This window comes from Muntiacus reevesi, chromosome 5 (assembly GCF_963930625.1).
Source record: "Muntiacus reevesi chromosome 5, mMunRee1.1, whole genome shotgun sequence".
Lineage (NCBI taxonomy): Eukaryota > Metazoa > Chordata > Mammalia > Artiodactyla > Cervidae > Muntiacus > Muntiacus reevesi.
Window position 1 is genome coordinate 48561756 of NC_089253.1, and position 67752 is coordinate 48629507.

General features: G+C 50.4%; 5 protein-coding genes across 14 annotated transcripts; 2 read left to right on the top strand and 3 right to left on the bottom strand.

Annotated features, from left to right (window-relative positions):
* Positions 1-416: 416 nt before the first annotated feature.
* Positions 417-25750, top strand: SIRT3 (sirtuin 3). Of its 4 annotated transcripts, none has more exons than XM_065938134.1 (7): positions 417-573; positions 10581-10769; positions 10859-11091; positions 13700-13800; positions 22182-22343; positions 23515-23724; positions 25238-25750. In XM_065938134.1, the coding sequence occupies exons 1-7, from the start codon at positions 491-493 to the stop codon at positions 25259-25261; spliced, it is 1002 nt and encodes a 333-aa protein (XP_065794206.1). In that variant the 5' UTR covers positions 417-490; the 3' UTR covers positions 25262-25750. The 4 variants fall into 4 exon arrangements, with proteins under 4 accessions (XP_065794206.1, XP_065794207.1, XP_065794209.1 ...); XM_065938135.1 differs by lacking the exon at positions 25238-25750 and adding an exon at positions 23075-23229 and having other exon boundaries at positions 23515-23647; XM_065938137.1 differs by having other exon boundaries at positions 462-545.
* Positions 25751-26305: 555 nt separating this feature from the next.
* RIC8A (RIC8 guanine nucleotide exchange factor A) lies at positions 26306-32004 on the bottom strand. Its single transcript, XM_065938132.1, has 10 exons — positions 31875-32004; positions 31533-31580; positions 30858-31448; positions 30082-30173; positions 29460-29610; positions 28551-28646; positions 28321-28465; positions 28098-28242; positions 27579-27698; positions 26306-27157 (listed from the first exon to the last, which is right to left on the bottom strand). Exons 1-10 carry the CDS (start codon positions 31956-31958, stop codon positions 27037-27039), a joined length of 1593 nt encoding a protein of 530 aa, XP_065794204.1. The 5' UTR covers positions 31959-32004; the 3' UTR covers positions 26306-27036.
* A 250-nt stretch (positions 32005-32254) lies between these two features.
* BET1L (Bet1 golgi vesicular membrane trafficking protein like) lies at positions 32255-36746 on the top strand. Of its 6 annotated transcripts, none has more exons than XM_065938140.1 (4): positions 32347-33091; positions 34976-35067; positions 35307-35363; positions 35494-36746. In XM_065938140.1, the coding sequence occupies exons 1-4, from the start codon at positions 33022-33024 to the stop codon at positions 35659-35661; spliced, it is 387 nt and encodes a 128-aa protein (XP_065794212.1). In that variant the 5' UTR covers positions 32347-33021; the 3' UTR covers positions 35662-36746. The 6 variants fall into 6 exon arrangements, with proteins under 6 accessions (XP_065794215.1, XP_065794216.1, XP_065794212.1 ...); XM_065938142.1 differs by having other exon boundaries at positions 32371-33786; XM_065938139.1 differs by lacking the exon at positions 32347-33091 and adding an exon at positions 33818-34810.
* A 2688-nt stretch (positions 36747-39434) lies between these two features.
* Positions 39435-42162, bottom strand: CIMAP1A (ciliary microtubule associated protein 1A). 2 transcript variants are annotated; one of them, XM_065937256.1, is made up of 6 exons: positions 42054-42162; positions 41685-41885; positions 41133-41234; positions 40834-40955; positions 39908-40048; positions 39435-39524 (listed from the first exon to the last, which is right to left on the bottom strand). In XM_065937256.1, exons 1-6 carry the CDS (start codon positions 42160-42162, stop codon positions 39435-39437), a joined length of 765 nt encoding a protein of 254 aa, XP_065793328.1. The 2 variants fall into 2 exon arrangements, with proteins under 2 accessions (XP_065793328.1, XP_065793330.1); XM_065937258.1 differs by lacking the exon at positions 39908-40048.
* Positions 42163-43783: 1621 nt separating this feature from the next.
* SCGB1C1 (secretoglobin family 1C member 1) lies at positions 43784-45147 on the bottom strand. The gene is made up of 3 exons (XM_065936384.1): positions 45093-45147; positions 44278-44477; positions 43784-43822 (listed from the first exon to the last, which is right to left on the bottom strand). Exons 1-3 carry the CDS (start codon positions 45145-45147, stop codon positions 43790-43792), a joined length of 288 nt encoding a protein of 95 aa, XP_065792456.1. The 3' UTR covers positions 43784-43789.
* Between the last annotated feature and the right edge of the window lie 22605 nt (positions 45148-67752).

Sequence of the window (67752 nt, forward strand, 5' to 3'; positions counted from 1 at the left end):
TCGATTCAAGTGGGGTTAACAATACCATCTTCCTAGTAGTGGCTTGCGAGGACTAAGTATAAATATGATGCCTGACCACTGAAAGCGCTCCCAAAAGTGTTAGTTATCATCTCCATCTCAACAGAAAATAGGTGAGAGCGAGGGTAGGGAAATGCAGGTTCCAGGTTTGGTCTTGGGAACCAGAGGCGGGAACTCAACAGAATAGGAAACCGCCCCCACCTGACGTCCACCTCCACCTGGGATGCTGGGACGGGGAAAGAGAATGTGAGGCTGGGGTAAGGGCTCGCGAAGACCTGGCGAAGGTGCGCTTGGAGGGGCGGGACGAGCTGAGCTGGATGGCCAGAAAGGACGCGCAGGAAGGACGCGCAGGGGCGGGGAAAGAGCGTGAGGCTAAGGTTAAGGGCGCGCTGGCGAGGGGCGGGGCGCGCTGGCGGGGGGCGGGGCGCGCACGAGATCCTTGGGCACCTGACACTGCGCGCTGCGGAGAAATATGGCGCTGTTTCCTTGTTCAGCTGTTCCAGCCCTCAGGTTCTGGGGCCTGAGAGGTGCGCGGGTGTGGACCCGCTGGCCTCGGTTCGTTCCGGGAGGGGGCGGCTGCGGTACCGGGCGGGGCCCAGGGAGGAGACCGACCCCCTCAGGCGAGCAGGGGTGTCAGGCTTCCCCCTGCGTGGTCAGCGGGAAGATTGGAGAACCTGAAAATGGCAAGTCACTGCTCAGGCGACTCTGAAGGGCGTTCTGGAGTCCCGGATGGCAACGGTTTCTCGTTTCTTCCCAAGGGTATTTTGGACGTGTGTAAACAACACTTAATGTTCATTCTTGACATCCTGGCCCCCGTTTTAGTTAGATTATGTTCTGTACCTCTCCTTTTTTTTCCCCCCCACTTAACGTGTCTTGGAGTTACTTCCATTCTAAACTTAAATGCCTTCTCAGTCTTTTATGTTAATCTGTAGAATTCCATTCTTTGGACGTTTCATACTTAATTTAACCAGTCTCGTGTTGAAAATGTTTCTAATCTTTAATTATTACAAATAATGCTGTGTTGAATAACCTTGTTAGATAAATCTCTAGTAGTGGAACTCCTGTCTCTACGTTTTATTGCCCCAGGTAAACGTCCTGCAATTAATACTCCCACCAGCGTATGTTCATACTCTTAGTCAGGTTCATACACAGTAATTGCACATTTTGAATCCTTGTCTAGAAATCGGACCTACAAGTGGAAGAATCTTAAGATCATAGTTGTTAATCACAGTTGTTAGGAAACTAACTTAATGCCCAATAATGGACAAATATTTAAGTAAATAATGTACATTCACTTAATGCCTTCTTACACAACAACCAAAAATACTGAAGAGTTTAATAAAGAGATACCAAGGAGGAGTCTTTCTTTCATCCAGGAGACTTTTGTTGGACTTAGCATCTACCAGACTGTTCCAGGTGCCGTGATGGAGCAGGGGTCAAATTGTTGCCTCCATGGAGCTTATTTCAAAATGTTTCAGAATCTGCAGGCAGTTATGTGGGTGGGGTATGGCTAAATAGTGACCGTATCAATCAGTAAATCCTTGCTACCACTTGCTGCCCAAACTGGAGGCATGAAGGTACCTGTGAAGAGCAATTTGCTCGCATAGGCTGTCTACAATTTGGAATTTCTGCCTTTCGAGCTTGTAGCTTAGGGGCTCCTGTTTGAAAGTGTCCTTCGTCTCCATTTCTCAAGCAGCAGCTGTGCTTGCTCCTCAGCTTAGCCCTACTCTCAGTAAATCTCGTTCCATGTAGCATTTACTTTAAGTCATACACCTTCAGTATTTTCTAGATGTTCGGTAAAACTCAGTCTGTGTGTTTTTCAGTGACAGACATTTTACTTGTGTAAATGAGAAGTACACATTAAGTACCCTGAGGTGATACCTTGCACTTGAGTAGGCACTCAACAATGGGTTTTATTTCAATACCAGTGAGCAACTTTTCAGTTTTCCACAGACACCAGCTGGATGTCAAATATAACTGACTTCTGACTGTGTCAACCTGGAGACAGCACTAGATTCCACAGGCTACGGGCTTAGTCCCGCAGGACTGACCTCACTTCAGCCACTGATCCCAGTCCACCTGTGCTTCTGAGCAACTGACCACAGAGCGGAGCTTCCCGTGACCCCCTCCTCTGATGTGATTAATTTACTAGAGCCGCTCACAGAGTTCAGGAAACCAGTTTACTTAGTAGATTGCTAGTTTATTATAAAGGATATTAAAAAGTATGAATGAACAACCAGATGAAGAGATACCCAGGGTGAGGTTTGAGAGAGTTCCAAATGCAGGAACTTCTGTTCCTGTGCAGTTTGGGGCCTGTCATGTGGAAGCTTTCTGAACCTCTTGCTTTTGGGTTTTCATGGAGAGTCCAACCCTCTAATTGTGGTTGGTTTCCCTGGCAACCATACCCCATCTTTAGGGGATTTCCAATAATCACCTCATTAACATAAACTCAGTGTAGTTTTAAGAGGCTTGTTATGAATAACAGGACACCCATTTCACTTCATAGCTCTGAAGGGATTTCGGGACCTGAGGCCAAAAGACCAAATACTGTAGTAAAAGGTGTTCCCATTGCTCTTAGGAAATTCTAAGGGTTCTGGGACTAAGACCGAAATATATATAGTTCAGTTCAGTTGCTCAGTCGTGTCTGACTCTTTGTGACCCATGAATCGCAGCACGCCAGGCCTCCCTGTCCATCACCAACTCCCGGAGTTTACTCAAACTCATGTCCACCGAGTTGGTGATGCCATCCAATCAACTCATCCTCTGTCGTCCCCTTCTCCTTCTGCCCCTAATCCATCCCAGCATCAGGGTCTTTTCCAATGAGTTAAGTCTTTGCATGAGTTGGCCAAAGTATTGGAGTTTCAGCTTCAACATCAGTCCTTCCAGTGAACACCCAGGACTGATCTCTTTGCAGTCAAAGGGACTCTCAAGAGTCCTCTCCAACACCACAGTTCAAAAGTATCAATTCTTCGGTGCTCAACTTTCTTCACAGTCCAACTCTCACATCCATACATGACCACTGGAAAAACCATAGCCTTGACTAGACGGACCTTTGTTGGCAAAGTAATGTCTCTGCTTTTTAAGATGCTATCTAGGTTGGTCATAACTTTCCTTCCAAGAAGTAAGCGTCTTTTAATTTCATGCCTGCAATCACCATCTACAGTGATTTTGGAACCCCAAAAAATCAAGTCTGACACTATTTCCTCTGTTTCCCCATCTATTTCCCATGAAGTGATGGGACCAGATGCCATGATCTTATTTTTCTGAATGTTGAGCTTTAAGCCAACTTTTTCACTCTCCCCTTTCACTTTCATCAGGTTTTTTAGTTCCTCTTCACTTTCTGCCATAAGGGTGGTGTCATCTGCATATCTGAGGTTATTGATATTTCTCCTGGCAACCTTGATTCCAGCTTGTGCTTCTTCCAGCCCAGCATTTCTCATGTACTCTGCATATAAGTTAAATAAGCAGGGTGACAATATACAGCCTAGATGTACTCCTTTTCCAATTTGGAACCAGTCTGTTGTTCCATGTCCAGTTCTAACTGTTGCCTCCTGATATGCATACAGGTTTCTCAAAAGGCAGGTCAGGTGGTCTGGTATGCCCATCTCTTTTAGAATTTTCCACAGTTTATTGTGATCCACACAGTCACAGGCTTTGGCATAGTCAATAAAGCAGAAATAGATGTTTTTCTGGAACTCTCTTGCTTTTTCGATGATCCAGCAGATGTTGGCAATTTGATCTCTGGTTCCTTTGCCTTTTCTAAAACCAGCTTGAACATCTGGAAATTCATGGTTCATGTACTGTTGAAGCCTGGCTTGGAGAATTTTGAGCATTACTTTACTAGCATGTGAGATGAGTGCATTTGTTCGGTAGTTTGAGCGTTCTTTGGCATTGCCTTTCTTTGGGATTGGAATGAAAACTGGCCACTGCTGAGTTTTCCAAATTTGCTGGCATATTGAGTGCAGCACTTTCACAGCATTATCTTTCAGGATTTGAAATAGCTCAACTGGAATTCCATCACCTCCACTAGCTTTGTTTGTAGTGATGCTTTCTAAGACCCACTTGACTTCACATTCTGGGATGTCTAGCTCTAGGTGAGTGATCACACCATCGTGATTATCTGGGTTGTGAAGATCTTTTTTGTACAGTTCTTCTGTGTATTCTTGCCACCTCTTCTTAATATCTTCTGCTTCTGTTAGGTCCATGCCATTTCTGTCATTTATCGAACCCATCCTTGCCTGAAATGTTCCCTTGGTATCTCTAATTTTCTTGAAGAGATCTCTAGTCTTTCCCTTTCTGTTGTTTTCATCTATTTCTTTGCATTGATCGCTGAGGAAGGCTTTCTTATCTCTCCTTGCTATTCTTTGGAACTCTGCATTCAAATGGGAATATCTTTCCTTTTCTCCTTTGCTTTTCGCTTCTCTTTTCACAGCTATTTGTAAGGCCTCCTCAGACAACCATTTTGCCTTTTTGCATTTCTTTTCCATGGGGATGGTCTTGAACCCTGTCTCTCGTACAATGTCATGAACCTCCGCCCATAGTTCATCAGGCACTCTATCAGATCTAGTCCCTTAAATATATTTCTCACTTCCACTGTATAGTCATAAGGGATTTGATTTAGGTCATACCTGAATGGTCTGGTGGTTTTCCCTACTTTCTTCAAAATAAGTCTGAATTTGGCCATAACGAGTTCATGATCTGAGCCACAGTCAGCTCCCGGTCTTGTTTTTGCTGACTGTATAGAACTTCTCCATTTTTGGCTGCAAAGAATATAATCAATCTGATTTTGGTGTTGACCATCTGGTGATGTCCATGTGTAGAGTCTTCTCTCGTGTTGTTGGAAGAGGGTATTCTCTTGGCAGAACTCTGTTAGCCTTTGCCCTGCTTCATTCTGTACTCCAAGGTGAAATTTGCCTGTTACTCCAGGTGTTTCTTGACTTCCTACTTTTGCATTCTAGTACCCTATAATGAGAAGGACATCTTTTTTTGGGTGTTAGTTCTAGAAGATCTTGTAGTTCTTCATAGCACCGTTCAACTTCAGCTTCTTCATCATTACTGGTTGGGGCATAGACTTGGATTACCATGATATTGAATGGTTTGCCTTGGAAATGAACAGAGATCATTCTGTCATTTTTAAGATTTCATCCAAGTACTGCATTTCGGACTCTCTTGTTGACCATAATGACTACTCCATTTCTTCTAAGGGATTCCTGCCCACAGTAGTAGATATAATGGTCATCTGAGTTAAATTCCCCCATTCCAGCCCATTTTAGTTTGCTAATTCCTAGAATGTTGACATTCACTCTTGCCATCTCCTGTTTGACCGCTTCCAATTTGCCTTGATTCATGGCCCTAACATTCCAGGTTCCTATGCAATATTGCTCTTCACAGCATCGGACCTTGCTTCTATCACCAGTCACATCCACAACTGGGTATTGTTTTTGCTTTGGCTCCATCCCTTCATTCTTTCTGGAGTTATTTCTCCAGTGATCTCCAGTAGCATATTGGGCACCTACTGACCTGGGGAGTTCCTCTTTCAGTATCCTATCATTTTGCCTTTTCATACTGTTCATGGGGTTCTCAAGGCAAAAATACTGAAGTGGTTTGCCATTCCCTTCTCCAGTGGACCACATTCTGTCAGACCTCTCCACCATGACCCAACCGTCTTGAGTGGCCCCACACGGCATGGCTTAGTTTCATTGAGTTAGACAAGGCTGTGGTCCATGTGATCAGATTGGCTAGTTTCCTGTGATTATGGTTTCAGTGTGTCTGCCCTCTGATGCCCTCTCGCAACACCTACCATCTTACTTGGGCTTCTCTTACCTTGGATGTGGGGTATCTCTTTATGGCTGCTCCAGCAAAGTGCAGCCACTGCTGCTTACCTTGGGCGAGGGGCATCTTCTCACGGCCGCCCCTCCTGACCTTGAACATGGAGTAGCTCTTCTTGGCCCTCCTGCACCCACGCAGCGCTGCTCCTTGGATGTGGGGTAGCTCCTCTAATATATTGTTAGATATAGTCAAAGCTATGGTTTTTCCAGTAGTCATATATGGATGTGAGAGTTGGACTATAAAGAAAGCTGAGCGCCAAAGAATTGATGCTTTTGAACTGTTTTGGGGAAGATTCTTGAGTGTCCCTTGGAGTGCAAGGAGATCCAAAGAGTCAATCCTGAAGGAAGTCAGTCCTGAATACTCATTGGAAGGACTGATGCTGAAGCTGAAACTCCAATACTTTGGCCACCTGATGTGAAGAACTGAATCACTGAAAAAGACTGATGCTGGGAAATATTGAAGGCAGGAGTAGAAGGGGTAGACAGAGGATGAGATGGTTGGATGGTGTCACTGACTGATGGACGTGAGTTTGAGCAAGCCCTGGGAGTTGGTGATGAACAGGGAAGCCTGGTGTGCTGCAGTCCATGGGGTTGCAAAGAGTCAGACACGACTGAGCGACTGAACTGAACTGAATATATATATAATTCTAAATCACAATATCACAACTTCCCTCTCATTCCTTTTGTATTTCTCATAATTTGCATTTAGAAGGAGCACAGAAATGTTTGGTTGAGGACCTTAGGTGAACAGATGTTCTTGATGCTATGTGAAGTGGACATTTAATAGCTGTGTTTGTAGCCAGAGCCATCTTTTTCCTTCCTAACTGTATGGTTTTCACTGGAAAACCCCCTTTGGAGATTTCATTGATGTGCACTCAGGAGAGCTGCCTTGTCTGGTGCTTTTGTGGAAGACTTGGGTGGAGGAGAACTTTATTCAGAATCTGTAGGCATCTCTGGAAGAGCATGGGGAGGAGTGGAAAAGCATTGTTTCCCTGCTGTATTTCCTGTACTTTCTGCTGAGTGGTTTACAGCTGTGGATTTTTTCAAAAGACTGTTGGAATCATCTCTGGCTCCCTTGCTTTTGGCTTTGGCACCCAAGGCTCAGGATGCTTGAGTGACTTAATGAGACAATGGTGACTAGGGCTCTGACTCCCTTTTTGGTGCCCTCAGCTCTACCTTCCCTTGCCAGTTCCTCTTTCTCATTACATAGTTTTCTGAGGCCTGTTCTTTGGAAAACCAAGATGATGGTTTGTCAGGAGAGGCATCACAAGTGGACTGAGTGGCCAGTGAGCCCCTGAGTTGCACTGTCATTGACGTCAGCGTGGACTGTGAGAGGCAGGTTTGCAGTGTTACCGCCGGAGGGAAGGGGTGACAGGCACCCTGGAGTGAAGGATGGGAGCCAGTACCGTCACCCTTCAGAGGGGTGTGAAGGGGACTTCTGACTGGGTTGGGCAGTGGCTTCATGAAGGAGGTGGCCTTGACTCTGGGAGACTCTAGACATGCTGAGGGGTAAAAAGGTCTTTTCAGGTAAAGGAGCTGGGTTTAGAGTGAGTACAGGAACCAGGAAAGGAGAGGTCTGTGAGAGGGAGTAATGGGCCTGAAACTGTCACTGGGGTGGGGTGTGTTGTGCTAAGATGCTCTGGTGCTATGGGGTCTGAGGGCATCAGGGAGAACCTCAGCAGCATGGTGTAAGCAGGTGAGTGTGCAGATTGTGCAGGAGGAAAAGGAAAACCAGAGACAATGGGCAAACAAAGGGAGCTAGGACCACACTTATGAAAGATAAGCTCTGGATTGTCCTTACCTGTATCTGCAGATGTGCTTTTAGGGTGCTTATTTCTTACCTGTATCAGAAATTAGTGAAATAAATATTGTTTCCTCTTTTTGTGTCTGTATTCACTTTAGATTTATCAATCATTTGAGGTGGGTTTTCATTTCAGTTTGTTTAATTTCTTCCCGTCAGGGTGGAGGGGTCTATACCTAGGGCTGAAGTCCTAGCTGTGGGTCATCGGGGCCTTCTGGAAGATGGGCGTGGTGGCTCCCAGCCTTGGGGTGAGAGGCAGATGCTCTGTGCAGTGGGGCTGGCCGTCTTGAACTCTGGAGAGGTTGCCAACATGCTGCCAGCAGGTGATGAAGTTCTGTAGCTCACGTAGATGCCGGATGAGGCCCTGAGAGCAGATCAGGAAGTCCGGAGGCCTTCAGGCCCACGCCGGGCTCTGCCTGTGTGCCCCGGGGCTGCAGACGGGCTTCAGGTGGAGCTCCTGTTGTGCAGCTTGTGTCGTCTTTGTCTTCTTCCTGGTGCTTCCTGGCTGTGGAGCCTCTTACTGAGTCCTGACGCCTCTCTGAAGCTTGTGGCATCTTTATTGTGTGTCTTACTCTTTTCTTCTTGTGGAAGACCATCCCTTACTCCAAACAGTTAGTATTGTGAATGTCTCAGCTCCTGGCCTCTGCAGATGACCTGAGACTCCTGGAGTTTTGCAGGGTGACCCCCAGCCCCAGTTGGCTCCTGCCTTGCCTGGGTTGTATCATATGTTTGGCTGCTATATAAAATGAGCAGCCTCCTGAATGGCTGCGAACGTAGAAGATGGAGTCTCTGCAGCAGTTTGAATCCCTCGGTGTCAGGATATGAGTGTTTCTTTTTGGAATGGTCTCTTGAACCTACTTAATTAACATCCTGTTAATATTTGGTAAAGATGGGTACAATAAAGGACAGAAATGGTGTGGACCTAACAAACAGAAAATATTAAGAAGAGGTGGCAAGAATGCACAGAAGAACTATACAAAAAAGATCTTCATGACCCAGATAACCACGATGGTGTGATCACTCACCTAGACCCAGACATCCCAGAATGTGAAGTCAAGCGGGCCTTAGGAAGCATCACTACTAACAAAGCTAGTGGTAGGTGATGGAATTCCAGTTGAACTATTTCAAATCCTAAAAGATGATGCTGTGAAAGTGCTGCACTCAATATGCAGGCAAATTTGGCAAACTCAGCAGTGGCCACAGGACTGGAAAAGGTCAGTTTTCATTCCAATCCCAAAGAAAGGCAATGCCAAAGAATGCTCAAACTACTGCACAAATGCACTCATCTCACACGCTAGCAAAGGAATGCTCAAAATTCTCCAAGCCAGGCTTCAACAGTACATGAAATGTGAACTTCCAGATGTTCAAGCTGGATTTAGAAAAGACAGAGGTACCAGAGATCAAATTGGTTTGATCATTATCGAAAAAACAAGAGAATTCCAGAAAAACATTTACTTCTACTTCATTGACTGTGCCATAGCCTTTGACTATGTGGATCACAACAAACTTGTAAAAATTCTGAAAGAGATGGAAATACCAGACCACCTTACCTGCCTCCTGAGAAATCTGTATGCAGGTCAAAAAGCAACAGTTAGAACTGGACATGGAACAACAGACTGGTTCCAAATTGGGAAAGGAGTACAACAAGGCTGTATATTGTCACCCTGCTTATTTAACTTATGTACAGAGTACATCATGTGAATTGCCAGGGCTGGATGAAGCACAAGCTGGAATCAAGATTGCCAGGAGAAATATTAATAACCTCAGATATGCAGATGATACCACCCTTATGTCAGAAAGGGAAGAAGAAATAAAGAGCCCCTTGATGAAAGTGAAAGGGGAGAGTGAAAAAGTTGACTTAAAGCTCAAGATTCAGAAAAATAAGATCATGGCATCTGGTCCCATCACCTCATCGGAAATAGATGGGGACACAATGGAATCAGAGACTTTATCATTTTTGGGTCTCCAAAATCACATCAGATGGTGACCTCAGTCATTAAATTAAAAGACATTTGTTCCTTGGAAGAAAAGCTATGACCAACCTAGATAGCATATTAAAAAGCAGAGATGTTACTTTGCCGGCAAAGATCTGTCTAGTCAAAGCTATGGTTTTTCCCGTAGTCATGTTTGGATGTGAGAGTTGAACTATAAAGAAAGCTGAGTGCCAAAGAATTGATGCTTTTGAACTATGGTGTTGGAGAAGACTCTTGAGAGTCCCTTGGACTGCAAGGAGATCCAGCCAGCTCAATCCTAAAGGAAATCAGTCCTGAATATTCATTGGATGGACTGATGCTGTAGCTGAAACTCCAATACTTTGGCCACCTGATGCGAAGAACTGACTCATTTGAAAAGACCCTGATGCTGGGAAAGATTGAAGGTGGGAGGGGAAGAGGAGGATGAGATGGTTGAATGGCATCACCGATTCAATGGACATGAGTTTGAGCAAACTCCAGGAGTTGGTGATGGACAGGGAAGCCTGGTGTGCTGCAGTCAATGGGGTTGCAAAAAGTCGGATGCAACTAAGCGACTAAACTGAAGTGAATATTTGGCATAAAGTCTGAGATGTTTAATTTGCTTTAAATGTCGCTGAGTATTTGTCAAATGCTTTCTATGTTAGGGTGTATGGCTCTGCAGAGAGCATCCCCAGATGCTCTTGGCTCTAGCTTGACCCTTCACTAGCTTTTGATAACAGGAATTGTGAAATGATACTTTCCTGAATTGGACAGTTCCCATTAACCTGAAATTTTTGCTCCCAAATACATCTTGATTTCAGAGTTTCTGTTTTATCCCATGATAAGAAAGATAGTCGTTTGTGGGGCGGGAAGGAAGTGTAGTCATTTTTAGTGGTGGGATTGGTGGAAGGCAGGCATCGCTTTCTTGCCGGCATCAGCTCGATTATCATGGGTTACCTGGCTGCTCTCCTTTTCTATCAGGATTACAGGTGGAGGATGGCCCATATCTTGTTCCGCTGGTGGTTCAAGTGACACTGGAGGTGGAGGCCACAGTGAGAAGAAGTTTCTCCTGCAGGACATCGCTGAGCTGATTAAGACCAGAGCCTGCCAGAGGGTGGTGGTCATGGTGGGGGCTGGCATCAGCACACCCAGCGGCATCCCAGACTTCAGGTGCCTTGCACTCCCAGAGCACCTCCCACAGCTCCCTCCACTGCCTGCTGTCTCCTGAAGAGCTCAGAGCCTGTTACTTCTCTCTGCAGGTCTCCAGGGGTCGGCTACTACAGCATCCTCCAGCAGTACAAGCTCCCTTACCCTGAGGCCATTTTTGAGCTCTCATTTTTCTTTCATGACCCCAAGCCATTTTTCACTTTCGCCAAGAAGCTGTACCCTGGGAACTATAGGCCTAATGCCACTCACTACTTCCTCCGATTGCTACATGAGAAGGGGCTGCTTCTGCGGCTGTACACACAGAACATTGACGGGCTTGAGAGAGGTGAGCCTTAGTCCTGTTTCACACCTTTCCACTCCTGCATGGAAGGCTCAGGTGCCTGTTAGTGCTGAGGCCTAGTGCTTATTCCCCATCCTTGTGGCTGATTTTGATTCGAGAAGTTTTGCCATCATCTCCAGCAAAAATGTCCTCTTTCTGTTTTAAGTATCACTGTCCGGACCTCATTGGTGGACCCATTTTCTAGGTTGTGAGTTTGGGATAGACCTAAAGTTGACATTGGGAGCTTCTGGTTTTGCTGATCTGATGGTTTTCTTTTTTCAAGTTTTCATTATGGAATTTTTTGAGCATATAGTGAGAGGAATGTGATGAACCCTTATGTCCTCATTATCTCATCATGGCCAGTCCTGTTTAACCTGTGTCCTACCCCCATCTTCTCTCACCCCTGAGTATTTTGAAGCAGATCCCTCTCATCATAAATTTAATCTATAAATCCAGCAATGGATATCTTTAGAAGGTAAAGACTTCTAAAACACAACCGTGATATCATTATCACAGAAAGAAATCACTAACAGTTCCTTAATATCAAATTCAGTGTGGTGATTTCTTGACTGTACCTAGATGGTGGCCATGTGCAGTGACTCGTGGGTCCTGCTGACCTCTGCCCGTTCACTCTGGAGAAGCAGTTGCTGGGCCTTTTCTCTTCTGCAGGTGCTGACAGGCAGCTCTCAGCAAGCCAGCAGCAGCTCAGCCAGGCTACAGATGTCTTGTGAATTGAAAAAAGAAGCTGTCTCAACTCCAGGAAAATGTTTACTTGCTAGAAGGACTCTACAACTTGGAACCACATAGGCAGTAGTGAATACCCCATAGGGATGATCTCTTTCCTGGAAATGCAGCAGAGCAGCCTTGTGGGAAGTGGGAGTGTGTGGCTGTGACGTTTACATGTGTATAGTGAGGACGGTGGGGAACATGGCAGCAAGGACCAGGCCTTCATACCCATGGCCTTCCAAAGCTCATGGTGGTAACAGAACTTACATGATAAGTAACCTTTTGTTTGTTTTTCCACAGGTTTTTGGAAATGTATTTATATTAGCAATATTTTCTTACTCTTGGTGTCTGTAGCATAGAAAATGTTTTTCTTGGTATTTGGTATACTTTGATCTAGACTAATGTCAAATGTTTTTTCTACTGTGTTTTCACAGGCTTTGTTTTTTTTTTTTCTTTTGCTATTCTTTAATTAAAAAAATTTCCATACATTAACATGAATCAGTTCAGTTCAGTTGCTCAGTCATGTCTGACTCTTTGCGACCCCATGAATCGCAGCACATGAAGCCTCCCTGTCCATCACCAACTCCCGGAGTTTACGCAAACTCATGCCCATTGAGTCGGTGATGCCATCCAGCCATCTCATTCTCTGTCAGCTGTAGGTATATATGTGTCTCCTTCCTCTTGAACCTCCCTCCCACCTCCTACCCCTGTAGGTTGTCACAGCGAATTCTCGCTGGCTACCTATTTCACATTAGTAGTGTATATGTTTCCATGCTCCTCTCTCCATTCGTCCCATCCTCTCCTCCTCCTCACCCTGTGTCCATAACCCTGTTGTTTATGTATGCATCTCCACTGCTGCCCTGCAAATAGGTTCATCAGTACCATCTTTCTGGATTCCTTATACATGCATTAATATATGATATTTGTTTTTCTGATTTACTTCACTCTGTATAATAGGCTCTGTGTTCATCCACCTCATTAGCACTGACTCAAATGCATTCCTTTTTTATAGCTAATATTCCACTGTTTATATGTACCACAACTGCTTTATCCATTCATCTGTCAATGGACATCTGGGTTGCTTCCATGTCCTAGCTATTTGTAAATAGTGGTGCAGTGAACATTGAGGTACTTGTGTCTTTTTCAGTTACAGTTTTCTCAGAGTTTATGCCCAGTAGTGGAACTGTTGGGTCATATGGTAGTTTTAGTCATAGTTTTTCTTTTTTTTTTTTTTAGGGAATCTCCATATTGTGTTCCATAGTGGCTGTATCAATCAATGTACATTTCCACCAACTGTGTAAGAGGGTTCCCTTTCCCTCACACCCTCTCCCGCATTTATTGTTTGTAGATTTTTTGATGATAGCCATTCTGACTGGTGTGAGGTGGTATCTTATTGTAGTTTTGGTTTGCATTTTTTTAGTAATGAGCAATGCTGAGTATCTTTTCATGGGTTTCCCTGGTGGCTCAGATGGTGAAGAATCTGCCTGCCATGCAGGAGACTGGGTTTGATCCTGGAGTCGGGACAGTCTGCTGGAGAAGAGAATAGCAACCCACTCCAGTATTCTTGCCTGGTGGCCTGTAGTCCATAGGGTTGCAAAAAGTGCCAAACACAACTGAGCAACACACACACACACAATTATGAGCTATGCTGATAATTTTTTCCATGTGCTATTACACAGGCTTTGTTGTAACTGTGATTTGGCTCCTTGTCAGAACCTCATCACTGAACTTATTCTGACCAGTGGGGTTTTGTCTGTGGGTTATAGAGGCAAGGCTTCCACGGAGGGCTGCGGCTCCTCCTGGGGGCCTGCCATGCCCAGAGGTAACACTGAGGGGCTTGTGTGCCCACCCCAGAGGCAGCAGCACTTAGCTTCGGTTTGAATTTCAGCATCTGGCATCCCTGCCTCAAAGCTTGTTGAAGCTCATGGATCCCTTGCCTCTGCCACCTGCACCATCTGCCGAAGACCCTACCCAGGGGAGGACTTCTGGGTAAGTTGTCACAGAGAGTTTTTTTCCTCCGCACTTCTCACTGGGAGTAATCCGAAGAAGTGGTATTGTATAAGCATTGTGTTGGAAGGACAACAGAACAGTAATACTATGAAAATGATTTTCTTTAATTTTAAAATAAAAAATTAATGTTTGCTTGTCAAAATTAAGGCAGTACAGACAACAAGGATCTACTGTACAGCACAGGGAACTATATTCAGTATCTTTAATAACCTATAAGGGAAAAGAATAAAAAAAGAATATACACACATATATATGTATAGCTGAATCACTTTGCTATACGCATGAAACTAACACAATATTGTAAATCAGCTGTACTTCAGTTTTTTTAAATGTGCAAGTCCTAACTCCCAGTATCTATAAATAGAAACTTATTGGACCATAGGATATTTGCAGATTAAAAAATATTAAGGAAATACAAAATATGTGGGGAAAAGTGAATCTGCCTTCTGCCGTTCCTATAGCCCATTTGATATGTGTGTGTTTATATAAACACACATGCACATTTCTATGTACCTACACCCACACACAGTTAGTTTTTTCCATTAATGGGATAACTAATATTCACATTGCTTTGTCCCTGAGCAAAATTTCATAGATATCTTGTGTCAGTAACTATGGCTCTGCTTACTGTTTTTAGGTAACTGTAGAGCATTGCTATTGTTCATCTGCTATGTCGTGTCTGACTCTGTGAAACGGTGGACTGCAGCATGCCAGGATTCCCTGTCCTTCACTATCTCCCAGAGTTTGCTCAAACTCATGTCCCTTGAGTCGGTGATGCCATCCAACCATCTCATCCTCTGTTGCCCCTTCTCCTGCCATCAATCTTTCCCAGCCTCAGGGTCTTTTCCAATGAATCAGTTCTTCGAGTCAGGTGTTAGAGTATTAGAGTTTCAGCTTAGCATTAGTCCTTCCAATGAGTATTCAGGGTTGAGTTCCTTTAGGATTGAATGGTTTGATCTCCTTGCTGTCCAAGGGACACTCAAGAGTCTTCTCTAGCACCACAGTTTGAAAGCATCAGTTCCTCAGAACTCAGCCTTCTTTATATGGTCCAACTCTCACATCTGTACATGACTACTGGAAAAACCATAGCTTTGACTATATGGACTTCTGTTGGCAAAGTGATGTCTCTGCTTTTTAATATGCTGTTTAGGTTTTTCATAGCTTTTCTTCCAAGGAGCAAGTGTCTTTTAATTTCATGGCTGCAGTCACCATCCACAGTGATGTTTGAGCTCAAGAAAATAAAGTTTGTCACTGTTCCATTTTGTTCCCCATCTATTTGCCTTGAAGTGATGGGACTAGATGCCATGATCTTAGTTTTCTGAATGTTGAGTTTAAGCCAGCTTTTTCACAATACACAGCCTTGATGTACTCCTTTCCCAATTTTGAACCAGTCCATTGTTCCATGTGTGGTTCAAACTGTTGCTTCTTGACCTGCATACAGGTTTCTCAGGGGGCAAGTAAGGTGGTCTGATATCCTCGTCTCTTTAAGAATTTTCCACAGTTTGTTGTGATCCACACAGTCAAAGGCTTTAGTGTGGTCAATTAAATAGAAGTAGATGTTTTTCTGGAATTACCTTGATTTCTCTGTGATCCAACAGATGTTGGCAATTTGATCTCTGGTTCCTTTGCCTTTTCTAAATCCAGCTTATACATCTGGAATTTCTCGGTTCACATATCATTGCAGCCTAACTTGAAGGATTTTGAGCATTACTTTGCTGGCATGTGAAATGAGCGCAATTGTATGATAATTTGAGCATTCTTTGGCAAAGCATTTCTTTGGGATTGGAATGAAAACTTATCTTTTCCAGTCCTGTGGCCACTGCTGAATTTTCCAAATCTTCTGGCATACTGAGTCTGGCTAACGGTTTGTCAATTTTGGTTATCTTCTCAAAGAACCAGCTTTTAGTTTTATTAATCTTTACTATTTTTTCTTTCATTTCTTTTTCATTTATATGATTTATTTCCTTGTACTAATTTTTTTGTTGTTCTTCTTTTTCCAGTTGTTTTCAGTGTAAAGTTAGGTTGTCTATTCGATGTTTTTCTTGTTTCTTAGAGGTAGGATTGTATTGCTATAAACTTTCCTCTTAGAACTGCTTTTGCTGCATCCCATAGGTTTTGAGTTGTCGTGTTTTCCCATCCAAGTACTAACCAGGCTCGACCCTGCTTAGCTTCCGAGATCAGACGAGATCGGGCGCGTTCAGAGGTGGTATGGCCGTAGACGAGTTGTCGTGTTTTCATTGTCATTTGTTTCCAGAAATTTTTTGATTTCCATTTTGATTTCTTCAGTAACCTGTTGGTTATTTAGAGACGTGTTGTTTAATCTCCATGTGTTTGTGTTTCTTACAGTTTTTTTCTTGTAATTGATATCTAGTCTCATAGCATTGTGGTTGGAGAAGATGCTTGATATGATTTCAATTTTCTTAAATTTACTGAGGTTTGATTTGTGACCCAAGATATGGTCTGTCCTGGAGAATGTTCCATGTGCATTTGAGAAGGAGGTATATTCTTCTGCATTTGGATGGAGTGTTTTGAAGATATCAATGAGATCCATCCCATCTAATGTATCCTTTAAGACTTGTGTTTCCTTATTAGTTTTCTGTTGTGATGATCTGTCCACTTGTGTGAGTGGGGTGTTAAAGTCTCCTACTATTATTCTGTTACTGTCAGTTTCTGCTTTTATGTCTGTTAGTGTTTGTCTTACGTATTGAGGTGCTCCTATGTTGGGTGCATAGATATTTACAATTGTTATGTCTCCCTCTTGGATCGATCCCTTGATCATTATGTAGTGTCCTTCCTTATCTCTTGTAATATTATTTTATGGCCTGTTTTGTCTAATATGAGGATTGCTACTCCAGCTTTCTTTTGCTTCTCATTTGCATGGAATATATTTTTCCATCCTCTCACTTTCAGTCTGTAGGTGTCTTTAGGTCTGAAGTGGGTTTCTTGTAGATAGCATATGTATGGGTCATGTTTTTGTACCCATTCAGCCAGTCTGTGTCTTTTGGTTGGAGCATTTAATCCATTTTCATTTATATATATGTTCCTATTGCCATTTTCTTAATTGTTTGGGGTTGATTTTGTAGATCTTTTTTCTTCTCTTATATTTCTTGACTATATAAATCCTTTTAACATTTGTTGTAAAGCTGGTTTGGTGGTACTGAATTCACTTAACTTTTGCTTGTCTGAAAAGCTTTTTATTTCTCCATCAATTTTGAATGAGAGCCTCGCAGGGTACAGTAATCTTAGTTGTTGATTTTTCCCTTTCAGTACTTTAAATATATCCTGCCATTCCCTTCTGACCTGCAGAGTTTCTGCTGAAAGATCAGCTCTTAAATGTATGGGGTTTCCCTTGTGTGTTACTTGTTCCTTCTCCCTTGCTGCTTTTAATATTCTTTCTTTGTGTTTAGTCTTTGTGAGTTTGATTAGTATGTATCTTGGTGTGTTTCTTCTTTTGTTTATCCTGTATGAGACTCTTTGTGCCTCTTGCACTTGATTGATTATTTCCTTTTCCATGTTGAGGAAGTTCTCAACTATAACCTCTTCAAAAATTTTCTCATATCCTTTCTTTTTCTCTTCTTCTTCTGGGACCCCTATAATTTGAATGTTGGTGCATTTGATATTGTCCCAGAGGTCTCTAAGACTATCCTCAGTTCTTTTCATTCTTTTTACTTTATTCTGCTCTTCAGAAGTTATTTCCACCATTTTATCTTCCAGCTCACTGATTCATTCTTCTGCCTCAGATATTCTGCTATTGATTCCTTCCAGAGTATGTTTAATTTCAGTAATTATGTTGTTTGTTCCTGTATGTTTATTCTTTAATTCTTCTAGGTCTTTGTTAATTGATTCTTGCATTTTCTCCATTTTGTTTTCAAGGTTTTTGATCATCTTTGCTATAATTATTCTGAATTCTTTTTCAGGTAGTTTGCCTATTTCCTTTTCATTTATTTGGACTTCTGTGTTTCTAATTTGTTCCTTCATCTGTGTAGTATTTCTCTGACTTTTCATTATTTTCTTTTAACTTATTGTGTTTGAAGTCTCTTTTTCTCAGGCTTCAATGTTGAATTCTTTCTTCCTTTTGGTTTCTGCCCTCCTAAGGTTGGTCCAGTGGTTTTCTTTGTATAGGGTGAGATATGTGCTGAGTTTTTTTCTTTTTGTTTTTCTTTTGTTTGTTTTTCCTCTGATGGGCAAGGCTGAGTGAGGTGGTAATCCTGTCTGCTGATGATTTGGTTTGCATTTTTGTTTTGTTTGTTGTTTAGATGAGGCGTCCTGCATAGGGTGCTTGCTACTGGTGGTTGGGTGTTGCCAGGTCTTATATTCAGGTGGTTTCCTTTGTGTGAGTTCTCACTATTTGAAACTCCCTAGGGTTAGTTCTCTGTTCGTCTAGGGTCTTGGAGTCAGTGTTTCCACTCCAAAGGCTCAGGGCTTGATCTTCAGTGCCATCTCAGAGATGGCCTGGATGGAGGAGGACTGGCAGGCCAAAGCCCAGGGACTTGTAACACACAATCTGGGGAGAGTTCCCACACGGATGCTGGAGGACCTCACACAGTGGCCTGGGCTAAAGGCAGGCAAACACCGTGTCTTCTCTCCTCTAGACAGTGGTTCATCCAAGTGTGATCGCCAGGCCTGCAGCCTTGGGCTCCTGTGAGCATGTGTTTTGGAAGTAATTTCTGGCATCCCTGTGTTGTATTTTAGATTCCACATACAAGTGATATCATATGGTATTCGTTTTTCTCTGACTTTGCTTAGTATTATAATCTCTAGGTTCATCCATGTTGCTGCAAATGGCATTATTTAATTCTTTTTAATGGCTGAGTAATATACCATTGTGTATATATATACCATATCTTTTGAATCTTAGAATGGCTTTTTTTTTTTTTTTTTAAGTAGAGTAAGGTAGAGTGGAAAATCTTAAATGAAGTTGAAACTGAAATAATAACATGGCACAGAATCCTGTATTTTTTAAATTGAGGTGAATTCACATAACATAAAATTAACCATTTTAAAGTGTACACTTTATTGGTATTTAGTATTTTTACTGTATTGTGCAACCACGACCTCTATCTAATTCCAGAGTATTTTCATCACCCCACAGGAAAACCCTGTATCCAGTAATCAGTCAACCTTAATTCCCTCCCTGACCCCAAACCCTTAGCAACCACAGATCTTTATTATTTTATTGAAGTATAGTCAAACCAGTCAATCCTAAAGGAAATCAACCCTAAATAGTCATGGGAAGTACGGATGCTGACGCTGCAACTGCAATCCTTTGGCACCTGATGCATGAAGAGCCAGCTCACTGGAAAAGACCCTGATGCTGGGAAAGACTGGGGGCAGGAGGACAAGGGTGTGCCAGGATGAGATGGTTGGATGGCATCACCCCAACTCAATGAACATGAGTGTGTGCAAACTCCAGGAGACAGCGAGGGACAGGGCAGCCTGGTGTGCTGCGGTCCATGGGGTTGCAAAGAGTTGGACACAACTTAGTGACTGAACAACAAACAACAGTAGTTGATTTACAGTGTTGCATCAGTTTCAAGTGTACAGCAAAGTGATTCAGTTATACATATACATCCTTTTTCAGATTCTTTTCCCATATCGGTTATTACAGATTATTGAGTTGAGTTTCCTGTGCTATATACTAGGTCCTTGTTGGTTATCTGTTTTATGTTTTATATTTAGCAGTGTGTCTATGTTAAATTCCTGATTTATTCCTCCCTACCACAGTTCCCCTTTGGTAACCATAAATTTGTTTTTCAAATCTGTGAATCTTTTTTTGTTTTGTAAGTAAGTTCATTTGTATCTCATAAAAAATTAGATTCCATATATGAGTGGTACTGTATGATACTTGTGTGTGTCTGACTTAGTGTGATTTCTCTAGGTGCATCTGTGTTGCTGCAAACGTCATTACTTTGTGTTTTAACGGCTGAGTTACATTCCATCTGTGTGCACCACATCTGCTCTATCCACTCCTCTGTCCTTGTGTCAGTGTTTCATTTAGGTTGGCAATCAGAATCTTGCCTTTTCTAGCACATCACAGAGTTGGAATAATATAGTATGCAGCCTTTCTCATTGACTTCTTTCACTTAGTTTTATGTATTTAAGGTTCCTCCATGTCTTTTCATGGCCTGATAGCTTCTTCTTTTTTTTTTTTTTTGAGGCGGAGTAATATTCCATTGTTTGGATGTAACACAGTTTATCCATTCACCTACTAAAGGACACCTTGGTTGCTTCCAGGTTTTGGTAATTATGAGTAAAGTTGTTATAAACATCCATATGCAGGTTTTTATGTGGATATGTTTTCAGCTCCTTTGGGTAAATACCAAGTAATGTGGTGCTGATCAGTTTGTGTCTTCCAAAGTGGCTGCCCCATTTTGCATTTTTAGTCACAGTGAATGTGAGTTCCTGTTGCTCTGCATCAACAACACTTGGTGTTGATTTTGGCCGTTCTTGTAGGTGGGTAGTGATATCTCATTGTTTTAATTTGCAGTTTCCTAGTGACATATAATGTGGAACTTGTTTCTTATACTCATTTGCCATCTGTATCTTCTTTGGTGAGGTCTTGGGCCCAAATCCTTTGTGTTATCAGATTTGTCTTTTGCAAGTATTCTCTCCTAGTCTGTGACTTCTCTCATCCTCTTGACATTGTCTTTCACAGAGGAGAAGTTTTTTTGTTTTAATGAAGTCTGATTTACCATATTTTTCTTTCAGTGATCATCTTTTTCCATATCATATTGGCTAGTCTGTCTTTTGCTTTCTATATAAACTTTAGAATCACTTATTTTTTTTGCCATTTTCTGATAGTTTAAAAATTTCTCTTTGTCTTTGGAGTTTTGCACTTTACTGTGCTTTGTCTCCATATTGTTGTGGTTCAGTCCCTCAGTTGTGTCTGACTCTTTGTGACCCTATGGACTTTTGTAGAGCTTTCTGAATCTGTAGTTTGATATCTTTCATTTTTGCTAAAAAAAAAACCCCCAAACCTTCAGTCATGGTAATTCCTCTGGACAGTGACTGCCCCACCCATGTGGACCTTGTAATTCCTCTTTCGACCTTGGGTGAAACACCTCTGATATTGGCTCATGCTCTGCCCAGAACCCTTGGCCACTCTTCTCTGCATCCTGTCTTGTTCCCCTGGGGGCTGCATTCTGAGTCTTCCTCCTGATCTACTTTCCAGTTTATCGACACACTGTTCTTCCACAGAGGATAAAGCCCCTTCACTGAGCTTTAATTTTCAGTACTCTACTTTTTATTCAAGTCCTATCTGGTTCCTTTCCAAATCCACTGCAATACTTTGTATAGCTTTTTATCTCCAACAAGTATTTCAAACCTGTCCTTTAAAAAATTGAAGCATAATACAGTTTTTATCTGGATCTGCTAATATCTAAAGTCTTTGAATAGTCCATTTCTTTTGTCTGTTGTTTCTGCTGCTCCTTACTGGGTTCAGCCTGCAAAAACAAATTTGCATTAGCTATAAAGGTTTACCTTAGAAGGCAAGTGTTTTTTTCCTTAGTTTCCTCTTCTGATGTCCTCCAGCCCAAGCATGAACAAGTGTAGCAGGATATAATGACTCACATCTGCTTCACCTTGGCCTGCAAGTAGGAGGTCTGTGGATAGTGTTGTGAGGCATAACTCCAGCCAATGAGTTCAAGCTGACCTGAATGTCTTCAGGGCTAAGGTCACGTCAGGATCGCTTCAGCTAAAATCAGGGACAAATTTATACTGTCATTTTCATTCAGTAACACCTATTGTAAGCCAGATGCCTACAGAGTACTGCTGAGGATTATCTAATTAGTACAGTTGACTTTGAACATGGATTTGAACTGTATGGGTCCACTCATAACGTGGATTTTTAAGAAAATAACTGTGAATTCTGGGACTATATGATCCACAGCTGGTTGAATCACAGATGCAGGACCACAGATATGGAGGAACCATGTGAACAGAGGGCTTAGCCTGAATTTTGTGCAGATTTTCAATTGTGCAAAGGATTGCTGCGCCTGACCCCCGTGTTGTTTGAGGGTCAGCTGGGCTTCCTCACCCCCGGAGTCTCTGAGAAGCACTCCTGGTGCAGAGCGCAGTGTTCAGTATGTCAGATGTCATGTAGTGTCCAAGATCTCCTTTCAAATACTGCAACCTCAAAAAAAAAAAATATTGCCATCTCCCCAGATTTTGCGGGCTATATGAAATAAAGCTGGCAGAGTGTTAGTAGCTGCTGAAGCTGGGTTCTTCATACACAGGGGCTTCACTGTACTACTGTCTCCGCTGTTGGGAATGTTTGACACTTTCTCAGTAAGAAGTTGGTTTTGCCTTTTCAAGTGTGCTGCATGGCTTCCTTGGAGCACTTTCTCCCTGTGTCACCCCAGGCCGACGTGATGGTGGACAGGGTTCCCCGCTGCCCGGTCTGCTCTGGCGTCACGAAGCCTGACATCGTGTTCTTTGGGGAGCCGCTGCCCGAGAGGTTCCTGCTGCATCTGGCTGACTTCCCCATGGCAGACCTGCTGCTCATCCTTGGGACCTCCCTAGAGGTGTGTCAGCAGGCCTAGTGGTGCACAGATGTGTGGGGAGGCGGCCAGTGAGACAAGGCGGAGGAAGTGAGGGCTGGTGGGAACTCCCCCTGCCTCTAGACTATGAGTGGACTCAACATGTGAGGAAGCAGCAGCATTCCAGGCCGAGACAGCAGCAGTCTGTGTGGGAGGACGGGGGGAAGGAAGGTGTCTAGAGTGTGGGTGGGCACGACATGTGAGGGCGAAGGAGATGTCGGGCAGGAGCAGGCTTCCAAGGTCGCATCTATCACAGAGACCGATTTTCTGCAGAAGCAGTGAAACCAGGGGTGTATCTGGTCATCCTTGAGATCAGAGAGATCTGGGAACAGGATGAATTGAGCACACGTCCAGGAGGCTGAGCATAGTCAGACTTGGGGACCGTGAGAGATGGCAGAGGGGAGGAGGGCTGGACTTAAGAGCCTGGCGTCTCTTCGAGGACTGAAGAGGGAGGTGTCTCTCTCTCCTGTGGGAGGTCAGGGCCTTTGCTTAGGAGTCTGGATTGGGGTTGCTGAATTCAGTTCTGCACACGTGTTTGAGGTGCTTGGGAGATGCATCTAGACCTGACGTTCGGGAAGCTTCTAAATGCTGTGATGAGACCCTGAAGGCACTGTGCCTGACTGGATTCAGGCACCATGGGGGCAGACGGGCCAGAAAGACCTGTGCCCAGGCCTCCAACCAGCCAGGGACCCAGAGCTGTGTGTGTTTCCCCCCAGTTTGCCAGGCCCTGTTGTAGCGGGTGCATCGGGAGCCCCTCAGTGGTGGTCCCTCTGAGGGATCAGGCACTTGCCCTCAGGGAGCAGGAACAGATAGATGAGCGGTCACGTCACTGGTGAGCCGGGAGAAGATGGTGTGTGGATGGGGAGAGCAGGTGAGATGGTGTGGATGAACTTCAGCAGGGAGACCTGCAGGAGCCAGGAGAGGCAGAAGAGAAAGGGGCGTGGATGAGAGGGAGGCTGGGGGGGGCACGGGGAACGCAAGGGTATTTGAGACCAAGCAGCAGGAGCACTACCGCAGAACTGAAGCGGGTGCTGGGTCTTCTCCATATCCAGGGTCTCACCTTGGTCACCTCCAGGGCCTCAAGGGCTGTGGCACAGAGGTCCTGAGGGCCCGGGAAAGTGAGCACCCTGCTCCTCACACTTGGGCAATTTTTCAGGTGGAACCTTTTGCCAGCTTGTCCGATGCCGTGCGGAGCTCAGTTCCCCGACTGCTCATCAACCGGGACTTGGTGGGGTCCTTGGCTAGGAATCCTCGGGGCAGGGACGTGGTCCAGCTGGGGGATGTGGTCCATGGTGTGAAAAGGCTGGTGGAGCTTCTTGGCTGGACGGATGACATCCAGGACCTCATCCAGAGGGAAACTGGAAAGGTATGGCCTGCCGCGCAGTCACAGGGGAGGTCTCTTCTGCTCCAGGGTCTGGTCGACCTGGAGCAGAGCCCTGTTTGGCTAACACTGTAACAGTAACAGATAATACTGCTGTTAACTCTGCACTAGGCGCTGTCTGGGCCGTCTGTGTGCTTATTAATGGGGTGCTGTGATTCTAATTCCCTCCATTTAGATATGAAGAAACTGCCACCTTGTGCCTGCTCTGAGTGGCAGATGAGGGTCCAGGCACACGGGGCTGTCGTTCTACAATCACCACACTTCAGTTCTTTGTACCCTAAACTGAAGGAGCACCACACAGCTTCAGGCCAAGATGTGGTTCTCAAGTTCTCTGAACCAGTATGGGATGATGCTTTTAGGACAGCGTGAGAGCCACTGACTTATCCACTGGCGGTAGAAAGCCAGAGCCTTCATTGCTCTAGATGTCAAACCTCCTACAAGTGAAGTTTCCCACAAGAATCAGTATGTATAGCCTTCATGAGAGGGGCTATTTTCTGTAGGGAGCAGCATTAAATGTTTGAAGTCTGTCTCTCAAGAGGGTTGTTTACTATTACAGCCAGCTGTAACAATGCCCAAAGTGGACTTCACCAGAATGCTTCTGTTCTTGCCTTGGGAAACCTCCCTACCTTTGGCCGTCCGTGCCTGCCTTAGGGATTTAGCACCATGGATCAGCCCTTTCCTTTCATCTCTACTGGCAAAACCCCGAGCCTCTGGCTATAGGCTATTTTCTTACCAATTTGGACCAAAGTGAGAATATGAGGCTTTTTAAGGCTGTGAGAACTTGCAGTTATATTGTTTTCATGGAGTTAGACATCAGTGCCCTTCAATCCAAAGTTTGGCTCTTAGGGATAAGCTAAAGGATGGTGTCATTTCTCAACTCATTGGAGGAAATGAAGACCATCAGGTGTGTCACATTGCTGTATCACCTAATGGAAGGCCAGCTAACACAATGCTTTCACTTTGCATCTCCAGAGGGAAGAGTAGCAGATGCCTCACTCATAGGGGAGCAGAGGTCTTGGTCATATCCACTTGGCAGCTTACACAGGAGCCTTTCTTTACCTAAGGACTGACTTCCTGCTTTCATATAATCATGTCAAGTAGCCACTATGGGCTTTTGGAATTAAGTTCTACAGGATTTGACCTTAGCCATTTTCTAGTTCCAGAGAAATTTGTGTAGTGTGTTACAATTTTAGGGGTTTGTTTATTTTAAAAGAGTTGCCGCCCAAGAGTAAACACTAAGGGGTGAATGGAAGTAAAAGTTGGATCACTTTTCCAAATAGTGAATGTTCTTGAGCACGTGAGCCTCAGTATGTCTATATTGGTTACTTAAGCAAAGCCCTTTTAGCCACCCAGTTTTGCCCAGCCCTTCTTGGCATCGTCTTAACTTGGTCGAACAGCATTTGCAGACAGAAAAGCTTCCATTCTATTAAAGTTTGATTCCAGGCCCTCACATGTGCCCAGTGTGTTTTCAGTAACCGATTTCCTCTCTGTGTTCCAGTTTGATGGCTGGGACAGACTGTGACGGATGCCTCTCACACCAGAGGTTACTTGGGAGTCACTACCCATTTCTGATGAAGACTTCTGCCTGAAGAACAGCTGGGGCATGTTTACAAATTTTGGCTGAACCACAACACGCAACCTAAGGCTGCTCCTGGAGTGTCTTCCTGGGTCGTAAACCCTGTGCAGTCAGGGTCACTCGTCACAGATATGAAGGCGCTGCCTGGGCTGACTTTGCTGTTTAACTCTTTACTCTGCTGAGGCTCTTAATGTCAAAAGCTTTCTTCAGACGGTGAATCTCTTGAACTCAGACTGCCTAGAACCCCAAGTTGGAGTCCATCTGAAGGGCAGGATCAACATCTGTCCACCTGGGGTGAGCAGCCCAAGTCACCTCCCAGGAGTGGGTCTGGGTCCCAGGTAATGCACTAGAGTCTTCTAGCACCCTGGCCTCTTTAGTAGGCTTATTTTTAGTCTGTTCTTCTTTTCTGGCATGAAATAAATTTTAATATAGGAACTGGGCATCCCTTCATTTTTGTCACCTAAAAGGGACAGGAATGTGGAAACTTGGGGGTGTGGGTGTTTCTCCTCTACTACTGAGGACTGAGAACATTTGTCCCTGAATTCATCTACAGGCCCTCAGAGCACCCAACACATCCTTGTCCCTGATGCCTCTCACATCAACCCCAGAAACTCATCTGTTTCAGACCATTCTAGCAGCCTCCCCCCGCCCCCCCAAACCAGGCCTTCTTCCATTAATGCTGCTTGAATTAACCTCTAAGACAGAAGGCACTGCTCCCTTGTTAACGGCCACACTGCTGTTTGGGCAGAACCTACTGTGATCTTCCTGCTTTGGTATAGGCCCTGTCTGGGGCTGACCCCAGGCCCATCCTGCCCCTCAGGGCTCCCTCCTTCTTGGAGCCTTATCTCCCCATTGGATCCCTGGGCTAGAGCCCCCTGGAGCAGATTTCACTGAAAAACTGCTCAGGAGACCTGGTAGGAGACCTGGTGGCCTGATACATGAGTGGTCATCCAGGAAAAGTGCTGGATGTTAAGAAAGACATAATTCTACTTCTACTTAACGTGCCTTTACTTGATATTCTGCACATATATTCACACACACGCATGCGTGCGCACACATTCTTGCCCGGAACTATTTCAAAAAGATGTTTTCATGAAGCTCTGTGGTGCACAACCGAAACCTAGACTTAACGGTTTCAGGAGAGACATTTTCCTTCATATATTTAATGATCTAAGCCAGCAGGAAGGATTGAGATTATCAGAGCCACTGATAACTTGGGCACTGAGCCAGGACCAAAAATACAAGAGGCTACCAGCTCTGCACTCAGTGGGGACAAAAGCAGCAGATCAGAAGTGTGTTTCTGGCATTAGCATATGAGTTCCAGCAGGTTTCTCGCCCTGTGAAATGCGGCACCTGCTCAGCACCAGCTCCGGGCCAGCGTGCCGGCTGTGCCCATGCTGTCTGCCTGTTCCCACGCTCGGCCCCACCCTCCCAAACGCAGGTACAGTTCTGCCTTCAGTCAAGCCCTGCCCTCAGGCACACACAAAAGAAACCACTTCATTTACAGAAACAAAGACTGGGCTCCCAGAGTTCTAGCAGGACGAGAGCCTCACAGTCCTACAGAGAAGAAAATGGACCAAAGGCAAATCATGAATAGAACTTTGGAAGTAAAGAGAAAGGGACCTCCAAGCTGGAGGGAGGGGCGTAGCTTCCCCACGTCCTGGCCCCAAGGACACCTCTGGAAGCAGCACCGGTTCTGAAGGGGAGAAGAGCGGCCATTCTCAGTCAGGGTCCGAGTCAGGGTCCGAGGAAAGTTGCCCCTCCATGGTCTCACACATGGCGTCCTGCAGGGATGTGAGCTGACCCCGAGGACTCATCCCCATGGGCTGGATGACCCTGTGCCTGTGGGAAGAAGGCATGGTAGGGGATGGGAAAGGGGCCTGGCAGGTGGAGCAGGGGTCCTGCTCACCCCTCGCTGTGACCTGCTGCTCCACCAAGCTGCTCCTGTTTACTGGGGAAACCTGGATGGGAACTGTCTCAATCAGGCCTAAATCCTAACTGCTACCTAAACTTTGAGATGTTAAGCAGTCTCTTACTGTCTCTGGGCCTCAGTTTTCATCAGTTGAAAAATGGACATAATACTTACCTCAGCCCTAGCCTTTTGCTAGAGAACTTTCTCCAAGACAGAGGATTTCCAACATTAGTAACGGAGTCTTGCCAGAACCTAAATCCCACTCTGATCCCACCTCCTTGGCTTGCACGATGGGGCATGGGGTCGTCTTCCTCTGTCCCAGCTCTGGGCCCTCCTTGCCATGCCACGTACCTGGAAAGCTTGTCAAACATGTTCACCAGCTTCATGGCCTCATGCTCCTTCTGCTCCTCTGTCATGCCTTCCATGGGGTTGGGTGGCTTTTCCTCTACCCTTCCAGTCACTGGGTTTATGCTGTTTCATGAAAGAGAGGTGTGGGGAATGCATTAGTGACTCCAGGACGGGAGGGCTGCGTGGGGTGGGTGAAGTTCCCATCTTCCTGCCTGGGCCTGGAATGGCAAGAAATTCACTCTCTTGGGTGCAGGGAAGGCAAGGCAACTGCAGAAGGACTCCCTCCAAGAGCAGCAGGTAACCAGCTCCTGCTACCTGGCCTGCCTGGTCCCCCACATTGGTCAGATCCCTTCAGCCTGTGTTCTCAATGGAACACCGTAGTGTCAGAATACGTGTCCCTTAGAACAGAGGCCTGATTCTGTAAGGTTTTACCCATCTGTCACCCTTATCCCATCCACCCTGCAGGTTCAAATGGGTGTGGTAAAAGGGATGGGGGGGTTGAGTAAGAGTCTCAGCACACACCTGGCCTTGGCTTCCTTGTACTCGTCCGTGTCTGTGTCCTCGTCTTCCGAGTACTGGCCCTCAGGCCGGCCCCCTGCCATGAGGCCCCTAGCAGCCAGGAGGCCGGCGGCATTTCCATAGCCTGTGTACTTGATGAAGCGGGGCACTGAAGGGCAGGGCAGAAGTCAGTGTGGAACCGTGACCGGGGCGGGGCAGGCGGGGCAGGCCCCCACTCACCACTCACCGCTCTCAGAGCACAGCACAAACAGGAACTCGGCCGCCACCCTCTTCACGTCGGTGTCCAGGTGCGTCATGAGGCGAACCAGTTTGTTCCGCAACAGCTCCCCCACCTCAGGCCGGGTCCTCACGTCCCGCAGCGGGGGCAGCACCTGAGGGGGCAGCTGTCTCTCAGCCTGGGCCTGGAAGGACCAGGGTCTCCAACCAGGGCCCAGCCATAGCCCGTCTGCCCCATACCTGCGCCTTCAGGAACTTCCTGGCGGGGCGGTGCATGCGGGCACACTCCGTCAGCACGCTCAGCACAGGGGCCACGCTTTCCTTCAGCCTGTGTGTCTGCAGAGGAGCCTTGGTCACGGACTGGGCCCCCCTTACTCAAGGCCAGGGGGCCAGGCACCTGACCCAGATGATCCTGGCAGGAGGCACTCGGGAAGTGGCCCCAGCTGAGGGACCAAGAGCGAGCCGTGGGTGTCTGTATGAGCTTCAAAAAGAACAGGCACAGACCCTAACTCAGAAGGCCATTCGTATGTTGGGGCAAATCGTTTAACTACCTTCCCCACCTTTAAATGAGAGGGGGCAGAAAACTGTGTTTAAAGTCGTAGGCACCAACAGCACAAAAGACAGCTCACAAAGTGCTGAATCTTAACTCTGTCACAGTCTAGCCTGCACGATGCCTGCAAACTCCCAGAGAAGCTGGTTAGAGTGCCGGCCAGTCAGTGTCCCGTGGTGCAGCTGCAGGAATCAGGGAGCCGCTGGCTCTTAAGGTCCTGTGGGTCCTCTTGAGGGAAGCCGAGGCACAGCTGACGCTCATCTCCGAGGGCTGCTCATGCACAGTGACACTCTGAGTCTAGGGTCACAAGGAAGGATGGGGAGCGTGGTGGCGCTTCAAGGGGGTAGGGATGGGGGGCTTCTCAGGACCCCTCAAGAGGATTCACAAAGAGATCTAAGAAACGAGTACTTTGCCAGATTCTGAAAAGTTGTTTCCACATACTTCTCAGGGAGGAAGTTCTGGCTTGACCATGAAGTTGGAGGCATTGCCTGAATCACACTGGGGAGTTGATCTCCCCTCACCAGTGTGGACAGCAAAAACACAGTGACCACAGTAGCTTGGAAAACCTGGGCCAGAGCCACAGTAGTCCCCCTGCCCACCTGATGAAGACGCTTTTCCATGAAGCTGAGGAGGACACGAATCACATCCATATTCACTCCTAGGAACTCCAAGGAACCTTCGTGTGGCTCCAGGGTGAGAAGAACATCCAGACACTTGAGAGGCAAGTTCCCCAGGAGGTTCACTGCGTGGCTGGGGACAGATGAAAGGGGTACTTGGTAAATTAAACCCCCTGCTGCTACCTGCTGGGGCCATAAATGCCATGAACCAGTGTCTGGGGACACAAGCAGCAGAACCAGGTACCAGAGGTAAGGGTACTATTTCCTGCAGATGCCCAGTCTATCACATATCTAGGTTGAGGCAACACAGCTAAAACTGAGAACCCGCCTAGGCATAGGCCACCAAGAATGAAAGTGAAGAAGCATACTACCTTATCAATACCAGTGTCCGCTGCCCCTTCCCAAGGCCCCCTGGCACCTTCCTGCCTTGGACTCACAGCTCCGATCTTCGACCGTTAAATGCTGGAGCTCCCCAGAAACACACTTTTGTCTGGTCCCACCCAGATGGAGGAAGACTCTCTAAGACTGGGAACCACCACAGAGACCTGTGAGCAGACCACCCCCATTCCTCCCCACCACTCCGCATGACAGGCACTCCCCTCACCCGTGGAGCTCCTCTGTGCGGTCTCCAGCAGCAGCAACCATCACACAGTGCCGCAGAAGGGTCCCCAAGTGCCGGTATAGGGCAGTGTCTTCCTGACCAAACAGACATGAGTTCCTGTGAGAGAGAGCCCCACTGGCCCCCACTGCTGCCAACTGAGATTCTACCTTCTGGACGCCCCTGCAAGACCATATGCATTAACAATGCTTCTCTACTGTACATCCTGGTGCTTGTCCTCTCCCACAAGACCTCAAGAGAACTCTCTTGGTTAAGAATATCAATGGATCCCCTTGGGACACAGCTGCTCTATGCTTTAGCCCCACACTCAGTCTCACCGTGAAGAATCTCATAGCCTCCCCTGCAAACCACACAGCCCTCCAGCCAGGCTGCAAGAGCCAGTTATGCTCTCCAACTCAGAAAACTTCTGTGAAACCCTTCCAAGATGGGTGCTCCCTGCTTCTCTCGACTGGCTAAGCATGCCTAATCCAGAAACTTGAAGGAAAAAGGAAAGGAAAGAAAAGTTGCTCAGTCGTGCCCGACTCTTTGCGACCCCTGGGTTGGAGCCTACCAGGCTCCTCCATCCATGGAATTTTCCTAGCAAGAGTACTGGAGTGGGTTGCCATTTCCTTCTCCAGAGGATCTTCCCAATCCAGGGATCAAACCCAGGTCTCCTGCATTGCAGGCAGACGCTTTACCGTCTGAGCCAACCCAGCAAAGAAGCACGTGCAGGAAATGTCCAAGCTGTTAAACTCCGCCCACAGGTTGAGGTCAGCCCTCACCTCATCCACCTCCCTCTTGATGGAGTCGAAGGTGATGTTGAAGAGCACTTTGAGGATCTCCATGGCTCGCTCAGTCTCCTGGGGAGGCAGGAGCTCAGGGCGCCTCTCGCCCTCAGTCATTCCCAACGTAAGCTCCAGCGCCCTGGTCAGCAGGCGCACTCCCTGCAGCTCCTGAAACAGCTGCTGGCGCACGTCGGTGCGGAGTGCAGTTAGCAAGAAGAGAAGACGCAAGTCAAAGAACTGGACGTCGTGCGGGAAGCTGCTCTGGCGGTACAGTCCTACGCGCTCTGCAAGCCTCACCACTAGCCCCGCCTCTGCTGCCAGCACCTGTGCCACAGGGCTGCTTAACACGAGATTGCACAGGCACTTAAGGGACTCAAGTACAACATCCATGTTCAGCGGCTCAGGGACCGACCCCTGGGAGGCGGAGATGCCAGCATAGCAGGCAAGAGCCTGCAGGCTCCGGCGACTGGTGAAGGAGTCCAGGCAGCTGCGGTCCCTGGACAGGATGCGGATGCTCTGCAGCCAGATGACGCGGCGGGAGGGTGGCAGGCCCTGCTCCAGGACTGAGACAAGCAGCTTCGCCAGCCTCTGTGGGCAGGGAGAAGAGCCGTTCCACCAGGTCCTTCTATCTGGGCCACCCAATCATGCCCCTCTACCTCAGTGAGCACCCACCTTCCTATCCTCCTGTTGCGCATCATCAAACGTGAAACTCTGGGAGTTCTGCAAAGAAACCCAGAGGCTCAGAAGGCACAGGCCCACCGCGGCAGAACCCGGGATCCGCGGATCGGGGCCTGAGGCCGAAGGCACCTCTATGAACAAATGGCGCCCCAGCCCCACACACCAGCACCCTAGCAACTCCTCAAAGGGTCGGTGCTCCTCCCGATCGCTCTCCCTTCCACCCTCAGCCCCTTGCCACGCTCACCACTCTCGCCGCCCCTCCTGCCGGCCACGCGCGCGGGCCCCACCCGGCCCCACCTCCTCTCTGCACGTCCCAAATCTACAACTCCCGCTCACCTCCCGGTTGTACTCGCGCAAAGCCTCCATAACTACGTCCTCCTCTCCCGTCTCCACGGCATCCGCAACTGCCCGGGGCTCCATGGCACCTCCAGGACCCGATGCCAGGACAGCCACTGGCTTCCCGATTCCGGGCCAGCGTCTGCCCGCCCCTCCCAGACTCGGCGCGCGGGGGAGGCCGGGACGGGGCGTGCGCGGCGCCGAGGGGCGGGGCCTGGGCTGTGCGCAGGGGAGGCCGGGACGGGGCGTGCGCGGCGCCTTAAAGGGACGGGGCCTGGGCTGCGCGCGCGGGAGGCCGGGACGGGGCGTGCGCGGCGCCACAGGTTGTGTCACGGGCTGAGCGCGGGGGAAGCCGGGACACGGCGGGCGCCAAGCTCTATGGGCTGTGCGGCGCCTTAAAGGGGCGAGGTCTGGAACAGCTGGATAGAACTTGAAGGCTTTGCTGCCGAGTCAGCTTTGGCCTTAAGCTCTGGGTCGGTGATCGTCCGACCTAAGGGCCGGAATCGCCCTGAACCTAGCGGTGAGCCTCACTCCTTGGGCCAGGATTCCTGACCGGAGAGGGCCTCAGCCCCGCACCCCTCCATCACACGCACACCAACACCGCTCCTGATGCACAGAAAGAATGAAATATCCAAGGAAAAGTCGAGGTGGAAAGGACTTTACAACCTCCGGACCACTTGGTTTCTAAACAGACGTTGGAGTGCCTACTGCGTGCGAGGAGCCGGGAGGCGGGTGAATAGAACCCACAGGTCCCTGCCTTCTTGGCGCTTATGTGCCAGACTTGAAGACTAAAACGGGCAAACAAGACGACGTTAGGCAGCTATCGTGCTGTGACTGAATAAGAAAAGGGCCTTGATGGGCTGCAAGGAGATCTGAAGAAGTGCCATTTTTGCTGAGACCGGAGCCTAAGGAGTGAGCCAGGAAAGGCTCTGAAGGAAGGTTATGCAAGGCAGGAGTGGCCAGTGCAAGGGTGGGAATGGCCGTGGTGGGAGAGAGAAACATCATTGTTGGGGCTGAGAGAAAAGGGAGACTGGGGAGGAGAGGTCGGGATGAAGACAGAGTCTGATTGTGTGCGGTGACTTTCTTGTTGTGTAAGCAGGCACACCTGCTGGTCTGCTCGGACTGTTTCCTTTTTCGAAAAGCGGAGATGATAAAAGTTCCCATTTCAGTGGATTGTCAGGAGAAAATGACACACAGCAATTGCTCCATTACGATGGGTGGGTAACTTATAATCCATCCACCGGGAAAGAAGGCTTTGTTGAGCATCTACTTTGTGTCAGACCCCTTGTCAGCACCGCGTGGAAGATCAAAAAGCACTGGCTCCTTACCGTACCTACTTCCCTCACGCTCCCACCCCTCTTCCTGCTTTCTTGTTTTCTTCGGAGGGCTTCACTCCTGCGACTTCTGCACCGCTCTCTCGTTCCGGGCACTGATCTCCAGTTTGTCCTGCCGGCAGTAACTGGAACCGGGCTTCCCACCGAGTTCGCTCCTTAGCTGAACCGCAGCCGGGCGGGCCGGGCCTCAACCCCGGCGGGGTCGCGGCGAGGAGCCTCTTTGACCTGGGAAAGGCCCGTGTGCTCTTCCCAGTTAGGACGCCGATACCGCCTTAGGCGGGAATGGCTGCTGCAGTGTCTGTCCGCACCACAGTTGCCTCTAAAAACAAACCATCCAGGGGTCCCGAGAGCAAACGCCAGCCCCATCCCCCAGTCAAATGACGGAAGAAACGTCAGATCCTTCCAGTTCTCACCGCCGAGTCTCTGTTGGCTAGGTCTCGGCCGGAAGTGGGGGCCTGAGGCGGAAGGGGTGGGGCCGGGAGCCCCTTCCGGCGACTGCGCCACGTCCGAGGAGGCTGTAGGCGAACGGTGACAGACCGCGGGGTCGGAGCTGGACGCGATGGCGGACTGGGCTCGGGGTGAGCGCGGAAGGGCGGAGGCGGATGGCTGCAGGGCTCGACGGGGCCGACTCCGCTGTCCTTTGGAACCGCCTTCGCCTTTCTCCGCGCCACTAGGTGGCGTCGTTGGGAAGACCCTACGGGCGGGCGTAGTTGGGGCAGGGCGGGCAGGGTGCAACCCGCCGCACTGTGGATGAGTCGCTGGGTCTCTGTGGGCGCTCCTGCCCAGCTGCTCCGTGAAACTGCGGGGTCGGGATGCCCGCAGTCCCCACCCGTTCCGTCCCTGCGAGATGGCTCTGCACGGGACCTCGGCCGGGTCTCCTGGTCGACGGGTCCCGGAGGCTAGACCCCCTCGGAGTAGGAGCTGCGCGTGATAGGAGGGCCCAAGCATGCCTAGTACTCACTGGGGTCGGAGTACCCCACTTGCCCTCTGGGAGTCTCTCTTTTCACCTGCCAAGTGGGATGCTGATGCTTGTTTCGCTGGGCTGTTGTGACTTTTAAGGAATTAATGTTACAATCGGTTGGTAGGACCCTAGCACCTCTTATTTTGGGGTTTATAAACATCCATGGTTCCTAGGGCTGCGCCCCTTGTTGATGAGTCTCCTTGAGGCATCTGGCCCGAGGCAAATATGCACCCCGAATTTTGTGGGAAACAGTTCTCACCAGCCTAATGAGATGGTAATTCTGAATCACCAGACCCAGCGCCTGTCACAGGCCAGGTCTCAGCAGGTACCAGGCTTTGGGTGACACACGAGACCCTACGTGGTATCAGCCTCAAGCCCTGTTAGCAAGTCTTTCGAAAGTCTTTACCAGAGCTCATTGGGGTTTTTTTTTGAGAACAGGTTCTGTGTACGTTGCTAGTGACATCTGCGGAGGGATGGTAAAAGTTCTGTCAGAGAATGTCAGAAAGTACTGGTTGAACTGAGCCCTTTGGAGGTATCCGCCCACCCATCCCAGCCTGGATACATGCACAGGACCTGTGTTCACACACACTGTTGTTTATACAGTCTTATTTCATGTGTGAAGTGTTGGATCATGGGTGAAGGTAGGACCTGCTCAGCAGACACACAAAGGCCCAGTTCACTTAGACACCTGACTGGGCCAGATGGGATTGGAGTCAGAGTCTGGAGGCCATAAAGGGCTGAGGTACAGGGGTAAAGGGGATGTTCATGGGCGGATTTAAGCCCTCAGCCTCTCTCTCTCCTCACAGCTCAGAGCCCTGGTGCTGTGGAAGAGATTCTAGACCGAGAGAACAAGCGGATGGCTGACACCTTGGCCTCCAAGGTCACCAGGCTCAAATCGGTCAGTGGTGGTCCTCTCCTTTTGCCTCCACCTGGCACCCTGGAGGGGGGATCAGAGGGCGGTAAAGACCTGGATGGGTTTCAGGTAGTTCCATTCTCTTTGTCCCATCCACGGCACACTCATCTGTGTGAGGCCCAGGTGGCATTTGGATCTCCTGATCTCTGTTGATCTTATTGGGGGTCAGGTGCTGTTCATGTGTTTGTCCTGGTCTGACCCTACCCCCTCTGTGTCCTGACCAGCTGGCTCTGGACATTGATAGGGATGCGGAGGACCAGAACCGGTACCTGGACGGCATGGTAAGGGTCTGCGGTTTGCAAGTGTCACGGTCAGCTCAGCTCCCCACCACCTGCTTTGTGGCCCCCCATCTGTGTATGTTTGTTGTGGAGTCCCTATACCTTTGTGACAATGTTCGAATTTCTCCCCCAGGACTCAGATTTCACAAGTATGACGGGCCTACTCACAGGGAGTGTGAAGCGGTTTTCCACAATGGCGCGATCTGGGCGAGACAACCGGAAGCTGCTTTGTGGTATGGCGGTGGGCCTGATTGTGGCCTTCTTCATCCTCTCCTACCTCCTGTCGAGGGCAAGGACGTGAGCCAGTGGGAGCTGGCTTCAGTGGGTGCCTGGGGCAACCAGGATCTTCCTCTGTCTGGTGTTTTGGGCTCCAGAGAACTTGTTTACAAAATACTCCTTTGAAGTTGATGATCATGGCTTAGGAATCTTCTTCCTGCGTGGTTGGGAGCCTCTAACCCAGTGAGCTCATGTTAGCTGGTTCTATGTGTGCAAGGGCCCTATCCCTATGGGGTAGCCAAGGCCCAGCTCCCTCTGCCACACTGGGCTCTAGAAGCCCCAGCAGTGTTGAGTCCAAGCAGAGCATCTGGGAATCCTGGACACGACCACCTGTGAGCAGCAGTCCTTTCCTCGGCCCTCAAGGTTCTGAACATCTCAAGGCTCCTCTACGTTGTCTTAGTCTGGATGAGGCTGTGTCTGATATTTGAGTTGCCTGGAGCTGACACAGGAAGGGGGTGTGGCTGTGAAGCTCAAATCATTGCTGTCACCTCCAACTGAGTGTCCTCAGCCCTGAGATTGCAGTTTCTCTGGCCAGGGCTGCTGGTCATCCGTGACCCAGTGAGATTCAAAGGTCCTGCTGAACGGCCTCTTCCTGCCTTCCAATCCCACGACTGAAACCAGACCCTCAGGGACGGGCAGGGGGTTGTGGATGGAGGAAGGATCTGCAGCCTTGGCTGAAGACTTGGGGTCCAGATCCTGGCAATTTCCCAGCCATGGAGCAGAAGCTAATGTTTTCATGGGATTCAGGATCTACCCAGCACCAGAGATCTGTTTCCAGGAGGCTAGATCTCTAGAAACAGGTCCATCTGATGCTTAAGTCAGGCAAGGTGTGAAGCGGGGCTTTTACGGGTGTAGGCAGGAGGTTTCTGGATAATGACTTTTTTTAGGACCTATAGGTCACTTTTTGAGGGTTCGTGGGCAGTTTCCACTAAGCTAACCCTAACCCAGCAGTGTCTGCCCACCTCTCCCTGGGCCCTCAGTGTCGACTTGGTCAGTCCCCTGCTCATATGAACTGAACTAACAGGCCCAGCCAAACCAGTGGCTTCTTTGTACCTCACTGTGAGTCCCCAGTGTCCTTGTCTTTCCATAAAAAACACTTGTAAGAAGCAAGTCATTGGCTCTGTGTCTTTCCTGGTTCCTGCTCCCGTCGTCTTCTCAGTTACGCACCTTACTGTCTGAGGGCTGTTGGCTCACTGTCCAGCTGCCCGCACACTCATGCCGTGTGTGGTGTGTCGGCTACGCTCGCCCACCTTGTTCCCTTCTCTGGCCATGTGGCCCTCGCCTTCTGGCCCTGCCGCTCCTGCTCCTCTTCCTCTTTCTCTCCCCTGCTCTCTGCCTAGCAGGTCTGGCCTCTCCTGACTCTCACCATGGACCCCTTTTCTCCACTGCAGTTGCCTGGGCCCTTGGCTTCCTGAGTGGTCTGCTTGACTGTTCCCCTCCCTCTGGTGTGTGCTTCTCAGCTAGTAAGGTTGGCTCCCTTGCCTCTGTGTCCCTGGGGCTTGGGTGTTTCTCTGTCCTCCTTGACATTCCTTCACAGGCCCCTGTGGTCATGCCTTGATCCCCATTCTTCTGTATACCACAACTTCGGCTTTGCTCTCTGCCCGTCTCACAGTGAACCTAGTCACAGGGACATGTCCACTGGTCACCATGCTCACAGCTGCTACCCATATATATCTGGTCACTGCAGGAGCAGCAGGTACCCCCAGACCTGAATTCCGTGGCACCTGCCTTTTCTGGGTCTGCTAACCTTGCTTCCTGAGAACGTGGCTCAGCCAGGGCAGCCTTCCCCTCTCTGGCCTGCTCCAAAGCAGACCAGGAATTTGGAGTTCGTGTTTCAGGGTGGTCTTTTCTGAGGAAAGGGAAAGTTGCTCAGTTGTGTCTGACTCTTTGTGACTCCATGTACTGTAGTTCATGGAATTCTCCAAACAAGAATACTGGAGTGGTAGCCTTTCCCTTCTCCAGGGAATCTTCCCATCCCATCCCAGGACTCCTGCATTGCAGGCAGATTCTTTACCAACTGAGCTGTCAGTGAAGTCCCTTCTGTGAGGAGGACTTAGCCATCTCTGAGACCTTCACTTGCTGTGTTTTTTTCCCTCAGGTTGCCCCCCGTGCCTTCCTGCTTCTCCATCTCTATGACTCTTGGTAGCCTTTCCAGCTATTTGGGGGTTTGGGTATTTGTTTCTCATTGTGTTAGATGAATTCCTGAAGTGGGCATGGAGCTGTGCTGTGCTGTCAGCAGGGTTTCCTGTGGGCCTTCACCCTCCTCCTCCTCAGCCCTGTACACTGAGCACCTAATCCCGTGGATAAGTGGAGTTTGCTGACAGTGATCTCTGAGACTATGAAACAGAGATGGACTTGAGAACTTTCGGTGTCAGGTGTGGACAAACAGCCAGGTTCTATCCCTTAAGTCAAAGACAAGGCATTTAGCAATAAAAACTTGAAATAAACAGTATCGTGATAAAGTAAGCATGGCCTTTGGTGTTTTCATTTCCGAGGGGGCTTCAGAAGGTTTTGTCTGGAACTGACCCTGGTCCGCAAACTGTCCACAGGCACTGGTGGTCTTGACTCTGATGCTATTTTTCTGGGCCCAGCTCTGCTCCTCACTCATCCCCCTGGGCAGGCAGATGTGGGGTTGACAATTCCTGCTCCTGGACCTTTCTTTGCCCAGGTTTCTGTGACTGTGATGGGAAGATGACAGCATTACTGCTTCAGGTTTAAGGGAATATATGTGAGTACTTAGAAAAGTAGCCTGACATGGTCACAGCTCAGTGAGGGTCAGCAGTTGTCATGTGCTTTGTAAGCTGCAGACATAGGTGCAGCAGGGCTACCTGCTCAGGACTGGGGTGAAGATTAGATTCATTCCTCAAGGTTGGCCTTGGACTCCAGGGTACCCTCTTGAAACACCCTTTTTCATCCCAGCTCACACCCACTTCCCTGTCCACATCCTCCTATGCTTCCTGTATTTGGTGTATAACAGATCACCTTCAGGTGTAGTCACAGTGGTTTATGTCTCATGGGGACTATTTGTGTTTGAGACAGAGACGGTTCTCTCTGCTCTAGGATGTTAGTTACAGCCTTTTTGAGACACAGGCTGGCACTACCACCCCCTGAAAGCTCAACACAAATCTGCAGGTGGTCGCAGATGTGAGCTGAGGGCCCAACTGGCTTCACTGACTTGCTGTGTGTTGAGCTTACTCACAACATGGTGGCTGATGGGAGGATGAGCAAAGAGAAGGAGGGTGTCCAGGCAGAAACCCTTTGTGTATTGTGTGGCTTGGCTTCAGAAGTCAAGTAACAACAGCATGATTATTCAGGATGGTCACAGGGTCTATCCTAGATTCCAGGGGAGGGGCACAGACTCCATATCTCAGCAGGGAAGAGTCAGTCTCACAGGGAGAAACTGGAGGATACAACAGAATGTGGAGGGCAGGGATGGAGGCGGAATGAGGCCTCCTCTCAGCTCAGACCTCAGGCCCTAGAACCCGACATGGGATGGCATGATCGCCTATGGGGCCTCTTTCTGGAAAAGCTGGATCCTCCCCCACGAGAGACCATTGCTAGTAGAATCCATGATTTTATTATATATCTGGGCATAGCAAGAAACAAGGTTAGCAAATGGGAATGCATAGAAAAAATAACATCGCAATTGTCCAAACAAGCATGCTCTGCCCTCCAGGGCCAGGTTGGCTGCAGCCCAGCCGGAGGAGGAGGCGCCCACAGCCCCCAACTCGGGGAGTCTGTTAGTGGGGGGATGTGACATGCAGAGGCTTCCAGCGCCGGGGGGTGGGCAGGGCTGGGCTATTCCACATCCACAACCAGGGGCGTCATGTAGTCAGAGTGTTTGATGCCAAAGGAGACGACAGGGGCGCAGGGCTTGGTCATCGTCACCTGGGGGAGGAGAGGCTGTGAGGAGCCGGCACTGCTGCCCGCACCCTGCAGGCTCTGCCCTCGCGGGCCGGGGCTTCTGACGGCGGTTTTGCTGTACCCCCGAAGCCCTGGGCCACGGTGACCAGCAGGAAGTCCACTCTGCCGGGCTTGACTGCAGAGCCTGGGTGTGGTGAGCGCTTGGCAGCACTCACCATCCTGTGTCTGGGGGTCTGGGAACATAAAGCCCACCAGCGGGGGAGAGGGCTGGTGGTGGAACGCGTGTCCTGAGGGTACCCGGCCGCCATGACCCTTGCAGGCTTGCAGGCCCTTCCCCGCACCACCCCCTGGGCCATGTCACCCCTCCTGCCCCCACCCCACCCATCTGGGCCGCGCTCTTGCCAGACCTTCTCAGGGCTGTGGGCTCCTGGTCCTGGCTTTAGGGTCTTGTCCCCCGGGGGCTCCACCCGGGCAGCCATGGTATACTGTGGAGCCTTGAACTTAGTCACCTGGACATCAGTCTGGCGGTAGGCCGCGGGACCTGGGGTCTGCAGGGTGAGAGAGGCTCAGACAGGCTCGGCCTGCCAGAGTGCGGGGCCTCCGAGGGCTGGCATCAGACAGTGTGTTTCAGGCCCCACGTCACTGTGTGTCTGTGTGTCGGGGGCCGCTTCCGTCTCCAAACAATGGCCATACCGTGGGACAACACTCCAGTGCTGTGGACCCTTCTCTGTGTGGGCGTCACCTTCCCTTCAGCCTCACCGTGGCAATGACACCCCAGTCTGTGCCAGCCCCAGATTTTCCATGAGTGTGTGTGAAAGAGGCCCCTTCCCAACTAGGGACTCAAGGGCCACGGGCTGGGCTGGTGAGATTGGCAGTGCTGTGATGCCAGCCTCGCCAGGCTCCCAGGCACACAAGCATCTCGGTGCCTTTGCGCTGGCTGTTTCTGAAGCCAGGGCCCTCCTCCCCCAGCTACGTCACAGCCCACTTCTCTCCTCTGCTCGGCATCTCCCTGCGTGCTGTGCTGTCTCAGACTCTCCTCGCCTCTCAGGCAGCACCCACACACCTGTCGCGTTCATCGCTCCTCAGCACTGTCAGCCTCCTGGCCGAGTCTTAACCTCTTTCATCTTGTCCACCGTCTGCCCCTCCTCACCTCTGGAATGTAGCCCAGTGAGGGTGGGGCCAGATAGGTGGCAGGCTCCCAGAGGAGGAAGAGCTTCGGAGCTTCGGGAGGATGGGGGTCAGGCTGGTAGGCCCTGGGGTCTGGGGGAAGGGACCAGATGGGCCCTCTCTCTAGGGAGTAAGCAGTGCTGTGCCCCAGCCAGGTGAACCTTGCCTTGTGCAGGTCGTCGCTGAAGCTGCCCAGCTTGCTGCGGCCCTTGATGGAGAAGGAGGGTTGGGAGGCCTTGCCGACCGTGTGGGGGCCCATCACCATGGGCAGCATGTAGGCTGCGGGGCCTGCAGGTGCACCAGCGTTGAGTCTCAGGCTGGACAGAGCCCTGTGCCCGAGTCTCCACTGGCTTCTTCCCTGGGCTCTCCACCTCCAGGAGACCAGCTATCAGGGTGGCCCCCCTCACCCACCCTACACAGGGTCCCCAACCCAGTCAGCCATGGGTCACTGAGACTGCTGCGGACCTGGGGTGCTGTCCACTCGGAAGGTCTTGGTTCGGGCAGAAATGGAGTGGCTGGGCGCCGAGTCGAACACATGCTTGGTAGATTTCTCTGGAAAGTAGTCGCCTGGGATGGGTTGGGGGGAAGAATGTGGGTGCTGGAGGGTAAGAATGATCCTACAGATCAAAACAGATGCCTAGCCCTGCTCAACTCAAGGAGGACCCCAAATGTGGCAGGTGTGGGGCCTCTGGGCCCCAGTGAGAGGCAACCGTGGTTTTGCAAGTGGTGTCTGGGATGAAAACTCTGGTTGCAGGAGTTAGAGAGACAGGGGCCTGGAGAGCGAGTCTGATGTGGGCCTGGTGCGGTGATCAATCAGACAAGGAAGGCCCTCAATCAGAGTTGGACACCAGAGTCTCAGAGGTTGCACTGGGTCCCAGCTCCCCACCAGGCCCGACGTTGCCCTGTTGTGAGGAGAAGGTGGGTTGGGAGGGTGAGGATGGCTGTTCCCCTCACATGCTCATGCCCCTAGGTTTGCAGAGGCTTGGGCAGGGCTGGGGCTGAGCCAGGGGCCCTCACCAGGGCCAGGGGTCAGTGTGGTCTTTGTGTGGTAGCGCCCCAGGATGGAGTAGGCGGGGCCAAGATCCTTGCCAGTCCTCAGTATCTTGGGGTTCACGCTGTAGCGGGGCCCTGGGGAGCAGTTCTCTGCCAGGAGCATGGGAGCCCCGCGGAAGCTGTAGGCCGGTGCACGCAGCTTGGTGGGCGTGTGCTTCACAAAGCCTGCGGGGCAGGGATTCTGAGCAGCCTGGAATCAGACCGTGCCCTTCCCCCCAACCCCCATTGACCCTAGAGGAGTTGATGGTCTGGGAGTGAGAGATGAGCCCAGGCCCACCCCAGACCTGGCTTCTGCTTCCCCTGCTCCGCCCTCCCAGGGTCCCAAGTGCTTACCCGTGGTGGGTGGAATCAGGTACTTGGGTCCAGGGCTGCTGTAGAGGGCCATGATGGGCCCCCGGGGACGATGGGGCCTCCAGGTGCCCACCCATACCTCCTCCGCCATGACTGGTTCTGTCCATGGATGGGAGAGTGACCGAGTGCTGGAAGGCCTGGGCCCTCCACCCCCAATCACTGCTCTTGCCTGCACCGACGGGCAGAACTGCAGGCGCTGCGCCTCCTCAGTGGGGTCTCGACTTGGGGCCCAGACCAAGGATCACTGGGAGCCTCTGCTTAGAGCAGTGGGTTGGCTCTGCTGCACCCACCCCCAAGAGGAGGAGCATCAGAGCCTCACGGACAAGCCCGTGAAGCTGTCTTAGTGCTTGTGGACCTACCCACAGTGGCTCTGAGGGGGTCTGGGCAGGTTCCTTGTGCTCAGAGGCCTCTGAGTGTGACAGGGTAAGGAGCAGTGGACAAAGATGGGGAACTTCTTGCATGAGACTGTGCCCTGGAGTGGGGAGGGGGCCGCTCTGGAGGGGCCCTCACCTCTTTGGTCTGGGAGCAGCACTCAGAGTGACCTATGGACTGAGCCTTCTCAGAGGTGGTCCCGTCACACCAGCCGTGGTGCCAGGGTGTTCCAGAAAACGAGTATGGAGAGGAAGGCCTCTCCTCTCCCCCTGGGGGTGTCAAGAATTGGGGAGGTGTCCCCGCTTCTGGGCTCTAGAATGTGGCTCTGTGGGATGGTGGATTCTAGATCACTGTCTATGTGATGGAGACAATGGCCTCAGCGCGCGGGACCTCCACCCGCACCATGCCTGGCTCGGGGCCGAGACTTTGCTTTGCTCCTCTTTGCAGGGGTCAGGGTGGAGTGCAGAGGACAGGCAGGGACTGCTGGGCTGGGACCAGCAGTGAGGCAAGGAGTAAGGTCCTAGGGGCAGAGCTGAACCTGCTCAATCCTGCCCCCGGTTGAGACTACTGAGCTGGGAAACTGAGGCACAGGAAGGCTGTTGGGGGTCCAGGGATCCAGGAAAGGGCAGGGCTGCCCTGGTTTGGGGGCAGGAGTTGGTGTGGGGAGCTGCTGAGGCGCCCTCCTCTGACACTGCTCTCCTCCCACCATGCGAGCTGCGCCCACCGTTGGACCCTGAGTGTCCTCACTAGCAGAATCCTCCTGGGGCTCCAGCTGGGACTTTGTGTCTTTCCTTGAGGGACTTCTCAACCCCTGGACCCATGTCATGTGTACATCGTGCACATTTATTGTCTCACAATGATAACCTTCAGACGTAGAGCCCCCTACCCGGCCTGTACCCTCAGCCCTGGGGTTGAGGCAGCCTGTACCCACTGCCTCTCTCTGGGGCTCTCTGCTGCTCCTAGCTCTGAGCCCCTGCCCCTGCCTCTGCCTCTGCCTCTGCAGACCTTTTGTGTCCAATGCCTCCCTGCATCTACATGTCTGCCTACACACTGTCTTGCTTTGTCTACTTCCTTACAAGGGTGTCTGCCTGGATTTTTGTTGGCGGGTCTGCCCTCTATGTGGAGTTACTTACACATGTGTGCTCCACTCACATGACCCTGGGGATGGGAGTCTGTAGTGTCCCTGAGGGTGGGGAGAGACAGGAGCCAGAGCCTGAGCTACAGGAGGCTTTATTGACTGGATGACTTGAGGATAAATTCATGCATAGGGAAGTGGTAGGGGTGTCGTCATCATGGCTGCTTGTGTAGCTGGTCCTATGGCTGCTTGGAGCCACGTCTGGGGTCCACTAGGCATCGTCCTGACTGCCCAGCACTTGCACCTGGAAGGCAGACACGTGTGGGCCAAGGGGCCTGGTGGTTCCATGCCCATTGATCAGTAACTGGAGAGCCACAGCTCCATCAGGCAAACCGGTCCAAGCCAGCCTCTGCACATTGCAGCCAGTCACCTCCCAGCAGCTGGGGAAGCAGGGTGTGTTCATGTGTCTGCATGTGTGTGTATGTGTGTGTATGCATGTGTGTGCAGAGGTGAGCATGTGCATATGCATGTATGTGCATGTAGGGGGAGGCTGAAGGCTGCTGTGGGCAGTGAGGTCTGGGATGTCCACCTCTGCTGGCAGAGGTAGGTGAAGGTGTCTGTGGGAAGGTGCGGCATGGGTTGTTATACTGGGTGGGCAATGAGGTGCTATGGCATTTAGTCAAGGGCCTAAGGAACAGGGCTGTGGGTCCCACCAGGGTTGCAGGCTTTTAGGGAATGGTTGCCTCCCGACCACAATACCAGCAGCTTGACCAGCTCCGCCTTGTGCATGGGCTGCAGGCCGTCTATGCAGGACTTGAGCTCGGCTATTGCTGCCTTGGCATCTGCATTGATGTTGTACTTGCTGAGGGGCCCCTCATAGAGGTCCTCTATGGACCCCACCAGCAGCGTTTGCAGGAAGTCCATGAAAAGCTCTTCGCTGTCCTCCCCTGTGGCCAGCCCTGTATTGTGGGGGTGAGATGATGCCAGGACAGGACTCTTTCCAACCCCAGCCCCAGACCTCCCACCTCCAGCCTCAGTGGTTCTCCAGACTCTCCCCATCAATGCCCACCCCACCTGCCCCATATTTTTCTCTGCAACATCCCCCAACTCCACTTGCCCTCAGACCCCTCCTGTCACCCTAACCTCAGCTGCCTCTTTTCACCCTGGGCTCCCTGGCGTCACTGAGGAAGGAAAGCCCAGCCTCTGATGTAGTGGGACTTTCCCCTTCCTGTGAGGTTGGCTTGCCTGGAGCTTGGATTGGGGTCAGGGTCAGCCTGAGTTGGGCTTGGTGGTGACACAGGGGCTGAGACAGAGGCTGAAGCTGGGCTGGGGTTGGGGCCATTTGGGCTTAGTCTATGATTGGGGTAGCGTTGCCTGGGGACTGGGGGCAGCAAGGGCACCAGGGTCATTGCCCATGTTCATGTTCTGTGATGGAAGTGGGTCGGGGTGCCTGGGAAGATGGGCATCAATCACTGCAGGGTCAGTGCCTGGATTTCCAGTTTCCGAGGTTCCCACCTGTTCCTCTGGCCCCAGCCTCCCGAATGTGCTGGAAGCCCCTGTCAGTGCAGACTCACCGCAGGTGCAGAGCACAGTGAGAGCCGCTAGCAGGAGGGTGCTGCTTCTCTTCATGGTGGACAACGGCGGTGACTCATGAGCTGCCTCGCCGGCTTTATGTCTCACAGGCCAGTCTGGGGGGCGGGTCCAACCTGCTCATCAAGGCCTGGCCAGTGAGAGCACAAGGAGGGCAGCTGGGGGTGTGTCCTCACCCCTTGCCCTGAGTGGGTGCCAAGCAGCAAGGGGCCCAGGGTGCTCTGTGAGGGCTGGTTGGCAAACCGTTTGGGGTGCATGGACATGCATAAGGGGGCAAGGCGAGCCTGGTCAGTGAGGAAGGAAGCCATGCTGAGGGCCTCTAGCCTTGCTTTGCTTGTGGTTGAGAGTGGCAGGCTCTTGGGCTGGGCCCGGGCCCAGGCCTTTCTTTTGGGGTGGAAAACCCCCTCCACTCAACCTGCTTTGTGGCCCAGTACTGAGCTCTGAGCCCTGAGATAGCCTGAAGGTCTCCACTGGGGCAGGGGTGGGTGAAGAGGGATGGGGCACTTCCTGAGGGCTTCCTGGGTCCTGCAGATTGAGTTCTGGGAGATGGGCCCAGGGCCACAGGAAGCCCGAAGTGGGCAGCAGCCTCCAGGGAACAGAGGGTGGGCCTGAGAGTGACCAAGTGGCGAGAAGCTGGGCTGTCTCTGAGGCCTGGTGGGATGACCATATCACTGCAGGAAGCAAGGAGGGGACTGCACTGACTTAGCTTCCTTCGGTGGTCCTCCAGCCTGGGGAAGTCTAGGGTCTGGGGGCTGTGATGGAGACGCGGGGCTGGGCCGCCTGGGCTCCTGACCGGATCTCCCACGAGCAGTGCTGCCGTCCTGGCCCTCCTGCCCTGGGCCCGGCCCTTCTTCTCCTGTCCCGTGCTGCCACCTGGCGGCCTGTGGCATCTGGCAGGACAGGCCCACCCTCCTGCAGGGTCCCTGCAAGGATCCAGGGCTTCTGCCCTGCCTGACGCCGGGGGACTCCTTGTTCAGCATCGACTCGCACCTTCAGCAAACCTCCGGAGCAGCTCCATCCGGGTCGGCTACCCTGCCCTGTTTGACGCCCTGCGTCTCACGCGCCTCTAGCTGCTCCTGAGTCTGTCACAGACCCCATACCCTTGTCCTGTGTCCTCTGAGCACTTAGAGTTTCTCATCCATTTGGACGTCAGTTTATCACAAGCAGTCTGTAATCCCCTTAGCAAGGGGATGAAATGAAACCCATAGATGATATAACCTACTTGTACACATAGTTCCAAGAATTTAGGAGAAATAACCTGCAGTGAAGTCATCTGTAACAGAACAACGTGGCTGTTTGGGTGAGACTGCAGTCAGCAAATGTGAGCCCCGCCCTGTCCCCAAAGGCCCGAGGGGTTCTAGTCAGTGAGACAGCGCCCTTGCTCTGTTTGCGCTCCGCTGGACCCATCACCTTCTTTAACTTCGTGGCCCTTGGGCTGCTTGCTAGGTCACCTGGAGGGATGTTTAAAAGTGCTGTCCCTAGGCTCCGACATGGTGCAGACCCATGGAAGCAGGGTCCCTGGGGTGGGGCTGGGATTCCTGTCCTTCTGAATCCCTCCGGCCCTAGCAGAGACCACCTCGCCCAGCATCATTCCCCTTCCTCCACTTCCTCCCAGTCTCCAGAGTGCTGTGTGTTGGTTTGATATGATTTCAAATGCACTTTTTATGATGGAAGTGAAGTTGTTTTAATCTACTCCTTTATGACAAAGGCCAAAAGAGGTTGTTTTGCAAGTAAAGTAGTTTTGGTTTAAGAATGAAGCGAGCTGTGTCAGGATCATTCCCTAGCAGCTCCTGGCTCGCTCCTGATTCTCTGGAGAACGTCTTAGAGAAGCTACACCTTAAGTGATAAATAACTTCAACTAATTTGGACTTTATTCCTGTCTTCTCCCCTTCTGTGGCACAGCAGTGTAATTAATTTATCATTTGTTTGGATTATGTTATTTCTTTATTGGTTTATTATAAGGAAACATTATCCTGCATGTTACTGGCTTATGCAATTATTATAATTCTGTGTTAAATAAACTATGGGCAAAGACAGTCTCAGTCTGTCTCTCCAGACTGTATGCTTTCACTGAGTGATATGCACCTGAGATTTAACCATGCTTTTCAAGGTTTGGTGGTTCATTTCTTACTGCTGATGAGTAATACTCCATTGCATGTGTATGGAAGGAAGAAAAATTGTCACTCTGCCCTTCCATAATAAAAGACATTATCAGGAGAAAAAACAGAAGCATACCTCCTCTATGCTTCCCTGGTGGCCTTGTGGTAAAGAATCTGCCTGTAATACAGGAGACTTGGGTTTGACCCCTGGGTTGGGAAGATCCCCTGGAGAAGGAAATGGCAACCCACTCCAGTATCCTTGCCTGGGGAATCCCATGGACAGAGGAGCCTGGTGGGCTACAGTCCATGGGGTCATAAAAAGGCGAACATGACTCAGTGACTAAAACAGCAAACAGCTTCTGTATACAGGGGAGCTGCCAAAGAAACCCAAGTCACTCCCTGAAACGTCCAAAGTCATCGCCTTAAATACCATCTTCAGCTAAACGCAGAAGACCCCGAAGAGTGGGAGAAGCCCGTTATGGAAGGTAATTACACAAAACACAGTAAAGAAGGGTATGATTGTTTATAGATTTAAGTCAGGACCTCTGCATTGATGTTACTTGAGTTTTAATTATCCTGTATTTCTGGTGCAAACAGGGACAACCCTCAAATGCAGTGATTTCTCTGTTGTAAATGTCAATCACAAAACGGCAGTTGCTGCATAGTTTCCGGAGAGCCCTCTTTTTTTTTTTTTTTTCCATGGAAGTGGGCTTAAGCAATCCTCACAGCAGAGAGGCATATTTTGGGGTGGCATGTTCTACTTGCCTTGACATGGATATACTCCAATATCCATGAATGATTATGCATTCATCTATTGAAGGATACCCCGATTACTTCAAGCTTTTAACTATTATGGATAGTACTGCTGTGCCTAAGTTGATCTTTGTTTGCATTTGGGCATGGAGTTTTCAAAGCAGTTTGCTAAATACTGGAAGTACGATTGTTGGATCCCAAGGTGAGGTTTGTTTAGCTTTGGAGAAAACTGCCCAACTGTGTTACAAGGTGGCTGTGCGTGCATCCCACCAGCAGTGAGGGAGCGTTCCTGCTGTTCCTCAGCCTCCAGCAATTGGTATTGTCATATATTTACAGGTTAGCAGCCCTGATATGTGTAGTGTGATAGCCCGTGACTTTAATTTGTAATTCCCCAATGGAGATCCAGCCAGTCCATCCTAAAGGAGATCAGTCCTGGATGTTCACTGGAAGGACAGATGCTGAAGCTGAAACTCCAATACTTTGGCCACCTCATGCGAAGAACTGACTCATTGGAAAAGACCCTGATACTGGGAGGGATTGGGGGCAGGAGGAGAAGGGGATGACAGAGGATGAGATGGCTGAATGGCATCACTGACTTGATGGACATGAATTTGAGTAAACTCTGGGAGTTGGTGACGGACAGGGAGGCCTGGCGTGCTGCGATTTATGGGGTCGCAAAGAGTCAGTCACGACTGAGCGACTGAACTGAACTGAACTGAATTGTGTATGATGTTGAGTGTGTTTCTGTTTTGTACTATCTGTATAACTTTTTTTGGCTGGGTGTCTGTTCAGATCTTTACTTATTGTTTATAGGGTTGTTCAAGAGGTTTTTGTCTATTTTGTGTCCAAATCCTGTATCAGATATGAATTTTGAAAATATTTTTCTCCCAGTTAGTGGCTTGTATTTTGATTTTCTGAATGAGGTCTTTCAGAATAGACATCTTTATTTCTATAAAGTCCACAATATTTTTCTTTTGTGGACTGACAGCTTGTGTGTTAAAACTCAAAGCTCATGATATACAGGCCAAACCCAGGGGCATGTAGATTTTCTACGTTTATGTCCACAAATTTGATAGTTTCAAAATTTAAATGTCTGTTAATAAATTTGAGTGAATTTGGTGACTACATTTCATTCTATACAGTTTCGAGTTAATTATTCCTTAACTATTTTGGAGAAGTTTTGGATATTGGCAATATTTCAGTTTGAATTTCCATAGTTTAATGGACCTAGCAGAACTGCCCTGAGGGGCGGAGTCTCCATTTGGCTGTGCCTGCGTGAGTGAGGGAGGCTTGACCTGCAGTTCTCATTGGCTGGCAGGGAGCGAGAGCCCGCCTCCCCGATCCACCCCCACCCCAAGCGGAAATCCCGCTCTGACTGCGCACCTGGCTGCGTGAGGCTGCTGACAGGAGGCTGGTCTCCTCAGGACCCACTGGGATTTCAGATTCGGGACGTTGTGGGATTCAGTTCAGGAAGACAGGGAGTCTGGTCTCCTCAGGACCTGCTCGGGTTTTGGCTTTGGGACATTGTGGGGTACACTTCAGGCTGTGCCGGGGTCCAGCTTCGGCAGGATCCAGGGGGTACCCTCGGGATGAACGGCGTTGGCGAGAGAAGACACGTGAGACCAGCCTTGATAGGGCCAAGTCTGCGAGGGAAAGAGAGAGAGAGAGAGAGAGAGAGAGAGCTTTTGCACCCTAAGTTAGTACATTTCTAAGGGGAAGATAGTTTAACCTTACATCAGCTTGTTCTTCATGAAACCAGGGTGTTTTCTGCATACTTCTTTGTTTATTAACATTTTATGCAAGTCAGGTGAATGTAAACCTATTTTCTGTTTCTATGGTGACCATAACTGAAAGGTAGCAGTCTCATAGGGCAACAGTACAGAGCAGAAGTATAATCTTGTTAACACAAAAATTAATCCTTCTGCAGAAGTTGTCAGTTGAGTTTATCTAAGAAATTTAGCCCACACTGACTCTGCGACTTTGGTGAGGCAGCCCCTGCCTAGCACTCCTGGCTGACAATTAACAACCATCTCTTTGGTACCACACTAGGGCTAAGCTTTTATTTTTCTAGATCTATAACTATATTAACAATGGTTTCTATAACACAACCTTAGCACTTTAAAAGCAAAAACACAGCAAGCAAAACAGCAAGCAAATGTCAACCCAGTAACCACCTAAGTTGATGGGAGTCTGCTCTTCTTGGGACTCACTGGGTTTTCAGCTTTGATACATTCTGGGGTTCAATCCAGGGTGAAGGGAGTCTGGCCCCTCAGGACCCATTAGGGCTTTGGCTTTGGGACATTGTGGGGTTCAGTGAAGGTTGATGGGAGCCTGGTTTCCTCAGGAGCCGCTGGGGCTTCATCTTTGGTACATTGTGGGGTTTGGTTGAGTCTGACAGGAGTCTGGTTTCCTCAGGACCTGCAGGGAGGTGGTGCCGCTGAAGGAAAAGGTGAGGAAGATTGGGAAGAAACTTTCTGTGTGTGGCTGTTGCTCAGTGTCTGTCTTCAGAGGACCCAGGACAGTTAGGGCTTGATGTGGAAAGCTGTGGGTTTTTAGTCAGTTTTTGTCTGAGGTGTAGAATGGCGTCCAGTGTTGTTCCTTGGTGTGTGGTGTCTGTTTTCCCCAGCATGGCTTATTGAGGGGACTGTTCTTTCCTGGGTGTATGTTCTTAGCTCCTTTCTTGTAAATTGATTACGATGAACCTGTAGATTTATTTCTGGGCTCTCTGGTATCTGTGCCTGTTTCTGATACAGTTCCACACATCTTGTGGTGCCTTTAGGTGCGTAATGTAGATTGAAGTAAGGGATGGAGTTGCTGCCAGCCTGTTCTCCTTTCTCAGGGTCATTTTGGCTCTTCTGGGTCCTTTGTGGTTCCACACGGGTGTTAACATTGTTTTTGTTTCTGTGAAAAATGTCAATGAGATGTTGGTAGTGATTGCATGAATGTGTACGTTCCTTTGGTTAGAATGGAGACTTTAACGGTATTGTCACCCATGAGCATGGGATGTCTTTTCATATCTGTTCAGTTTAATTGAGCACTGTGTCTTGCAGTTTTTAGCTTGCAGCTCTTTCAAGTCCTTGGTTAAATTTCTAGTTTTGAGGGGATGCAATTGGACAGGGGATTATTTTCTTATTTTCTCTTTCTGGTAGTTCATTATTAGTGTAGAGAATCACACATGATCTTGCAGTTCTACTGATTAATTTTTTGGCCATGCAACTCAGCATGTTGGATCTTAGTTCCCTGACCGAGGGTCAAACCCAGACCCCCCTGCAGTGGATGTGCAGGATCTTCACCACTGGACTGCCAGGGAAGTCCCTGAATTCACTCTATAGTTCTGACAGTTGCTTGGGTGTAGTGTTATATGGACAACTAGAATTCAGACATCTCACAGTTTCAGATCCATCAGGGCCATCCTCATCACCCAAGGCATGGTGGCTACTCTTCCTACAGTGACTGTACCATGTGGTATGCCATGTGGATGCCATGTGGACTCCTACAAGGCAGTTAGCGCCACTACTTTAGTTGAATTTGGTCTGGTTAAGTCTTGGACTCTATTGCAATGTTTGATGCCATCTGACTGACTCGTGATTCCCATGTGATTCCCACGTGATTCCCACGTGATTCCCACGTGATTCCCACGTGATTCCCACGTGATTGACACATGATTGCCACGTGATCCCCACGTGATGCCCACGTGATTCCCACTTGATTGCCACGTGATTGACACATGATTCCCACGTGATTCCCACGTGATTGACACGTGATTCCCATGTGATTCCCACATGATTCCCACGTGATTTCCACGTGATTCCAACATGTTTCCCACGTGATTCCCACGTGATTGACACGTGATTCCCACGTGATTCCCACGTGATCCCCACGTGATTCCTACGTGCTTGACACGTGATTCAGACGTGATTCCCACGTGATTCCAACATGATTCCCACATAATTGACACGTGATTCCAACGTGATTCCCACGTGATTCCCACGTGATTCCTTCGTGGTTGATACGTGATTCCCACGTGATTCCCACGTGAATGACACGTGATTCCCAAGTAATTTCCATGTGACTTGGAATCTCTGAACTCCGTGTTCCTCTCGAACTGTCCAATGGATGTAAGGACGCCTGTGGAGAAAGGGCAGCAAGCTAGGCCTTTCTTTCGTGTCTCCCCAGGGGCTTCAGACATCCCTTCATCTTGTGAGATGAAATCTAGCTTGCAGTCAACTCACTGCAGGAATTCCGCCCTGATTTCGAGTCAGGGCATCTCGGGGTCGATTCCACTGGAGGCCGCAAATTCAACGTCTCTCTCCCAGACGTACAGCTTAGAGAAGCCTCCTCTTGTGGTGCTTGTGGACAGTTGGCATTACTCTTGATTTGAAGCCAGTGAATTCACTCTCACCTCGAGATGATTGGGGGTACACGGAGCACTTTCTGGTTCCTGCAGTGACCTCAGGATCCCTCTAGACTTGAGAGAGTGTTCCTTGTGTTACACTGAAGCGCCATCAAGGAAATCAATGCTCCTTTCGGGTTTGACGGGGAGTACGGAATTGCTCTGCACGCAGTGCAGTGGAATCGGGCTTCATCTTGCGACGAGGGGGGAGTCTCATTGTTTTTCTCGAGTTGCGGCGGGAACCTGGGGTACATTCTCGAGTTACGTCGGGGATGGGCCTTGCAAACACGGGTGTGTTCAGCGACGTCAGGACTCCTGTCTAGTTGGGAGGGACCCCTCGCGAGTCTCCTCGCGGCTTGAAAGGGCCATAGGAACAACTCTCGAGTTGAGGCCGCAGACCCAGATTCCCTTTCCTGTTGCCACTGGGATCCTGGGATTCCTGTCCATTTTCCAGAGGAGTCAGGCATCGTCTCCTTTGGAATCATGGAACTCCGTGTTCCTCTCGAGCTGTCCAATGGATGGGAGGCCGCCTGTCGAGAAAGGGCAGGCTGCTAGGGCATTCTCTAGTGTCTCCCCAGGGGTTTCAGACATCCCTTCATCTTGTGAGATGAAATACAGCTTGCATTCAAGTCACTGCAGGAATTCCGGCCTGATTTCGAGTCAGGGCATCTCGGGGTCGATTCCACTGGACGCCGCAAATTCAACCTCCCTCAACCAGATGTACAGCTGCGAGAAGCCTCCTCTTCTGGTGCATGTGGACAGGTGGCATTCCTCTTGATTTGAAGCCAGGAAATCAGCTCTCAGCTTGAGATGATTCGGAATACACGGAGCTCTTTCTGGTTTGTGAAGTGACTTTAGGATCCCTCTAGACTTGAGAGAGTGTTCCTGGGTTTTCTCTGGAGTGCCATCAAGGAAATCAAGGCTCCTTTCGGGTTTGATGGGGAGCACGCATTTGCTCTGCATGCCGTGCAGGGGAATCGGGCCTCATCTCGCGGGGAGGGGGGAGTCTCATGGTTTTCATCGAGTTGAGGCGGGAACCTGGTGTATATTCTCGAGTTACGGCGGGGATGGCTCTTCCAAACATGGGTGTGTTCAGCAACGTCAGGACTCCTGTCTAGTTGCGAGGGACCCCTCGGGCGTCTCCTCGCGGCTTGAAAGGGCTATAGGAAAACCTCTCGTGGTGAGGCGGCAGACCCATTGTCCGTTTCCTGTTGCCACTGGGATCCTGGGATTCCTGTCCATTTTCCAGAGGAGTCAGGCGTCGTCTCCTTTGGAATCATTGAACTCCGTGTTCCTCTCGAGCTATCCAATTGATGGGAGGCCGCCTCTCTAGAAAAGGCAGGCAGCTAGGGCTTTCTTTAGTGTCTCCCCAGGGGCTTCAGAAATCCCTTTATCTTGTGAGATGAAATCCAGCTTGCACTCAAGTCACTGCAAGAAATCCGGCATGATTTAGAGTCAGGGCATCTCGGGGTCGATTTCAGTGAAGGCCATAAATTCAACGTCCCTCAACCAGACGTACAGCTTTGGGAAACCTCCTCTTGTGGTGCTTGTGGACAGTTGGCATTCCTCTTGATTTGAAGCCAGGAAATCAGCTCTCAGCTCGAGATGATTCGGAATACACGGAGCTGTTTCTGGTTGGTGAAGTGACTTTAGGATCCCTCTAGACTTGAGATAGTGTTCCTGGGTTTTCTCTGGAGTGCCATCAAGGAAATCAAGGCTCCTTTCGGGTTTGATGGGGAGCACGCAATTGCTCTGCATGCTGTGCAGGGTAATCGGGCTTCATCTCTCGGCGAGGGGGGGGTCTCATGGTTTTTCTCGAGTTGCGGCGGGAAGCTGGGGTATATTCTCGAGTTACGACGGGAAGGCCCTTCCAAACACGGGTGTGTTCAGCGACGTCAGGACTCCTGTCTAGTTGCGAGGGACCCCTCGGGAGTCTCCTCGCGGCTTGAAAGGGCCATAGGAACACCTCTCGAGGTGAGGCCGCAGACCCAGGTTCCCTTTCCTGTTGCCACTGGGATCCTGTGTTTCCTCTCCATTTTCCAGATGAGCCAGGCATTGTCTCCTTTGGAATCATTGAACTCCGTGTTCCTCTCGAGCTGTCCAATGGATGGGAGGCCGCCTGTCGAGAAAGGGCAGGGTGCTAGGGCATTCTCTAGTGTCTCCACAGGGGCTTCAGACATCCCTTTATCTTGTGAGATGAAATCCAGCTTGCACTCAAGTCACTGCAAGAATTCCTGCCTGATTTCGAGTCAGGGCTTCTCGGGGTCGATTCCACTGGAGTCCGCAAATTCAACCTCCCTCAACCAGACGTACAGCTGCGAGAAGCCTCCTCTTGTGGTGCCTGTGCACAGTTGGCTTTCCTCTTGATTTGAAGCCAGGAAATTCGCTCTCACCTCGAGATGATTCAGAATACACGGAGCTCTTTCTGGTTGGTGAAGTGACTTTAGGATCCCTCTAGACTTGAGAGAGTGTTCCTTGAGTTTCTCTGGAGTGCCATCAAGCAAATCAAGGCTCCTTTCGGGTGTGATGCGGAGTACGCAATTGCTCTGCATGCTGGGCAGGGGAATCGGGCCTCATCTCGCTGCGAGGGGGGAGTCTCATGGTTTTTCTTGAGTTGCGGCGGGAACCTGGGGTATATTCTCGAGTTACGAAGGGGATGGCCCTTCCAAACACGGGTGTGTTCAGCGACGTCAGGACTCCTGTCTAGTTGCGAGGCACCCCTCGGGAGTCTCCTCGTGGCTTGAAAGGGCCATAGGAAAACCTCTCGAGGTGAAGCGGCAGACCCATTGTCCCTTTCCTGTTGCCACTGGGATCCTGGGATTCCTGTCCATTTTCCAGAGGAGTCAGGCATCGTCTCCTTTGGAATCATTGAACTCCGTGTTCCTCTCGAGCTGTGCAATTGATGCGAGGCCGCCTCTCTAGAAAAGGCAGGGAGCTAGGGCTTTCTCTAGTGTCTCCACAGGGGTTTCAGACATCCCTTTATCTTGTGAGATGAAATCCAGCTTGCACTCAAGTCACTGCAAGAATTCCGGCCTGATTTAATGTCAGGGCATCTCGGGGTTGATTCCAGTGGAGGCCATAAATTCAACGTCCCTCTCCGAGATGTACAGCTGCGAGAAGCCTCCTCTTGTGGTGCTTGTGGACAGTTGGCATTCCTCTTGATTTGAAGCCAGGAAATCAGCTCTCAGCTCGATATGATTCAGAATACACGGAGGTGTTTCTGGTTGGTGAAGTGACTTTAGGATCCCTGTAGACTTGAGACAGTGTTCCTGGGTTTTCTCTGGAGTGCCATCAAGCAAATCAAGGCTCCTTTCGGGTGTGATGCAGAGCACGCAATTGCTCTGCATGCTGTTCAGGGGAATCGGGCCTCATCTCGCGGCGAGGGGGGATTCTCTTGGTTTTTCTCGAGTTGCGGCGGGAACCTGGGGTATATTCTCGAGTTACGACGGGAAGGCCCTTCCAAACACGGGTGTGTTCAGCGACGTCAGGACTCCTGTCTAGTTGCGAGGGACCCCTCGGGAGTCTCCTCGCGGCTTGAAAGGGCCATAGGAAGACACCTCGTCGTGAGGCGGCAGACCCATTGTCTCTTTCCTGTTGCCACTGGGATCCTGGGATTCCTGTCCATTTTCGAGAGGAGTCAGGCATCGTCTCCTTTGTTATCATTGAACTCCGAGTTCCTCTCCAGCTGTCCAATGGATGGGAGGCCGCCTTACGTGAAAGAGCAGTTTGCTAGGGCATTCTCTAGTGTCCCCCCACGGGCTTCAGACATCGCTTCAACTTATGAGATGAAATCCAGCTTGCACTCAAGTCACTGCAGTAATTCCGGCCTGATTTCGAGTCAGGGCATCTCGGGGTCGATTCCAATGGAGGGCGCAAACTCAACCTCCCTGAACCAGACGTACAGCTGCGAGAAGCCTCCTCTTGTCGTGCTTGTGGACAGTTGGCATTCCTCTTGATTTGAAGCCAGGAAATTCGCTCTCACCTCGAGATGATTGGGGGTACACGGAGCGCTTTCCGGTTCCTGCAGTGACCTCAGGATCCCTCTAGACTTGAAAGAGTGTTCCTTGAGTTTCTCTGGAGTGCCATCAAGGAAATCAAGGCTCCTTTCGGGTTTGACGGTGAGCACGGAATTTCTATGCATGCAGTGCAGTGCAATCGGGCTTCATCTCGCGACGAGTGGGGAGTCTCATGGTTTTTCTCGAGTTGCGGCGGGTACCTGGGGTATATTCTCGAGTTACGGCAGGGATGGCCCTTCCAAACACGGGTGTGTTCAGCGACGTCAGGACTCCTGTCTAGTTGCGAGGGACCCCTCGGGAGTCTCCTCGCGGCTTGAAAGGGCCAAAGGAACACCTTTAGAGGTGAGGCCGCAGACCCAGGTTCCCTTTCCTGTTGCCACTGGGATCCTGGGATTCCTGTCCATTTTCCAGAGGAGTCAGGCATCATATCCTTTGGAATCATTGAACTCTGTGTTCCTCTCGAGCTGTCCAATGGATGGGAGGCCGCCTGTCGAGAAAGGGCAGGGTGCTAGGGCATTCTCTAGTGTCTCCCCAGGGGCTACAGACATTCCTTCATCTTGTGAGATGAAATCTAGCTTGCGCTCAAGTCACTGCAGGAATTCCGGCCTGATTTCGAGTCAGGGCATCTCGGGGTCGATTGCACTGGAGGCCGCAAATTCAACCTCCCTCAAGCAGACGTACAGCTGCGAGAAGCCTCCTCATGTGGTGCTTGTGGACAGTTGACATTCCTCTTGATTTGAAGCCAGGAATTCAGCTCTCAGCTCGAGAAGATTTGGAATACACGGAGCAGTTTCTGGTTGGTGAAGTGACTTTAGGATCCCTCTAGTCTTGAGACAGTGTTTCTGGGGTATCTCTGGAGTGCCATCAAGGAAATCAAGGCTCCTTTCGGGTTTGATGGGGAGCACGCAATTGCTCTGCATGCTGTGCAGGGGAATCGGGCCTCATCTCGCGGGGAGGGGGGAGTCTCATGGTTTTTCTCGAGTTGCAGCGGGAACCTGGAGTATATTCTCGAGTTACGACGGGGATGGCCCTTCCAAACACGGGTGTGTTCAGCGACGTCAGGACTCCTTTCTAGTTTCCAGGGACCCCTCGGGAGACTCCTCGCGACTTGAAACGGCCATAGGAAAACCTCTCGAGGTGAGGCGGCAGACCCATTGTCCCTTTCCTGTTGCCACTGGGATCCTGGGATTCCTGTCCATTTTCCAGAGGAGTCTGGCATCGTCTCCTTTGTTATCATTGAACTCCGAGTTCCTCTCGAGCTGTCCAATTGTTGGGAGGCCACCTCTCTAGAAAAGGCGGGGATCTAGGGCTTTCTCTAGTGCCTCCCCCGGGTCTTCAGACATCCCTTTATCTTTTGAGATGAAATCCAGCTTGCACTCAAGTCACTGCAAGAATTCCGGCCTGATTTACGGTCAGGGCATCGCGGGGTCGATTCCAGTGGAGGCCATAATTTCAACGTCCCTCTCCCAGACGTACAGCTGTGAGAAGCCTCCTCTTGTGGTGCTTGTGGACAGTTGGCATTCCTCTTGATTTGAAGCCAGGAAATTCGCTCTCACCTCGAGATGACTGGGGGTACACGGAGCGCTTTCCGGTTCCTGCAGTGACCTCAGGATACCTCTAGTCTTGAAAGATTGTTCCTTGAGTTTCTCTGGAGTGCCATCAAGAAATCCAGGCTCCTTTCAAGTTTGACGGTGAGCATGGAATTGCTCTGCACGCAGTGCAGTGGAATCGGGCTTCATCTCGCGACGAGTGGGGAGTCTCCTGGTTTTTCTCGAGTTGCGGCGGGTACCTGGGGTATATTCTCGAGTTACGGCGGGGATGGCCCTTCCAAACCTGGGTGTGTTCAGCGACGTCAGGACTCCTGTCTGGTTGCGAGGGAACCCTCGGGAGTCTCCTCCCTGCTTGAAATGGCCATAGGAAAACCTCTCGAAGTGAGGCGGCAGACCCATTGTCCCTTTCCTGTTGCCACTGGGATCCTGGGATTCCTGTCCATTTTCCAGAGGAGTCAGGCATCGTCTCCTTTGGAATCATTGAACTCTGTGTTCCTCTCGAGCTGTCCAGTGGATGGGAGGCCGCCTCTATAGAAAAGGCAGGGAGCTAGCGCTTTCTCTATTGTCTCCCAGGGGCTTCAGACATCCCTTTATCTTGTGAGATGAAATCCAGCTTGCACTCAAGTCACTGCAAGAATTCCGGCCTGATTTCAATTCAGGGCATCTCGGGGTCGATTCCAGTGGAGGCCATAATTTCAACGTCCCTCTCCCAGACGTACAGCTGCGAAAAGCCTCATCTTGTGTTGCTTGTGGACAGTTGGCATTCCTCTTGATTTGAAGCCAGGAAATTCGCTCTCACCTCGAGATGATTGGGGGTACACGGAGCTCTGTGTGGTTCCTGCAGTGACCTCAGGATCCCTCTAGACTTGAGAGAGTGTTCCTTGAGTTTCTCTGGAGTGCCATCAAGGAAATCAAGGCTCCTTTCGTGTTTGACGGGAACACGCAATTATTCTGCATGCTGTGCTGGGGAATCGGGACTCATCTCGCGGGGAGGTGGGAGTCTCATGGTTTTTCTCGAGTTGCGGTGGGAACCTGGGTTATTTTCTCGAGTTACGACGGGGATGGCCCTTCCAAACAAGGGTGTGTTCAGCGACGTCAGGACTCCTGTCTAGTTGCGAGGGACCCCTCGGGAGTCTCCTCGCGGCATGAAAGGGCCATAGGAAAACCTCTCGAGGTGAGGCGGCAGACCCATTGTCCCTTTCCTGTTGCCACTGGGATCCTGGGATTCCTGTCCATTTTCCAGAGAAATCAGGCATCGTCTCCTTTGTTATCATTGAACTCCGTGTTACTCTCGAGCTGTCCAATTGATGGGAGGCCGCCTCTCTAGAAAAGGCAGGGAGCTAGGGCTTTCGCTAGTGTCTCTCCAGGCGCTTCAGACATCCCTTTATCTTGTGAGATGAAATCCAGCTTGCACTCAAGTCACTGCAAGAATTCCGGCCTGATTCAGAGTCAGGGCATCTCGGGGTCTATTCCAGTGGAGGCCATAAATTCAACGTCCCTCTCCCAGATGTACAGCTGCGAGAAGCCTCCTCTTGTGGTGCTTGTGGACAGTGGCATTCCTCTTGATTTGAAGCCAGGAAATTCGCTCTCACCTCGAGATGATTGGGTGTACACGGAGCACTTTCTAGTTCCTGCAGTGACCTCAGGATCCCTCTAGTCTTGAGAGAGTGTTCCTTGAATTTCCCTGGAGTGCCATCAGGGAAATAAGGCTCCTTTCGGGTTTGACGTGGAGCAGGGAATTGCTCTGCACGTAGTGCAGGGGAATCGGGATTCATCTCGCGGCAAGTGGGGAGCCTCATGGTATTTCTCGAGTTGCGGCGGGAAACTGGGGTATATTCTCGAATTACGGCGGGGTTGGACCTTCCAAACACGGGTGTGTTCAGCGAAGTCAGGACTCCTGTGTAGTTGCGAGTCACCCCTCGGGAATCTCCTCGCGGCTTGTAAGGGCCAAAGAACACCTTTAGAGGTGAGGCCGCAGACCCAGGTTCCCTTTCCTGTTGCCACTGGGATCCTGGAATTCCTGTCCATTTTCCAGAGGAGCCAGGCATCGTCTCCTTTGGAATCATTGAACTCCGTGTTCCTCTCGAGCTGTCCAATCGATGGGAGGCCGCCTGTCGAGAAAGGTCAGGGTGCTAGGGCATTCTCTAGTGTCTCCCCAGGGGCTTCAGACATTCCTTCATCTTGTGAGATGAAATCCAGCTTGCGCTCAAGTCACTGCAGGAATTCCGGCCTGATTTCGAGTCAGGGCATCTCGGGGTCGATTGCACTGGAGGCCGCAAATTCAACCTCCCTAAAGCAGACGTACAGCTGCGAGAAGCCTCCTCATGTGGTGCTTGTGTACAGTTGGCATTCCTCTTGATTTGAAGTAGGAAATCAGCTCCCAGCTCGAGATGATTCGGAATACACGGAGCAGTTTCTGGTTGGTGAAGTGACTTTAGGATCCCTCTAGTCTTGAGACAGTGTTTCTGGGGTATCTCTGGAGTGCCATCAAGGAAATCAAGGCTCCTTTCGGGTTTGATGGGGAGCACGCAATTGCTCTGCATGCTGTGCAGGGGAATCGGGCCTCATCTCGCGGGGAGGGGGGAGTCTCATGGTTTTTCTCGAGTTGCAGCGGGAACCTGGGTTATATTCTCGAGTTACGACGGGGATGACCCTTCTAAACACAAGTGCCTTCAGCGACGTCAGGACTCCTGTCTAGTTGCGAGGGAACCCTAGGGAGTCTCCTCCCAGCTTGAAAGGGCCATAGGAAAACCTCTCGAAGTGAGGCGGCAGACCCATTGTCCCTTTCCTGTTGCCACTGGGATCCTGGGATTCCTGTCCATTTTCCAGAGGAGTCAGGCATCGTCTCCTTTGGAATCATTGAACTCTGTGTTCCTCTCGAGCTGTCCAATGGATGGGAGGCCGCCTCTCTAGAAAAGGCAGGGAGCCAGCGCTTTCTCTAGTGTCTCCCAGGGGCTTCAGACATCCCTATAACTTGTGAAATTAAATCCAGCTTGCACTCAAGTCACTGCAAGAATTCCAGCCTGATTTCAATTCAGGGCATCTCGGGGTCGATTCCAGTGGAGGCCATAAGTTCAACGTCTCTCTCCCAGACGTACAGCTGCGAAAAGCCTCTTCTTGTGGTGCTTGTGGACAGTTTGCATTCCTCTTGATTTGAAGCCAGGAAATCAGCTCTCAGCTCGAGATGATTCAGAATACACGGAGCTGTTTCTGGTTAGTGAAGTGACTTTAGGTTCCCTCTAGACTTGAGACAGTGTTTCTGGGGTTTCTCTGGAGTGCCATCAAGGAAATCAAGGCTCCTTTCGTGTTTGATGGGAACACGCAATTATTCTGCATGCTGTGCTGGGGAATCGGGACTCCTCTCGCGGCGAGCAGGGAGTCTCATGGTTTTTCTCGAGTTGCGGCGGGAACCTGGGTTATTTTCTCGAGTTACGACGGGGATGGCCCTTCCAAACAAGGGTGTGTTCAGCGACGTCAGGACTCTTGTCTAGTTGCGAGGGACCCCTCGGGAGTCTCCTCGCGGCATGAAAGGGCCATAGGAAAACCTCTCGAGGTGAGGCGGCAGACCCATTGTCCCTTTCCTGTTGCCACTGGCATCCTGGGATTCCTGTCCATTTTCCAGAAGAGTCAGGCATCGTCTCCTTTGGAATCATTGAACTCCGTGTTCCTCTCGAGCTGTCCAATGGATGGGAGGCCGCCTCTCTAGAAAAGGCAGGGAGCTAAGGCTTTCTCTATTGTCTCCCCAGGGGCTTCAGACATCCCTTTATCTTGTGAGATTAAATCCAGCTTGCACTCAAGTCACTGCAAGAATTCCGGCCTGATTTAGTGTCAGTGCATCTTGGGGTCCATTACAGTGAAGGGCATAAATTCAATGTCCCTCTCCCAGTCGTACATCTGCGAGAAGCCTCCTCTTGTGGTGCTTGTGGACAGTTGGCATTCCTCTTGATTTGAAGCCAGGAAATTCGCTCTCACCTCGAGACGATTGGGGGTACACGGAGCTCTTTCTGGTTCCTGCAGTGACCTCAGGATCCCTCTAGACTTGAGAGAGTGTTCCTTGAGTTTCTCTGGAGTGCCATCAAGGAAATCAAGGCTCCTTTCGGGTTTGCCTGGGAGCACGGAATTGCTCTGCTCGCAGTGCAGGGGAATCGGGCTTCATCTTGCGGCAAGGGGGGGGGGGTCTGATGGTTTTTCTCGAGTTGAGCCGGGAACCTGGGGTACATTCTCTAGTTACGGCGGGGTTCGACCTTCCAAACACGGGTGTGTTCAGCGACGTCAGGACTCCTGTCTAGTTGCGAGGGACCCCTCGGGAGTCTCCTCACGGCTTCAAAGCGCCATAGGAACCCCTCTCGAGGTGAGGCCGCAGACTCAGGTTCCGTTTCCTGTTGCCACTGGGATAATGGGATTCCTGTCCATTTTCCAGAGAAGTCTGGCATCGTCTCCTTTGGAATCATTGAACTCCGTGTTCCTCTCGAGCTGTCCAATGGATGGGAGGCAATATGTCGAGAAAGGGCAGGGTGCTATGGCATTCTCTAGTGTCTCCCCAGGGGCTTCAGAGATCCCTTCCTCTTGTGAGATGAAATCCAGCTTGCACTCAAGTCACTGCAGGAATTCCGTCCTGATTTCGAGTCATGGCATCTCGGGGTCGATTCCACTGGAGGTCGCAAATTCAACCTCCCTCAACCAGACGTACAGCTGCGAGAAGCCTCCTCTTGTGGTGCTTGTGGACAGTTGGCATTCCTCTTGATTTGAAGCCAGGAAATTCGCTCTCACTTCGAGATTATTGGGGGTACACGGAGCTCTTTCTGGTTCCTGCAGTGACCTCAGGATCCCTCTAGACTTGACAGAGTGTTCCTTGAGGTTCTCTGGATTGCCATCAAGGAAATCAAGGCTCATTTTGTGTTTGACGGGGAGCACGGAATTGCTCTGCACGCAGTGCAGGGGAATCGGGCTTCATCTCGCGGCGAGGTGGGGAGTCTCATGGTTTTTCTTGAGTTGCGGCGGGAAACTGGGGTATATTCTCGAGTTACGGAGGGGATGGACCTTCCAAACACGGGTGTGTTCAGCGACGTAAGGACTCCTGTCTGGTTGCGAGTGACCCCTCAGGAGTCTCCTCGCGGCTTGAAAGGGCCAAAGGAACACCTCTAGAGGTGAGGCCGCAGACCCAGGTTCCCTTTCCTGTTTCCACTGGGATCCTGGGATTCCTGTCCATTTTCCAGAGGAGTCAGGCATGGTCTCCTTTGGAATCATTGAACTCCGTGTTCCTTTCGAGCTGTCCAATGGATGGGAGGCCGCCTGTCGAGAAAGGGCAGGGTGCTAGGGCATTCTCTAGTGTCACCCCAGGGACGTTAGACATCCCTTCATCTTGTGAGATGAAATCCAGCTTGCACTCAAGTCACTGCAGGAATTCCGGCCTGATTTCGAGTCATGTCATCTCGGGGTCGATTCCACTGGAGGCCGCAAAGTCAACCTCCCTCAACCAGACGTACAGATGCGAGAAGCCTCCTCTTGTGGTGCTTGTGGACAGTTAGCATTCGTCTTGATTTGAAGACAGGAAATCAGTTCTCAGCTCGAGATGATTCGGAATACACGGAGCTGTTTCTCTTTCGTGTTGTGACTTTAGGATCCCTCTAGATTTGAGACAGTGTTCCTGGGGTTTCTCTGGAGTGCCATCAAGGAAAACAAGGCTCCTTTCGGGTTTGATGGGGAGCACGTATTTGCTCTGCATGCTTCAGGGGAATGGGGCCTCATCTCGCGGCGAGGGGGCAGTCTCATGGTTTTTCTCGAATTGCGGCGGGAACCTGGAGTATATTCTCGAGTATCGACGGGGATGGCCCTTCCAAACACGGGCGTGTTCAGCGACGTCAGGACTCCTGTCTAGTTGCTAGGGACCCCTCGGGAGTCTCCTCGCGACTTGAAAGGGCCATAGGAAAACCTCTCGAGGTGAGGCGGCAGACCCATTGTCCCTTTCCTGTTGCCACTGGGATCCTGGGATTTCTGTCCATTTTCCAGAGGAGTCTGGCTTCATCTCCTTTGTTATCATTGAGCTCCGAGTTCCTCACGAGCTGTCCAATTGATGGGAGGCCGCCTCTCTAGAAAAGGCAGGGAGCTAGGTCTGTCTCTAGTGCCTCCCCCGGGACTTCAGACATCTTGTGAGATGAAATCCAGCTTGCACTCAAGTCACTGCAAGAATTCCGGCCTGATTTAGAGTCAGGGCATCGCGGGGTCGATTCCAGTGGAGGCCATAAATTCAAAGTCCCTCTCCCAGACGTACAGCTCTGAGAAGCCTCCTCTTGTGGTGCTTGTGGACCGTTGGCATTCCTCTTGATTTGAAGCCAGGAAATTCGCTCTCACCTCGAGATGATTGGGGATACACGGAGCTCTTTCTGGTTCCTGCAGTGACCTCAGGATCCCTCTAGTCTTGAAAGAGTGTTCCTTGAGGTTCTCTGGAGTGACATCAAGGAAATCCAGTCTCCTTTCAAGTTTGACGGTGAGCACGGAATTGCTCTACACGCAGTGCAGGGGAATCGGGCTTCATGTCGCGACGAGTGGGGAGTCTCATGTCTTTTCTCGAGTTGCGGCGGGAACCTGGGGTATATTCTCGAGTTACGGCGGGGATGGCCCTTCCAAACACGGGTGTGTTCACCGACGTCAGGACTCCTGTCTAGTTGCGAGGGACCCATCGGGAGCCTCCTCGCGCCTTGAAAGGGCCATAGGAACACCTCTCGAGGTGAGGCCGCAGACCCAGGTTCCCTTTCCTGTTGCCACTGGGATCCTGGGATTCCTGTCCATTTTCCAGAGAAGTCAGGCATCGTCTCCTTTGGAATCATTGAACTGCGTGATCCTCTCGAGCTGTCCAATGGATGGGAGGGGGCCTGTCGAGAAAGGGCAGGGTGCTAGGGCACACTTTAGTGTCTCCCCAGGGGCTTCAGACATCCCTTTATCTTGTCAGATGAAATCCAGCTTACACTCAAGTCACTGCAGGAATTCCGTCCTGATTTCGAGTCAGGGCATCTCAGTTTCGATTCCACTGGAGGCCGAAAATTCAACCTCCCTCAACCAGACGTACAGCTGCGAGAAGCCTCCTCTTGTGGTGCTTGTGGACAGTTGGGATTCCTCTTGATTTGAAGCCAGGAAATCAGCTCCCAGCTCGAGATGATTCGGAATACACGGAGCTGATTCTGGTTGGTGAAGTGACTTTAGGATCCCTCTAGACTTGAGGCAGTGTTCCTGGGGATTCTCTGGAGTGCCATCAAGGAAATCAAGGCTCCTTTCGGGTTTGATGGGGAACAAGGAATTGCTCTGCATGCAGTGCAGCGGAATCGGGCCTCATCTCGCAGCGACGGGGGAGTCTCATGGTTTTCCTCATGTTGCGGCGGGAATCTGAGGTATATTCTCGAGTTACGACAGGGAAGGCCCTTCCAAACATGGGTGTGTTCAGCGACGTCAGGACTTCGGTCTAGTTGCGAGGGATCCCTCGGTAGTATCCTCGCGACTTGAAAGGGACATAGGAACACCTCTCGAGGTGAGGCGGCAGACCCAGGGTCCCTTTCCTGTCGCGACTGGGATCCTGGGATTCCTGTCCATTTTCCAGAGGAGTCAGGCATCGTCTCCTTTGGAATCATTGAACTCCGTGTTCCTCTCGAGCTGTCCAATGGGTGGGAGGCCGCCTCTTGAGAAAGGGCAGGGAGCTAGGGCTTTCTCTAATGTGTCCCCAGGGGCTTCAGACATCCCTTAATCTTGTGAGATGAAATCCAGCTTTCACTCAAGTCACTGCAGGAATTCCTGCCTGATTTCGAGTCAGGGCATCTCGTGGTCGATTCCACTGGAGCTCGCAAATTCAACCTCCCTCTCCCAGACGTACAACTGGGAGATGCCTCCTCTTCTGGTGCTTTTAGACAGATGGCATTCCTCTTGATTTGAAGGAGGAAATCACCTTTCACATCGATATGATTGGGGGTACACGGAGCTCTTTCTCGTTGCTGCAGTGACCTCAGGATCCCTCTTGACTTGAGACAGTGTTCCTGGGTTTTCTCTGGAATGCCATCAAGGAAATCAAGGCTCATTTCAGGTTTAATGGGGAGCACGGAATTGCTCTGCACGCAGTGCAGGAAAATCGGGCCCCATCTCGTCACGAGGGGTGAGTCTCATGGTTTTTCTCGAGTAGCGGCGGGAACCTGGGGTATATTCTCGAGTTACGATGGGGATGGCCCTTCCAAACACTGGTGGGTTCAGTGACGTCAGGACTCCTGGCTAGTTGCGAGGGAACCCTCGGTAGTATCCTCGGGGCTTCAAAGGGCCATAGGAACACCACTCGAGGTGAGGCGGCAGACCCAGTTTCCCTTTCCTGTTGCCACTGGGATCCTGGGATTCTTGTCGATTTTCCAGAGAAGTCAGACATCGTCTCCTTTGGAATCATTGAACTCCGTGTTCCTCTGAAGCTGTCCAATGGATGGGAGGCCGCCTGTTGAGAAGTGGCAGCGAGCAAGAGCTTTCTCTCGTGTCTTCCAAGGAGCTTCAGCCATCCCTTCATCTTGTGAGATGAAATCCAGCTTGCACTCAGGTCACAGCAAGAATTCCAGTCTGATTTCGAGTCAGGGAATCTCGGGATCGATTCCAGTGATGCCGCAAATTCCACGTCCCTCTCACAGACGTACAACTGCGAGAAGCCTCCTCTTGTGGTGCTTGTGGACACTTGGCTTTCCTCTTGATTTGAAGCCAGGAAATCAGCTCTCACCTCGAGATGATTGGGGGTACACCAAGCACTTTCTGGTTCTTGCAGTGACCTCAGGATCCCTCTAGACATGAGGCAGTGTCCCTGGAGTTTCTCTGGAGTGCCATCAAGGAAATCAAGGCTCATTTCAGGTGTGACGGGCAGCACAAAATTGCTCTGCACGCAGTGCAGGGGAATCGGGCCTCATCTCGAAGCGAGGGGGGAGTCTCAAGGTTTTTCTCGAGTTGCGGCGGGAACCTGTGGTATATTCTTGAGATAAGACGGGGATGGCCCTTCGAAACACGGGTGTGTTCAGTGCCGTCAGGACTCCTGTCTAGTTGCAAGGCACCCCTCGGGAGTCTCCTCGAGGTTGAAAGGGCCATTGGAACCCCTCTCGAGTTGAGGCAGCAGACCCAGGTTCCCTTTCCTGTTTCCACTGGGATCCTGAAATTCCTGTCCGTTTTCCAGAGGAGTCAGACATCATCTCCTTTGGAATCATTGAACTGCATGTTCCTCTCGAGCTGTCGAATGGCTGGGAGGCCTCCTGTCGAGAAGGGGCAGCAAGCTAGGGCTTTCTCTCATGTCTCCCCAGGGACTTCGGACATCCCTTCACCTTGTGAGATGAAATCCAGCTTGCACTCAGATCACTGCAAGAATTCCCGCCTGATTTCGCGTCAGGGCATCTCGGGGTCGGATCCAGCAGAGGCCGCAAATTCAACGTCCCTCTCCCAGACGTACAGCTGGGAGAAGCCTCCTCTTGTGGTGCTTGTGGACACTTGGCTTTTCTCTTGATTTGAAGCCAGGAAATCATCTCTCACCTCGAGATGATTGGGGGTACACCGAGCACTCTCTGGTTCCTGCTATGACCTCAGGATCCCTCTAGACTTGAGACAGTGTTCCTGGAGTTTCTCTGGATTTCCATCAAGGAAATCAAGGCTCCTTTCCGGTTAGATGGGGACCCCGAGATTGCTCTGCACGCAGTGCAGGGGAATCGGGCCTCATATGGCGGTGAGAGGGGACTCTCATGGTTTTTCTTGAGTTGCGGTGGGAACCTGGGGTATATTCTCGAGTTATGACGGGGTTGACCCTACCAAACACGGGTGTGTTCAGCGACGTCAGGACT

Bases quoted from the DNA above. Each gene is read 5' to 3' on its own strand.
- SIRT3 (XM_065938134.1), top strand. From the start codon at position 491: ATGGCGCTGTTTCCTTGTTCAGCTGTTCCAGCCCTCAGGTTCTGGGGC. The intron at 574-10,580 runs GTTCGTTCCGGG...CTTTTCTATCAG, and splicing joins GTGTGGACCCGCTGGCCTCG to GATTACAGGTGGAGGATGGC. The intron at 11,092-13,699 runs GTGAGCCTTAGT...TTTGAATTTCAG, and splicing joins CATTGACGGGCTTGAGAGAG to CATCTGGCATCCCTGCCTCA.
- RIC8A (XM_065938132.1), bottom strand. From the start codon at position 31,958: ATGGAGCCCCGGGCAGTTGCGGATGCCGTGGAGACGGGAGAGGAGGAC. The intron at 28,647-29,459 runs GTGGGCAGGGGG...GCTCCTCTGCAG, and splicing joins TGGAAAAGCGTCTTCATCAG to ACACACAGGCTGAAGGAAAG. The intron at 27,158-27,578 runs GTACGTGGCATG...TTCTTCCCACAG, and splicing joins ATGTTTGACAAGCTTTCCAG to GCACAGGGTCATCCAGCCCA.
- BET1L (XM_065938139.1), top strand. From the start codon at position 34,732: ATGCACAGGACCTGTGTTCACACACACTGTTGTTTATACAGTCTTATT. The intron at 34,811-34,975 runs GTAGGACCTGCT...CTCTCCTCACAG, and splicing joins GTGTTGGATCATGGGTGAAG to CTCAGAGCCCTGGTGCTGTG. The intron at 35,068-35,306 runs GTCAGTGGTGGT...TGTCCTGACCAG, and splicing joins AGGTCACCAGGCTCAAATCG to CTGGCTCTGGACATTGATAG.
- CIMAP1A (XM_065937256.1), bottom strand. From the start codon at position 42,162: ATGGCGGAGGAGGTATGGGTGGGCACCTGGAGGCCCCATCGTCCCCGG. The intron at 41,235-41,684 runs GTGAGGGCCCCT...AACCCATCCCAG, and splicing joins CACACTGACCCCTGGCCCTG to GCGACTACTTTCCAGAGAAA. The intron at 40,956-41,132 runs GTCCGCAGCAGT...GTGCACCTGCAG, and splicing joins CCGAGTGGACAGCACCCCAG to GCCCCGCAGCCTACATGCTG.
- SCGB1C1 (XM_065936384.1), bottom strand. From the start codon at position 45,147: ATGAAGAGAAGCAGCACCCTCCTGCTAGCGGCTCTCACTGTGCTCTGC. The intron at 44,478-45,092 runs GTGAGTCTGCAC...CCCACAATACAG, and splicing joins CACTGTGCTCTGCACCTGCG to GGCTGGCCACAGGGGAGGAC. The intron at 43,823-44,277 runs GTATTGTGGTCG...TCTGCCTTCCAG, and splicing joins CGGAGCTGGTCAAGCTGCTG to GTGCAAGTGCTGGGCAGTCA.